The sequence below is a fragment of the Chlorocebus sabaeus genome, chromosome 8, assembly GCF_047675955.1.
Source record: "Chlorocebus sabaeus isolate Y175 chromosome 8, mChlSab1.0.hap1, whole genome shotgun sequence".
NCBI lineage: Eukaryota > Metazoa > Chordata > Mammalia > Primates > Cercopithecidae > Chlorocebus > Chlorocebus sabaeus.
Window position 1 is genome coordinate 89,916,688 of NC_132911.1, and position 72,089 is coordinate 89,988,776.

Sequence of the window (72,089 nt, forward strand, 5' to 3'; positions counted from 1 at the left end):
ACTGTGTGGCAGAATTAGGTTCTCATGACTCTTCAAACTGCCTAGCCACATTTGATTTACTTATATAATAATAATAATGATAATAATAATTATCATTATTATTATTTTGAGACAGACTCTCACTCTATCCCCCAGGCTAGAGAGGAGTGGCATGATCTCAGCTCACTGCAACCTCCGCCTCCCAGGTTCAATCAATTCTCATGCCTCAGCCTCCCAAGTAGCTGGAATTACAGGCATGCACCACAAAGCCTGGCTAATTTTTGTATTTTTGGTAGAGACGGGGTTTCACCATGCTGGCCGAGCTGGTCTCCACCTCAGGTGATCTGCCCCCTTAAGCCTCCCAAAGTGCTGAGATTACAGGTGAGCCACCATGCCGGTCTAAATTAAATTATTTTTATTAAAAGACCCTCTCAGGCCGGGCGCGGTGACTCAAGCCTGTAATCCCAGCACTTTGGGAGGCCGAGACGGGCGGATCACGAGGTCAGGAGATTGAGACCATCCTGGCTAAGACGGTGAAACTCCGTCTCTACTAAAAAATACAAAAAAACTAGCCGGGCGAGGTGGCGGGCGCCTGTAGTCCCAGCTACTCGGGAGGCTGAGGCAGGAGAATGGCATAAACCTGGGAGGCGGAGCTTGCAGTGAGCTGAGATCTGGCCACTGCACTCCAGCCTGGGCGACAGCGCGAGACTCCGTCTCAAAAAAAAAAAAAAAAAAAAAAAAAAAAAAAAAAAAAAAAAGACCCTCTCTTTGTTCATGTTGATGTTCATGTTGATAGTCCTCAAAGAATTCTGGGTTAGTGTAAATTACAGATGAAAGCTCAGCTGGTGGTAGGAATGTTTACAAAACATTCAGGTGTTTGAAGCCTCCCAATAGCAAAGCTGGGAAGGGTCCCATCTGTGGGAGAGTAAGAATTGAGCCTGGATCCTCCCCTGACTCTCATATCTTTTTTTCCCAATGGTGGTTTGTTGCCTGGGTTTACTTGGGTCATCTGGCTGATTCATTGTTGCTGTAAAAACAGGGCTGAGTGTACTTTGTTGAAAGCCACTGAAACCAGAGGAAACTAGTCACACAAACCCTGACTACCACCTGACAGATTGCTTGTGCTGCCTGATAATTACTCGCACTTTTCCCAGGCTAGTGCATGTCTTCAGGGGCCGTCCAGGACTACAGAGCCGTTTCACCCTACCTTGGCTTCGATCTCTTCCCCCATGCTCGAAGGTGCAGAGCTGTATTTCAACGTGGACCATGGCTACCTGGAGGGCCTGGTTCGAGGATGCAAGGCCAGTCTCCTGACCCAGCAAGACTATATCAACCTGGTCCAGTGTGAGACCCTAGAAGGTAAGTGTAACTCTTCTCACCCTTTAAAAAGAAAAAAAAAAAAAAAAAATTGAAATGATGTTGCTCTCCAGAAGCATGGAGAAAAAAACCCCCATAATCCTATGGTTTGAGAGTTCTGAGCAGATCCTTATTCCTGCAGTCCAGATTTCTGGGGTCCATAAACTTGAATGAGGAAAAAAAATGCATCTCTATTTTTAATCTCTAAGTGAAATATAACATCTTTGATTACGAATGTAGGCAACAAATCACAGTGGTTAAGATAAGTAGTATCTGTGACACTGTCACCAACAAAAATTCAATGTTTTCATATCCCTTTAAAGTTCTTGCCGATACCTTGAAATGTCATGTATGTTTTCTCTATTTTGAAGTTAGATATTACACGCATCCTTTATTATTTATTTATTTATTGAGACAGAGTTTCACTCTTGTTGCATAGGCTGAAGTATAGTGGCGTGGTCTTGGCTCACTGCAACTTCTGCCTCCTGGGTTCAAGTGATTCTCCTGCCTCAGTCTCCCAAGTAACTGGGATTACAGGTGCCCAACACCTGGCCCGACTAATTTTTGTACTTTTTGGAGAGATGGGGTTTACCATGTTGGCCAGGCTGGGCTCGAACTCCTGACGTCAGGTGATCTGCTGCCTTGGCCTCCCAAAGTGCTGGAATTACAGGCGTGAGCCACCATGCCTGGCCAGATTCTTATACATTTTAAAGACATTTTGATAACTATGTTTAAAAATATTTGGTTTCCTCTGTAATCCTGTGTATTTTCATTCTACATATTTATAAACATTATTTGGAGAAGGACTTCTCCAAACTGCCAAGGGATCTATGGCAAAGAAAAAATATATATATTTAAAACCTTGTTCTATAGAATTTTATTCTATCACATTTCTCAGTATTTATTAATTTGAGAGTTTGAAGTTTACCTTTAACTGAAGTTAAAAAAAAAATCAAGAGACGTTACTGGTGGGGCCAGCCCTGGATTCAATAGTCCTGGATTTGACTTCTGTCATGCCTGGGTAGGTGACCTGTGGCTCCAAGCCTCTGAGCCACAGTGTTCTCAGTTATAATAAATAAGTACTCAACAAGTGGAAACTGTCTCTAAACCACAATTTTTTTCCAAAACGTTACCAAATATTCCACATCTGTAAAAGTATTTTTATTATTAAAAACAGCTACACTCACTCATTTTGAAACATACTTATAAAACCCATATAGGTCAATAATAAGGTGGTTTAGCGCTTCCAGGTTATTCTAGAAAAGGCAAGAAAGCGCTAAGAATAAAGCCTCCTAGGAAGGATATTAAAAGGCAAAAACGAACCAATGAATCTTCTAAAGGTGACTTTGCAGCCTCCTCAAGTAGGGCTGAAGGGTCCTGAGGCCACTTGTTTATCGTTCTGACCAGTTAAAGCCAGAGTTCAGACAGAACCACCCAAGTTAGGACAAACCCTGCTCTCCCATTAGCATTGGAAACAGCAAGAACCTTTCAGATAACTAACTCTGTTGGCTACAAATAATTACAGTAAAACCCCAAATCTTAAGTCACTTCAGCGTATGAAAATAGGAGTTTGGTGACTGGAGAATGTTAATCATGTATAGAAAATCTGCATAAAAGAAAGAACACAGGGCTGACTGTTTCTGAGTGAAGCCATTTTAATGAATTATATTTAGTTTTCAGCCAAGTTCTTAAATGAGCTAAGGAATGCAAATTTAAATGCAAGGAATACATAAAATATCTTTGTGATACAAAAAGAAAGAGAAAGAAAGAAAGAAAGAAAGAAAGAAAGAAAGAAAGAAAGAAAGAAAGAAAGAAAGAAAGAAAAAGAAAGAAAGAAAGAGAAAGAAAGAAAATTCAGAGATAAATCAAGGGAAGCCGTATCTAAAGCCATATAAAGAATTCTAGGCCTGGAGAGGTGGCTCACACCTGTAAAACCCCATGTCTACTAGAAATAGAAAAAATTAGTCGGGTGTGGTGGCAGATACCTGTAATCCCAGCTACTCGGGAGACTGAGGCAGGATAATTTCTTGAACCTGAGAGGCAGAGGTTGCAGTGAGTTGAGATAACGCCACTGCACTCCAGCCTGGGCGACAGAGTGAAACTCTGTCTCAAAAAAAAAAAAAAAAAAAAAAAAAAAAAAAGAATTCTAGAAAGTAAAAAGATAAAAATCAGGAATTTTAAAACTGCTCCCTATATTTTCTGCCAAAGTCCATTTTAATCAAAAGACTTGTTGAGGCAAGGGGATAGATAGAAGGAGGAAGAAATGAGATTAACAGACCTATCCTCTACATAGACAGTAAGCTGAATCTGGTATCTTCATTTTCAGTTTGGGAGAGAAGAAAAGGTTTCAAACTCTCTCAAAGATCTCAAAAATAAAGCTTGTGTTTAGAAAAACACACATAATCAGGCATATGTAGAATTTTCCATACAACGTCAGGGGATGGGAAACCACCTGAAGCCACCCCACCTATGCTCTATTGCTTTGTTGTCATTGTGTCTCATGATTTCTACCTCTCTCTCCTCCCAATTCTCAACTACATTTGAATCTGTATGCCAGTCTACTGTTCAGAGATTCCCAGAAATATCAAGTGTGAATCATCAAACCATGTTTAGGTTATCATGACTGACTGCTGAGAAAACAAATCTAAACAAGAATTTCATGTCCTCTGTTAGTTGAGGACACTAGGACTTAGAATGGCTGTGACCACCTAACAGGCTGTCAGTGATGGAGGATAGATAGAGCTATCTGTGTCTCCTTTTCCACAAAAATATGCCATTGCCTCCTGAGTATAAATTGAAGATATATGAATAGGTCTGTGTTGAGTTGATGTCCACTCCATTTTGAAATAGAAAATAATGAGTGTTCTACCTGATTATTTTATAGGATGTTGAGAAATAAAGAGTGTGTGAACAGCAATGCAACAGTTGCATCTGTGAATGTACTTACGGAGACTCAGTCCACCCGGAGCTAGATTCAGAGTTGAGAAGAATCAAAGGCACTTGTTGGAATAGAATTCTCAGAGCTTAAGGATTTTAGTTTACTTTTGCGCAAAATATACACCATACAAACTATGGATAAAGAACATGTTACACTGTGCCATTCCAATACCATATGTTGAAGCAGGCACTTTCTGTAAAAGAAAAACTAACTTGGCCAAGATTAAATTTGCTTTTAGTCTTTTTAAGTCATCTGGTCTTTAAAAGGAAAGTGTTCTGATAGCAACAAATTGTTTTAGAACAACTTGCAAGGAACATATAAGGTTTTGGGTAAATTTAGAAGAGAGAAAATAAAGATCATCTAGCAAAGCTTTGAAAAGTGTTAGTATTCATAATTGTGCTTAATTGTGTGCATAATTGGGTTGAGTGCAGTAAGAAATACTCATGTATTCCGAGGCCTGCCCCTGACTAATTGTGACTTGATTCAGATCTCTGGATCCACTGTGACTCAGCCTTTCCTAGGTACAGAAGAAGGAAATTAGTTCCCATTGCCTTTGTCACTGGTATTGCTTTAAAGTTGTATCTATAAAGAAACTTTAGGGTCTTTAAAAGCGACTTTGAACCAAAACAGTAACTTTAAAAGAGCATAGGATATTCTTTTAAAAAATAACACTACTGTTATTTTGAAAGGACTCCCAATAGCAAAGGACTCCCAAAGCCTCCCAATGGCAAAGCTGGGAGGGGTCCCATCTGTGGGAGAGTAAGAATTGAGCCTGGATCCTCCCCTGACTCTCATATCTTTTTTTCCCAATGGTGGTTTGTCGCCTGGGTTTACTTGGGTCATCTGGCTGATTCATTGTTGCTGTAAAAACAGGGCTGAGTGTACTTTGTTGAAAGCCACTGAAACCAGAGGAAACTAGTCACACAAACCCTGACTACCACCTGACAGATTGCTTGTGCTGCCTGATAATTACTCGCACTTTTCCCAGGCTAGTGCATGTCTTCAGGGGCCATCCAGAACTACAAAGCTGTCCAGAACTACAACAGCATCAGAATTTTTTAAAATTACAAATAAGACTTTTGGAAATATTCTTCCCTTCTCAAAAAAGACAAAATAGTAAATTAATACTTGAAGTTTAGTAGTAAATAGTCTTTTCTAAAACATATGATAACAGTGTCCACTGGCTCTCAAGATGTGGGAGGTCATTCTGTATTAAGCCTTTTTTTTTTTCTTTTTTTTTTTTTTTGAGACGCAGTTTAGCTCCTGTCACCCAGGCTAGTGTCGAATAGCATGATCTTGACTCACTGCAACCTCTGCCTCCCAGGTTCAAGCGATTCTTCTGCCTCAGCCTCCCAAGTAGCTAGAATTACGGGCATGCACCACCATGCCTGGCTAATTTTTTTTTTCTAGTAGAGATGGGATTTCACCATGTTGGCCAGGCTGGTCTCAAACTCCTGACCTCAGGTGATCTGCCCGCCTTGGCCTCCTAAAGCGCTGGGATTACAGACGTGAGCTGCCGGCCTGGATTAAGTCTTTACTTTGTCCCTGCCACAATTTGTTTAGAAGGGAATTAGGAAAGCTGATTATATCTCACCAACAATGGTGCCCCTGTCAAGGGGCTTGAGCTTCAGAGCTTCTCCAACTGTGTCTTCAGGTAGGAATTAATTCAACACCATCTAGTAAGTACTTTCTAGCTAGGGCCAAGAGAGTAAAGATGAATAAGATAGAGTCCCTGCCCTAAAAAGCATCCCATCTGGAGAATAAAAATATTAGAAAAATGAGAACCCCTTAAGGATGGCAATTGGGTAGTACCTACCGAAATTCCAAATGCTTATACACTTTGTCCAGGAATTCCAAGCCTCATAGACAAACTTACAGACATGTGAGATGACAGTTGTACAAGACTCTTTATGTGGCATAGTTTGTTGTTGTTGTTGTTGAGATGGAGTCTTGCTATGTCACCCTGGCTGGAGTGTAATGGCGCAATCTCGGCTCACTGCAACCTTTGCCTCCTGGGTTCAAGTGATTCTTGTGCCTCTGCCTTCTGAGTAGCTGGGACTACAGGCGTGCACCACCATGCCTGGCTAATTTTTTGTATTTTTAGTAGAGATGAGGTCTCATTATGTTGGCCATGGCAGGTCTCAAACTCCTAACCTCAAGTGATCCACCCACCTCAGCCTCCCAAAGTGCTGGGATTACAGGCATGACCCGCCGCGGCTGACCTTTTATGTGGCATAGTTTGGAATAGCAAACCATGGTAACAAATCAAGTGTCCCTCTGCAGGAAATAAGTTTTCATTTTTTTCAATTTATTTTTTAGTAGAGACAGGGTCTTATGTTGCCCAGGCTACTCTCGAACTCCTGGGCTCAAGCAATCCTCCCACCTTGGCCTTCCAACATGCTGGGATTATAGGCCTGAGCCACCACAACCAGCCAGGAATAAGTTAAGTAAGTTATGGAACATTCACATAATGGAATATTCTGCATATAAAAGGAAAAACACATGAGGAAGCAGTCTAAAATGAGACATATGGAAAGATTACCAAGATACATTAAGTCAGAAAAGCAAGGGGAAGAACCAGGTGTGGCATGGCACTCTTTAGTAAAAAGGGGGATAAATTTTAAAAATATACTTCCTATATGATTGCCTAGATACAAAGAAACTGTGAAAGGATTAAAAAGAAACTAAAAATAGAGGTTACGTGAAGCTAGGAATGAGTGGCAGGGGGTGGTGGGTAGGTGAGTTACAAGCATAGGGACCTGTCTCTGTTTACCCGTATATACACCTATTACTTATTTTTAATTTCAAAATAACATATAGGAGGATGACTGATTTCAGAGAGTTTTGTCTTTGCTTCCTTAGACATTATTTGTACCTCTAATTATAGTGTTTTTTCTGCCTTATATTAAAGAGACATATCCAATTCTCTTTCCTATTTAAAATACACACACACACACACACACACACTCATCAATACCTTCCATCAGGCAAGATAAATGACACTGTGGTTAAAAAGCTGATCTACCTTGTAAGCCCTTCCCCAGAATGCTTTGCCTTTTCTAAAGCTGCTCCTTCAATCACAAATTCCATCCCTTATCCCATGTCCCTGGAAAGCGACCATCTCCCTTTAAAGTCTCCATTTAAGCCACTTCCTCTGTAAGCCCCCTTCTACAGTATCTATGATGGGATGGAATTGACAAGCTTCAACTTTATGCTCCACGGTACCTTGTAATGAACCTATCCTGTATAACATCTGTGACATTTGCATAGATGTGTCATCCTGAGGCAGAACATTTGCCTCATTTGTCTGTCTAGCTCTAGAGGCTGCTGCAGTTACAGGCTTAACCGATAAAAAAATGCATAGCTCTATCTGCTTTATTGCAAGCTTTTTTATTCTTTTTTAAGACAGGGTCTGGCTCTGACACCCAGGCTGGAGTGTAGTGGCACGATCTCAGTTACTGCAACCTCTACCTCTCCTGGACTTCAGTGACCCTCCCACCTCAGCCTCCTGAGTAGCTGGGACTACAGGCACGGACCACTGTTCCTGGCTAATTTTTGTAGAGACAGAGTTTTGTCATGTTGCCCAGGCTGGTCTTGAACTCCTGAGCTCAAGTGATCTGCCCACCTAAGCCTCCCAAAGTACTGAGGTTACAGGCATAAGCCACCAAGTGCCCAGCCTGTAAACTTCTTTTTCTTTCTTTCTTTTTTTTTTTCTTTTCTTTTTTTTTTTTTTTTTTTTTTTGAGATAGAGTCTCTGTCGCCCAGGCTGGAGTGCAGTGGAGCTATCTTGGCTCACTGCAAGTTCCGCCTCCCGGGTTCATGCCATTCTCCTGCCTCAGTCTCCTGAGTAGCTGGGACTACAGGCACCCACCACCACGCCCTGCTATTTTTTTGTATTTTTAGTAGAGACGGGGTTTCACCGCGTTAGCTAGGATAGTCTCGATCTCCTGATTTCGTGATCCGCTCACCTCGGCTTTCCAAAGTCCTGAGATTACAGACGTGAACCACTGTGCCCGGTTGCCTGTAAACCTCTTAAGGGCAGAAAGCACACCTTAAACTTTTCTCTCTTCTACCTCCCTAAGTCTGAAAGTGTATTTTGCATGTAGTAAGAATCTGAAAATACACACTGGGAATATCTGCGTGTTGGGTTCAAGTCCTGGATCTTCTACTTTATGGTTCTGGGATTCTAAGCAAGCTGCTTAACCTTTAACATGGTGCTTTTTTAGTTTTTTTTTTCTTTAATTTGTTTTGAGACAGGGTCTCATTCTGTTGCCCAAGCCAGGGCATGCAGTAGCTTGTAGCGTGATCATGGCTCAATGCAGCTTCAACCTCCTAAGCTCAAGTGATCCTCCCACCTTAGCCTTTCAAGTATCTGGGACCACAGGTGTGGACCACAGGTGTGTGCCACCAAGCCTGGCTAATTTTTTTGTCATTTGCAAAGACAAGGTCTCTCTTTGTTGCCCAGGGTGATCTCAAACTCCTGGCCTCAAACAATCCTCCTGCTTCAGCCTCCCAAAATGCTGGGATTACAAGCGTGAGCACTGATAAGTGCTTTCGTATCTCATCTTTAGATGGTATCTCCCTGGCCTAACTCCCAGTTCACTGGGAGGATCGAAAATATCTGAAGATGTTTTGTAAATTGTAAATCTTAAAAATACACCCCTGCACTGTAGTTTATATACAACAAGAATTTGTTTTCCCTCTTCTGCTAGACTTTGGAATTCCTGAAATAGTTCTTTCCATTTTATGGTTTTGGATAACGGCATTTGGATATGACTCCTTTTAGTTTATTCTGTTCTCCTTCAGAAAGCACCAGTTTTGAAAATATTTATTTTGGTAAATAAAAATTAAAATGAAGATTTTCAACATCAGTAAGATTTACTGGACTGCATAATGAAGTTCTCTGGGGTCACTGCTATAAGATCTTCAGTTTTAATCACAAATTAAATCTAATATTTGAGGCTCATTTATGTGGCAAAAAAAAAAAAGCTTTTGGAGCTGTGGAGAGTACAAAAAAGAACAGGCTGGATGCAGTGGCTCATGTTTGTAATCCCAGCACTTTGGGAGGCCGAGGCAAGAGGATTGCTAGAGGCCAGGAGTTCAAAGTTGCAGTGAGCTATGATCATGCCAGTGTACTTTAGCCTGGGTGACAGAGCAAGAATCTGTCTAAAAAAAAAAAAGACACCATTTACTACCTAGACAACTGTATAGTTGATAGGACATCACAAATAAGTAAAGTGAGATAAAAATTCAAAATCCAAAAATGGTTCAAACCTATTGATAGCAGATATACTTGAAGGTGAACCAAGTCTTGAATAATAGGTTGATAAAAGGCCAATGAAATGGGTATTCAGGAGGAGAAGAACTGAGATGTCAAGACATTCTAGCAGGCAGAGAAAACAAATGAATTAAAAAAGGGAAAAAATAAAAGCCTGTGGATGAGGAATAAACCAGTTAGGCTGCAATACTAGAATACTTGGAGATAAGGCTGGAATTCAGGTTGGGAAAACTCTGAAAAACTTTGAAGGTTTGATGTGAAGTTTCAAGAGCCTGAAGCTAACACTGAATGAGGGCAAGAGTCAGGTATGACCTCAGTCAACTACTCGCCAGCGTGGAAAACAGGAAGAAGTTACTTCTCTGAGCCTCAGTTTCTTCATCTATGAAACAGGATTATTGCTAAAGTTAAGAGATTATGTATACTGAAACCATTCTGGCAATGGTAAAACGCTCTACAAATTTTATAAAAGTTGTTTTTAATCTGCCTAAAGCTTTTCAGTGGCTCCGAGCTATTTTTAGGATCATTACAGGACCAAAACAATTCTTAGGAAAGATTAAACTTGAAGCGGGGAGCACATGAGGAGAAATGAGCCTGGGAAAATCACTTCAAAGATTGCTGCAGTAATCGAAGTGCCAGATGTCATTCAAAACGGCAGTAAGGAGCAGAAATCAGGGAAGAAATGCAGGGCATTTTGGAGTAAAAAAGCACCAAAGAGGACTTTGAAGTTTCAACACCCTGAGAATAGCAGTACATTAGCAAAAATGGAGAAAGAAGTGTCTGGTTGTGGCCGGGCGCGGTGGCTCACGCCTATAATCCCAGCACTTTGGGAGGCCGAGGCGGGTGGATCACCTGAGGTCGGGAGTTCAAGACCTGCCTGACCAACATGGAGAAACCCCATCTCTACTAAAAATACAAAATTAGCCAGGCATGGTGGCTCATGCCTGTAATCCCAGCTACTCGGGAGGCTGAGGCAGGAGAATCGCTTGAACCCAGGAGGCAGAGGTTGCGGTGAGCCAAGATCGTGCCATTGCACTCCAGCCTGGGCAAAAAAAGCAAAACTCTGTCTCAAAAAAAAAAAAAAAAAAAAAAAAAAGAAGAAGTGTCCGGTTGTACATCTTCTGGTGTATTTATTAAAAGTCTGAGTAATTATCAGATTTGATGGTTGATTCCAATAGGTTGGTTGGAAAAATTCTGGTTTAGAGAATAAAAGCTGAATTCCCTAGCAATTTATTTTGGAGATAGGTGAGTACAATTGAAAAAATAATATTTTGTGGTGGATTTTCTATGCTGGCTCTTTACCTACCTGCATCATCTTTTTTGTTTATTTTCTTTTTTGAGACAGGGTCTCACTCTATTGCCTGAACCAGAGTGCAGTAGCTTGAACACGGCTCACTCCACCTCCCAGGCTCAAGCAATTCTCCCACCTCAGCTTCCTGAGTAGGAGGACCACAGGCATGTGCCACCACGCCCAGCTAATTTTTTTTTCTCTTGTAGAAATGGGGTTTTGCTATGTTGCCCAGTCTAGTCTGAAACTCCTGGCCTCAAGCAGTCCTCCCACCTCGGCCTGCCAAAGTCCTGGGATTACAGGCATGAGCCACTGTACCAGACAATCTTGTTTAATCCCCGAAACAGCCTGAAAGCATAGACTATATCCATTTTGTAGATGAGGAAACTGAGCTCAGAAAAGTCAGATAATTTCCCTAAGTTCAGCAGCAGCAGAGTGTGGGGAAAGGCAGGAGGCTGCTTGGATAGAATAGTAGACAATCACTCATCTTTATTTTTGGTAGAGACAGGGTCTCCCTATGTTATCCAGACGGGTCTCAAACTCCTGGGCTCAGCAAACCTCCCACCTCAGCCTCCAGAGTAGTTGGGGTTACAAGCATCAGCCACCATGCCCAGCAAAAAGGAATGTTCTAAAAATAGTCTGCCAACAAATTAGTAGACAATAATCATGAAGTCTAACTTCCCTATCCTGACTCATTCGCTAGCCAAGTGATCTCAGATAATTCCCTTCACACAGTGACTGCAACCCACACAAAACGCATGTGTATATTATGACTGAGTGCATACATGCAGGCACACATTGACACTATGTATAGACTCTATTTGTTAAAATGGTATAATCTATTTTTTTTAATTCTATTGCTATGTGACACCTATTAAATTGATTTAGTTGGTGGTGATCCTACAGTTTGGAATACATTCTTTTTTCCTTATTTTAATAAAAAGGAAAGAACACCATTTGCCATGCTACCTTTCTAGATAAAAAGTAGTGTAATTTTCCCAAGTGTGCTCTGTGGGCAGCCCATTGTTTTTTAGTGGCTTGGGAGGTTCTGTCCCATACTCTTTTCGAAGAAATCACTTTCATGTAGTAAAGGCTTTCAACTCCTACAGTAAAGAAGCTCGTGCCTTCCAAATTTATTTTACCACAAAGTCTTATTACTCACATACCTGTTTAGATAAGCATTTAGGGAAATGCAGGAACAAAAATTAAGTGAACTCATTTTGAAAACTATAAAACTGTGAGTATTGTTGTTATTATTGACAGTCTATCATCATCCCAGAGTGCATTTCAGACCCTAAGATTCTGTTAGAATCTGAAAGCAAGCATCCCTTGGATCATTTTCGTGCTGGGAAAGAGAGGTTCCTTCTATTCCATTTGCCTTTTCACTGATTACAGTATTGTAAGATTCCTACAGGGGCTGAAACACTGAGACATTTAATTTCAGGATGTCCCTGGCAGCTGAAAGGTTTGAAAGTTATTCAGCTTGAAAGAAACATGTCACATGAGCAAAATATCATGGTTTTGAAAGAAATACCATTTGTGTCACTTCTGTTGGCAAATATTCCTTGGTGCTGAGGATTCAAACTGTCAAATTGCATAAAAATCTGAAATGCCAAAATGAAAGCCAAATAAGGCATGGCAACAAAGTAGAATTGTTTTAAGTTAATTAAATAGGTAATTGAGCAAATAAATTCTGCCATCAGATAAACAGCATTTCCGACACAAAATCTACTCCAGACACTGAGGAAGGCTGCAAGAACCACATTGTCCCTGCTTGCAGATCCACCCTCCCCCAGCTACCAGAGCAGTCAATTCATAGCCCACAGTAGAGGCTTCCTGTTATCTCCGGATAAACATGGCATACCAAACCCTCCTTAGGACAGTCCTGCTTATTTCTTTGGCTTCAATTCTTACCTGCCCTTCTCTACCGCTCCTTTGAAATGGACACACAAAAATTGCATATATCAATCATATGCAACATGATGTTTTATTTTATTTTATATTTTTCGAGACAGTCTCTCATTCCTTTGCCCAGACTGGAGTGCAGTGGCGCAATCTCAGCCCACTGCAACTTCTGCCTCCCGGCTTCAAGCAATTCTCATGCCTCAGCCTCCTGAGTAGCTGGGATTACAGGCGCACACCACCACACCCAACTAATTTTTGTATTTTTAGTAGAGATGGGGTTTCACCATGTTGGCCAGGCTGATCTGGATGGAATTCCTGATCTCAAGTGATACACCCGCCTCAGCCTCCCAAAGTGCTGAGATTACAGGTGTGAGCCACACACCCAGCCTACGTTGTTTTAATATATGTATTAATTGTTGTATCAACCGAAATTAAGTCTGTTAAGGCAGAAATAGTTCAACAAAGGTTTATTGGAAGCCAAGTGTGAGGACCGATCAAGGAAGACACAGCAACAAAGCTGGGTGTGTCCCAGAGTCTGCTGTGAGTTGGAAGACTTTTAAGGGAAAGTTTAGAAGAACAGAGGAGGACTCTTCATACTACAGTTGTTCTTTTCATTGGAGGTCACAATATAGAGGTTACAATCACTGGCTACAGATGATATGCAGGCTACAATGTCTACATGCAAGACAATCAGTAAACTTCATGATGCAGAAACTAATCACCAAAATCTGATGATTCAGAAACAAATCAATGTCCTTTTCAGTGCCAGTAGGTTATGTATTAATCAGTACATCAACAATTTGAGGGACTCACGGTAAGATTCTTTACTCTGGGATAGGACAGGACAGGACAGGACAGGATAGGCATCGTAAGAACTCTGCCAGGCAGGTTAATTTGGAAGCCTGCCCAATGTGATCTATACGTTATCAATCAAGTGAATTAACATATATGTTAATTCACATACCAAATTTTGTGGGGAGAACACAAAATCTACTATTTACATGATTTTAAAAATACAATACATTGTTATTTACTATAGTCACCATTTTGTACCATAGGTCTCTTGAAGTTATTCCTCTTGTCTAACTGAATCTAACTGAATTTTGTATCCTTTGACATCGTTCCGATCCCTCACCCTCTCACCTGTCCCCCACTGTCTTTTTTTTTTTCTTTTTTTCTTTTCTTTCTTTCTTTTTTTTAATGTAGAGACGGGGTCTTGCTTTGTCACTCAGGCTAAAATACAGTGGCGTGATCATAGCTCACTGCAGCCTTGAGTCCCTGGGCTCAAGGGATCTTCCCACCTCTGCCTCCCAAAGTGCTGGGATTACAGGCATAAGCCACCACTCCTGGCCCACTCCTTGCTCTTTGATGACCACTACTTTACTCTACTTCTCAGTTGTCACAAATGACAGGATTTCTTTCTTTCTGAAGGTTGAGCAGTATCCTGTGGTATATTCATACCACCTTTCCTTTGTCCATTCATCCGTTGATGGGCACTTAGCTTGATTCTATGTCTTAGCTATCGTGAGCAATGTTGTAATGAATGTAGGAGTACAGATATCTCTTCAACATGCTGGTTTCGTTTCCTTTGGATATATACCCGGTAGTATATATCCAAATAGCCAGATCATATGGGAGTTCTATTTTCAATTTATTTCTCTCCCACTTAATGCTTCAGCAACACTGAACTGCTTTGAGCTCCTTGCACACACCACACCTGTACTAAGTCATCGAATGCCTGCCCCTATTCTTATTCTTTCTCCCCTCTTCCTCCACTCTTAACATAGTATTCTAAGGCTCATCTCCTTCAAGACACTTTCCTAGGCTTCTTGCTCCTGTCACTATGGATCTGGGTCTCATTTTCTATGTTTCCATAAATCAAGGACCTTATTTTTATCACTGAATTAACACATTGTTTGAATCATCTGTGGCTGCCTCCTCCTTTACCAAACAGTGAGTTTCCTTAGGAATGAGGAATATGTCTGGTTTATCTTTGGGTCTCCTGTAGTTGGCAGCATGTAATAGATGCTTAATAAATGTTTGAATGAAGATCCAATAAGCTCCATATGTGTGCTGGATGTTGCCAAGGACATTTTAGACACTCAGATATGCAATAACACTTACATGTTGGGTTCTGCACAAGCAGTCACAGATAAAAGATATAACTAAGATAGTGTAACTGCCTTCTGGGTTAACATGCTTAAGACTATACAATATCCTATAATAGATGTTATGCTAGAGGTTTTATCAAACTACTTTCAAATTCAGATGAGTGAGAGTGAATAATTCTGCCTGAGATAAATAAATCTTTACAGTGCAAGTGATAATCTAATTGAATTGGTTGGCAATAAAATAAAGTTTTAAGTGACTTTGAAGTCAGGTATACCTGGTTTTGAATCACAGTTTATCTACATGAGATTTTTAAATTTTTTAATCTATGTGATCTTGAACAAGTTACTAACCTCTCTGAGCTTCAGTGTTCTTATCTGCACAAAGGCATAGAAATCATTTTTACCTCATAAAATTGCCTTGAGTATTAAATGAGATAATACAAGTTCAGTGCAGTACCTAGTACCTAATAAGCACTCAATCACTGGCAACTATTATTTTAATGTTATAACCAGACCTTGAAGGGTAGATTATAATAAGCCAATCTGAAAAGGGGTGCGGGAAAAAATTATAGAGTGGGGTTGGGTCAGCATTGACTGAAGTATGGATGCTAGAAAACACAAGGTTTGTTCAGGAGGAAGTGACAATCAATGAAGCTGAAATTCAGTTCAATCCAATTACCTGGCAACCAAAATGGATGACATTTAACGGATGCATGGCATGGTCTGGTGGAAACGATGCTGGGTTATAAGAATAACGGGACTAATCTCCTACTTCAATCTCATTAGATAACTCCACCATTTAGTCCCACTGAGCTTCAATTTCTTCATCTGTAATAAAAGGATACTGAAACAGAACAGCGATGACTGCCCATGCCACCTGCCCCCACAACCATGGTAGCTACTACTAATACATTTATCTTTTCCATCAAGCTGGGATGGAGCATTAGTATCCTCAACAGTTTCCCAGGTAGCTATTTCCAAATGACTAAAACCTGTTTGCTATCTGTGGATTAGGTGTTTGTTAGGTTTTTTTTTTTTTCAGACCTTCTAAATAATACCAGACTTCTTAGGTAATTGAAATATTTTGTGAGGGCCAGGGACAGTGGTTCCTGCCTGTAATCCCAGCACTTTGGGAGGCTGAGGTGGACAGATCACTTGAGGTCAAGAGTTCGAGACCAGCCTGGCCAACATGGTGAAACCCTGTCTCTACTTTAAAAAATACAAAAATTAGCTGGGCATAGTGGCATGCGCCTGTGGTTCCAGCTACATGGGAGACTGAGGCAGGAGAATTGCATGAACCCAGGAGGCAGAGGTTGCAGTGAGCTGAGCTCGCACCACTGTACTCCTGCCTGGGCTACAGAGGGAGACTCCCTCTCAAAACAAAAGAAAAACACATTTTGTGGTGTGCTGGATTATCCATATTCACATTACATTTTCTGTTGCTTTAGAGATCAAGTTTAAATCATATTTAGACCTCATATTAAAATCTAATAAGATAATGCATATGTATGTACCATAAAATTATCATGAATTCAACTAATGTTGAAAAAGCTATTTGTGTATGCTCAAAATTTAACCTGAATTGGGTTTTATTTAATTTCAGACCTGAAAATTCATCTCCAGACTACTGACTATGGTAACTTTTTGGCTAATCAAACAAATCCTCTTACTGTTTCCAAAATTGACACCGAGATGAGGAAAAGACTATGTGGAGAATTTGAGTATTTCCGGAATCATTCCCTGGAGCCCCTTAGCACATTTCTCACCTATATGACGTAAGTGACGACAGAAAGCCCCAATAAGCCCCAATGTACTTGTGCGGATGACCCCTAAGAGTACTTGTGTGGATGACCCCTAACAGTTACGGGGTTGGGGGGTATTAAGCCAGAGTGAGACTTAAGACCTTTTCCATTGTTTGTAAGTTTAAATTCATTCAAATTTTAGCAACCGATCAGCTCACAGAGCCACATTTTTGCATTAGAAAATGGATTTCATTGATTTATAAACATGACTGCATCAGTGGTGGTAGCCTCCATCTAAAGGAATATTTTCAGTTTTCATTTAATAAAAAAAAAAAAATGTTGCCAGTGTTTAAGGTGTTAGTGCTGAAGGTAAATGTTATGTGACATTTTTAGATCACTTTTGAGGGTGGGGTTGACAATATCTCACAGTATTCATAAGGTCACATATACCATGGCTAATTCCCTTTGTAACAGTATAAGTAGCTGTTGTGAAAGTTGTATGTGTTTTATTTTTATCCATCACCCACAGTTCCAATTGTGCAACACATGAGCTCCTCATTCTAAAAAATATCTAGTGCTGGGAGCGGTGGCTCACGCCTGTAATCCCAGCATTTTGGGAGGCCGAGGTGGGTGGATCATGAGGTCAGGAGATCGAGACCAACCTGCCCAATATGGTGAAACCCCGCCTCTACTAAAAATACAAAAATTAGCCACGTGTAGTGGCGCTCCTCTGTAGTCTGAGCTACTTGGGAGGCTGAGGCAGAATCGCTTGAAGCCGGGAGGTGGAAGTTGCAGTGAACCGATATCGTGCTGCTATACTCCAGCCAGGGCGACAGAGTGAGATTCTATCTCAAAATAAATAAATAAATAAATAAATAATTGAACTCCCACATAATAGTAAACTGCACTTTTATGACACCAATTGATAAATCTTACTTAGTGCTGAAATGGACCATTTGAAACAGGTTTGTGCCTTTCCAGTTCTCCTAGCTGAAAAACAGAACAAAGACCCACAAATGGATGAGCTGTGTGTTATGTAGATAAAATTTAGATGTAAAGCACAAAGTTCTGAAGACTAGGTCCTAGCCGAGGTCTAGTGCCTGGCACTCAGGCATCAATATATTTGTGGAAAGAAAATATCAAAAAAAAAAAAATGCTGGATAATACAAGCCAAAGATTAATCAAAGGGGAACAAAAGAACAGGACTTCATGTCAAACACTGCTCAGTACTAGAAAAAGGAAATTAGAGACATGTTGTATGAATAAAGGAAACTGGGCATTGGCTGTGTGAAGGCATGGCTTTGGGAGACAACCTAAGATTCTTAGAGGCAGATTCCAAGAAAATATCACAAGAGAAAGCCTGGAAAGGTAGAAGGCAGAGACTCCTGAAAGAGCAGTTTCAGCATCTGTCTGGTTGAACGATAAAATGACAGTGTTGCCTCAAGGACCAGGGAATGAAAGAATCTGCTTATCTTACCAGGCAGATACTCCCTCTATCCTTCTATTCTTTCTTTGTCCTTCCATATCTCCATCATCCATTCTTTTTTTTTCTTTTTTTTTTTTCCTTGAGACTGAGTCTCACTCCATCGCTCAGGCTGGAGTACACTGGCGTGATCTTGACTCACTGCAACCTCTGCCTCCAGGGTGCAAGCGATTCTCCTGCCTCAACCTCAGTTTTGGCTGGAGTGGGTGTGCCAAATGGGAAGGAGGCATGCAAGCACGTGCCACCATGCCCGGCTAATTTTGTATTTTTAGTAGAGACGGGGGTTTCACCATGTTGTTTGGGCTGGTCTCGAACTTCCAACCTCAGGTGATCCACCCGCCTCGGCCTTCCAAAGTGCTGGGATTACAGGTGTGAGCCACCATGCCCAGCCTCCATCATCCATTCTTCCACTTTACAAATAACAGTATCTCTGCCCTTGAGTCCTGCAAACAAGAGATTGGAACTAAGAATATCCAAATGTACTTGCTGAGCTGAACAAAGTTAAGTGGACCTTAATTTCTACACATGCCTTTAATTTCAGGGGAAAATATCAGTCAGCAAGATTTCTCACACTGTAGCAGATATTCCTTGGCATCTAAATATGGCAACGAGAAAATATTCCATGAAAACAGAACTGCATTCCTAGGCCTTTGGCACAAAGGAAAACCGATGCAAATTTCCTATTATTGACAGCAGGCAAGAGCAGAAGTAAAGGAAATCTCTTCTGTTTGGGATTTCACATCACATCATACAATCTGAGGATCAACTTTACTTAATGAATAATATCTTTAAGAAAAAAAGAAAAGTAATTAAGGGACATGATTGCAATCTTTAAAGAGTTCAGAAAAGCATAAAATAAAAATATCACTCTGTGTCTACATATCCCCTTCTTCCCCCACTCAGTTTCTCTCCCCAAAGTAACCACTTCTCAGTTTCTTATGTGTTATTCCAGAAAAATACTTACATGTATGTGTGTCTATTGCTATACACTCTCCCACCCATACATTTCGAATTTATACAAATGGAAACATATTCCTTCTGTACTTTTTTCCCACTTAATATTTCTTAGAAATATGCTTGCGAATGTCATTCTTTTTATTTTATTATTTATTTCTGTTTTTACAGACAGAGTCTCACTATATTGCCCAGGGTGGTCTTGAACTCCTGGGCTCAAGTCATCCCCTCACCTTGGCCTCCCAAACTGCTGGGATTATAGACGTCTGCCATGATGCCTGGAAAACATCATAATTTTTAAATAACTGCATAGAATTGACTATATGTGTCATGACTCCATTTACCAATCATCTATTGACAAGTAGCTAAATTATTTTTATTTTTTCCCATTACAAAAAATTTTGCAATTAGCTTATTTCTTCTGAGATTAGATGAGATCAGGTGCGTTCAGGGTGGTATGGCCGTAGACCAATTAGCTTATTTCCATGCAGGTCTTGAACTTATTTCTAGGCTCAGTTTTTAGCAGTGGAAGTGGTGAATCAAAGGAATGTGCATTTTCATATTTTAGTAAATATTTCTAAGTACTCAACAAAAGTAGCACCAGTTTGAATCCCCTAAAACAGCCTGTGAAAAGGCCTGTGTCCTTACACCATTATTGACATTGGATATTTTCTTTTTAACTTTTGTCAGTCCAATAGGTTAAAAAAAATAGTATCTCTTTGCTTCAATTTATATTTCTTCATGAGTGAAATGGATCATTTCATATTTATTATTTATGTGGATTTGATACATGACCTAATTGCCTATTTTTATTAGAGTTTTCAGCAGTTTTTGATGATGTATAACAGCTCTTTGTAAATTAAGAAAGTTTTAGCCCTCATAATATATGTTGCAAAACTATTTTCTTGGTATGATATAATTTAATTTTTATGTTTGTGGGTTTTTTGTTTTTTTTTGTTTTTTTGCTGTGGAAACATTGAATGCTTTAAATTAGCTATACTCATTAATGTTTTTATTCATTGGCTTCTGGGTATTTTACTGTACTGTGTTTAGAAAGGCTTTCTCCACTCCAAATTCATGAATAAATTCACTTGTCTTTTCTTCTATTTATTTGTTGTTACAGATGTTGTTTCATTTTTTACATTTAAAACTTTGGTCCATCTTAGAATTTATTTTCATGTAAAGAATTAGACTACAGATCTAGCTGAAATGGTTTTTCCCAAATAGCTCTCCATGTCTATAAGTAAGTAATTAGAAGAAATAACTATAGGTCAGGTTAGGAAGGAATTGTGGATATACCTGAGACATGGCGTTAGTGCCAATGTTTCTTGTTTGCCCTTCTCAGTCCTCCTATCAGCGCTATGGGTTAGGATAATTCCTTCCATATTACTTACAGGCAAGACACAGATGCTGATGTTTTCAAAGAATTCACAAATTTCAAAGAATTCACAAAAGCTAGTCAGGGGTAGAGATTAGATATGAACTTACATAGGACTCAGTTCCGCGATTCTGGAAAGCCTTCCAGAAGGGCTGATGTTGCTGAGCCTGGAAACAGTGTAGAATTTGACAAACGGGAGAAGCCTCAGCATCCGGGGCTGAAACATGTAGATGGGAAGGTTGTTCCATGCGTGAGGAACAGTTCAGCTTTGGCTGGAGTGTGTGTGCCAAATGGGAAGGAGGAAGTGGGGAAAGGAGGCTGGAGATGCAAACTCCAGTCACGTTACAGAAAGTCTTTGATGCCAGGCTAAGGAAGTTGAGCTTTATCACATCATAGTGTTTCTTTTCTTTCTTTCTTTCTTTCTTTCTTTCTTTCTTTCTTTCTTTCTTTCTTTCTTTCTTTCTTTCTTTCTTTCTTTCTTTCTTTCTTTCTTTCTTTTCTTTCTTTCCTTTCTTTCTTTTTCTTTCTTTCTTTCTTTTTCTTTCTTTTCCTTCCTTCCTTCCTTCCTCCCTCCCTCCCTTTCTTTCTCTCTCTCTCTTTTCTTTCTTTCTTTCTTTCTTTCTTTCTTTCTTTCTTTCTTTCTTTCTTTCTTTCTTTCTTTTCTTTCTTTCCTTTCTTTCTTTTTCTTTCTTTCTTTCTTTTTCTTTCTTTTCCTTCCTTCCTTCCTTCCTCCCTCCCTCCCTTTCTTTCTCTCTCTCTCTCTTTTCTTTCTTTCTTTCTTTCTTTCTTTCTTTCTTTCTTTCTTTCTTTCTTTCTTTCTTTCTTTCTTTCTTTCTTTCTTTCTTCTCTCTCTCTCTCTCTCTCTCTCTCTCTTTTGAGACGGAGTTTCACTCTTGTTGCCCAGGCTGGAGTGCAGTGGCGTGATTTTGGCTCACTGCAACCTCCGCCTCCCGGGTTCAAGTGATTCTCGTGCCTCAGCCTCCGGAGTAGTTGGGATTACAGGGGCACACCACCACGCTCAGCTAAATTTTGTATATAGATATATATTTATTTATTTATTTTTAGTAGAGATGGGGTTTCCCCATGTTGGTCAGGCTGGTCTTCAACTCCTGACCTCAAGAGATCTACCGGCCTCAGCCTTTCAAAGTGCTGAGATTGCAGGCGTGAGCCACCGCACCCGTTCACAGAATATTTTTCAAGGTTGTGTGTGTATGTGGTGTATTTTGTTGGTATCTGCAAGGCCCTTCCTAAAAAGTAAAAACCTTAAGGAGAAACCCAAAATGTAAAAGAGATGAAAGAAGATGCCGGGATTGCTCACAGAACATTTTCCTCCTCCCAGTGATAGTTGGGAGGAAGTAGAAAGTGCTTAGGCTTTGGGCTGAGTCAGATCCAAATTCATGTCTAATATTCAATAGCTGCCGTGAGAGAGGCTCTGCAAGCAGTGGTGCCTCCTGCAAAAATGCCTGGCATGGATAATTATGGAAAACAGTAAAGATTCCTGAGCTGAGGGACAAAATGGTCCTAGTTGTGTGGAAGGAAAAATAATAATCAACATACTAGACAACATTTACAGAATATTACTATATGCCGGGGACTTTATTGGGTTGGAAAGCTAAGTGCTTTACAAACATTCTCTCATTTAACCCTCCTGACAAGTCTTACTCAATTCTTACCATCACCATTCTAAGGATGAGGAACCTAGAACTTAAGTGCAATAATTTGCCCTGATCACAGAACTAACAAGTGGTGGCGTCGTGGTTTGAAATAACTGTTAGCAGTAGGCTTCATTAAATTATTTTGCTCAGATTTTCATTGAGTTCAGAAAATCTGACCATGACAGTGACAGAGGGCAGCCCAGTTTTATATGAGTCAGAAAGCTGCCAGGGTTTCCCAACTTTGGGGTTGGGAAACAAATCTCATATCAAGGAAGTGTGCCCAGAATACACTGGGAAATGCTCTAGTTCTAAAGACAGCTGTGAGTCCTTTGATCAAAGGTTCCTCTCATTGATGATCCCACAGATTTTTTGTTTCCTAATCACAGGATCTTTTTTCTTTTCTCTTTTGAAATGGAGTCTCGCGCTGTCACCCAGGCTGGAGTGCAGTGGTGCGACCTCGGCTCACTGCAACCTCTGCCTCCCAGGTTCAAGCAATTCTCCTGCCTCAGCCTCCCAAGTAGCAGGGATTACAGGTGCACACCACCACACCTGGCTAATTTTTGTATTTTTTGCAGAGATGGGTTTTCGCCATGTTAGCCAGGCTGGTCTCGAACTCCTGATCTCAGGTGATCTATGCCCCTCGGTCTCCCAAAGTGCTGGGATTACAGGCATGAGCCACCATGCCTGGCCTTAATCATAGACTCTTAGACATGGAAGGAAACTTAGCATTCATTAATTAAGCAAGTGTCCTTATTTCACAACAAATTACTGTGTTAAAATATACTGTTTCTAAAACAAAAGTAATTACTTAAAATTTTAAATATTTCTAGTTATAAGCCGTATTTTTTTTTTAATGGTTTACAAAAACACAGATAGTCACAAAGCCTGGGGTAGAATGTTAATGCAAAATTAAAATTGGAAAGGTGGTTTTGGTAGTATTAGTATTGTTACTAAAGGATATATTTTAATGTATCTGCTCTTCCTATTGGCTATACATGCTTTGAATTAGTGCTTTTAGTATGTCTGTCTAGACTGGCTGTTACCTAATGGGCATTGAATATTTGTTGAATCAATATAGAATTCTGCATTCAGCAGTACGTTACATAGAGCTAGAAAAATATATCCAGATAACTCAGCAGTTTATATTTTATATAGCAGTTGAGAATTGGTTTTTTATTGACCATTATGTTGGGGTAAAACTGGATGTCATGCCTGCAGATATATTTTGTGAGACCAGCTCAGTGTTTTAGAAAATAACTTTTAAAAATTACCCTTTGAGCCAGGCACAGTAGCTCATGTCTGTAATCCCAGCACTTTGGGAGGCCAAGGCAGAAGGATCACTTGGGGCCAGGAGTTTCAAAAGCCTGGCAAACATAGTGAGACCCTGTCTCTACAAGACAAAAAATTAAAAATTAACCCAGTGTGGTGGTGCATACCTGTAGTCCCAGTTACTGGGGAGTCTGAGGCAGGAGGATTGCTTGAGTCTAGGAGATTGAGACTGCAGAGCCATGATCATGCCACTGTACCTCAGCTTGACAGAGTAAGACCCTGTCTCCAAACAAAACAAAACAAAAACAAAACAAAAACAAAAGCAAACATACAAAAAACACTTTGAAGTCAGGTGTGGTGGCTTGCACCTGTAATACCAGTTTCTCAGGAGGCTGAGGCAGGAGGATCACTTAAATGCAGGAGTTTGATTCACTAGCCTGGGCAACAGAGCAAGACCCTGTCTCTTTAAATAGATAAATAAATAAATAAACAAACAAACAAACAAACAAACAAACCATTTTGTCAAGGCTGCATTCTTCCATTAGCCACAGTCTCCAACACTCCTGTATTTAAGCTACTTATCAGACCCCTGAACATATTTACTCTGACCTAGATGTTTTACCTTCACCTCTACACAAGAACCCTGCAAAGCAGGTATTTATATCTCCACTTTTAAAATTATGGAAATGAAGGGTCAATGAATTAATGCATTTTTCAAAGTCACAAAGGCAAGAGACATGAAAGGATTCCATTCCAGGTCTATCAGTCTAGCAAGCTAATGATCTTGCCACTGTCCAGGTAGTTTATAATAAGGCAAGCAAATCAGAAATATCTGCGGGTCTTCAAAAACCACTTATATTCTTGACCCCTACTTCAGGAGATTCTGATCTAATTGGCTTTGGAGTGGGGCCCATCTATATTTTGGAAGGCACCCAGGTTGTACTGAGGTGCACCTCTGATTAAAAATGTTTCATCAGGGTGCCCCAGCTTGATTACTTGGAGGTGACTTTCACAAATACTTTCATGAGCTTCTCTTGACAGTTACCTATACAGATAGCATTATCTCCCTGTCGGAAACTAGATCGTACCAAAGCCTAGGTCTTCTGAATCTCCATCCATGATCTGTCCCATCATGTCATGTAATGTCTTGTGACTTGCAACCCTGGCAGCATTCAGCTGCTCTCTGTGGAGCTTAGAGATTTATTACAATAAGAAACAGTAATGGCTGGACACAGTGGCTCATGCCTGTAATCCCAGTACTTTGGGAGGCCGAGGTGGGTAGATCACTTGAGGTCAGGAGTTTGAGACCAGCCTAGCCAATATGATGAAACTGTCTCTGCTAAAAATACAAAAATTAGCCAGGTGTGGTAGTAGCACACACCTGTAGTCCTAGCTACTTAGTAGGCTGAGGCATGAGAATTGCTTGAACCTGGGAGGTGGAGGTTGCAGTGGGCTGAGATCATGCCACTGCACTCCAGCCTGGGTGACAGAGCAAGGCTCCACCATTTCAGGAAGAAGAAGAGGAAGAAGAAGAACAACAACAAGAAGGAGGAGGAGGAGGGGGGAGAAAGAAAGAAAAAGAAAGAAAGAAAGAAAGAAAGAAAGAAGAAAGAAGAAGAAAAAAGAAGAGAAAGAAAAGAAAGAAAGAGAAAGAGAAAGAAAGAAAGAAAGAAGAAAGGAAAGAAAGAAAGAAAGAAAGAAAGAAAGAAAGAAAGAAAGAAAGAAAGAAAGAAAGAAAGAAAGGAAGGAGAAGAAAGGAAGGAAGGAAGGAAGGAAGGAAGGAAGGAAGGAAGGAAGGAAGGAAGGAAGGAAGGAGAGAAAGCGTATACAAATGGTGGAAAGGTATCCCCACAGTTCTGAAAACCCTTTCTCTTATCTCTCTTCCAGTATGTCTTCCAAAGTCAAGGGTCTCTCTAGCATCCATGAAATTCCATCAAATGAATTAACTTCCTGTCCTATTAGGAAATGCCCAAGACAACATTATACAAATGATTACATCAATTTTAATAGAGACAGTCTAAATTTAAGTTGGAATAATAAATATAATCTTCAGCATTGCACATTTTATGAGATATAATTACTGTACATGTGAAACTTATTTTGAAAATCTGGAATGGATATTTTTAAATACTTAATAGCAGGAAGATCTGCTGGAGGGTTTGTATACTATAATTATACACAGTTGTGTGAAACAAAGGAATGAATCCAATAACATTTTAATGAAGAGGACCATTTAATATAGGCCTTGGTTGTTTTATTTTTCTTCCTTCTCTTATCCAACATTTTTCCATCAACTTTTCAACTTCTCATCTCTTTTAAAACTAGACATTTTTAAAAAATAGTCTCTCAAGCATTCGAAGTATCCCACCTCAGAGGCTGTAAAATTTCTGAATAGAGGATGACCAAGAAAATATAATCTTCGGTACTTAAACAGTAATGAGCAATCCTAGGTTAAAGTCCTAATTCTCAGATTACTGAGAATCTGAGGTTAAGAGGTTAAGGGACCACACACTGAAGAAATCTTTAAAGATTCATTCCCAAAGGCTAATCAAAGTTTAAAATATCCCAATGACACATAATAAACCATCTACAGCCTTTGTGGTGTGCTGTAAATTAGGGTACTGCAAACCTTAGTTTACCCAAAGTGTTTTCCAGGACTCAGAATTTGTAGTGTTGATGCCAGGAAAGTCCTTGGAAAACCAGATGAGTTGATCACTCTATCACCAGAGAGTCAAAAAACGAATAACATAACTCTAGCTCAGTAAGAGCTTACATTCTAATGCAGCAAGCAAGTCCACAAATGGTGTAAAAGTAAGACAGAATTAAGCCATAGCTGTAATAGAAGCTTGAACATTCAATGAGAAGAACCTAGAGGACTGGAACAACGAATTTTGACTTTAAACGATTTTGTAGAGAAAGTAGAATTTTGGCCATTGTTTAAAATTGGCATAGATTGAAAGAATAAGTGAGGCATGAAAGGATTTTGTGTTTGGAGATGACATGGCAACTCAGATGTTGCTGGAACCTAGACATGAGTAGGGAGAATAGATACTTGGACAAGAGAGTAAAGAGTTTGACCGGGTGAAGGGCTTTGCCGCTAAGTGTCTGAAGGCTTTCAGAAAGTGCTATCAATTACATGCTTCTTGTGTGCTGCAGACGATACCCCCTCACTTAATGGTCACCACCCTGTAAGGGGAGAAGTATTCTCCCCCTGGGTGGCCATGTGATAGAGTGGTTGAACACTTCCTCTACCTCTGGCTGTGTGGCCAAAGGCAGTTTGACATCTAAGCATTAATTTCTCATCTAGCCAATGGGAGAGTACCTGTTCTTAGGATTATTGTGCACGTAGTACTTGTTCAATAACTGGCAATTGCTATTATTATGCTGATTTCCTGGGGCATATTTAAAAATAAAGTGTCCAAGTCCTTGTAGCTGGTAAGTAAAGAGCCTAAGATGTGATATCAAGTCACTCCAAATAGCATTCCAAAAGTGATCATTTTTTTCTTTTTTGCTTATTTGCATGTTTTACTTTTTAACTCCTCCTGCTTTGCAAAGTGAGGGGGCTGATCTGATGTATATCTTAGGAAAATAATTTTGTTAGTATTATGAAAGATGCATGGAGGGGATGGAACTCAAAGCAGAGAAACAATAGAGGAAGCTATTTTAAAAGCTTAGATTGGAACTTTGAAGGGTAGAGACAGGAAGGCGGGGAATATGATTAGATTCATTTGAGAGATAGACTTAACAGGATTTAGTATCTTGATTATGAGGCATGAGGGAAAGCAGACAATAATTCCTGGGAATTCTAAGTTAAGGAAAGAAAGGGTTTGCAAGTCAGATAAGTGGATTTTATTTTTAGTTCTTACCAAAGAGACTAGGAAGACCATTGTAAATTAGAGGAAATTAGAGAAGTAAATAAATTACCCTAAATCTCACCATCAATTGACATATCCCTATACTCTTTTTCTATACATTTTTAAAGAACTAACATTATCATCACTTTAATTTTGAATCTCGGTTTTTCTCTGTATATTATCGGCATTTTCCCTACATCTTTAGATGAGTATATAGCCTTCCATCTGGTCATGAACACAGATGTGTTGAGTTTTGTGTCTTTCTTTCCCCAAATTCTGCATAGTATTTAATTTGTTGAATTCTAACTTCAACAATCAAATTTCTAATAATATGAAATTGGCTTTTTGACACCACCATGCCCTTGTGATCCTGGGTCTCTGGTTGGAAAAGTTCTTCTGTGGTCTTATAGATTGCACTGTCTTAAAGGCTTTGCACTCAGAGATTCAATGGGAATAGTGAAAGGGGAGCAAGTGCAGGGCAAACATGTCCCCTACTATAGTTGCTGATAAGACTTCAGTGTTTAAAATTCTCAAGCATTTTGTGAACTGAAAAACACTGGCGCTATTCTTCCAAAGCTATACTTGGTCTCTCTGAAACTGAATGATATTCATTTAATCAGCATAACAGTAAGTGGCTATGAGTAAAGGCTTATGCGAGATTTTCTAAGATTAGAAATGAATTGAATATAAACTTTGTTCATTAACCAATGGACGAGTTACTTAAGGTGCAGTTTTCTAAGACCATGCTTTTAAAAATTATGATTTACTAGGTTCTGGAATGCAGTCAATAAATTTGCTCTTCTAAAAGCTCTCCAGGTGACCCTGATACAGGTGGGAAATTCTTATAACCAGTAGGTAGACTCTAAACTGGGTCTACAATATACCAACTGTAGGATCTCAAAAAAAGTCCCTTAGTCACTCCAAGCCTTGGTTTCCTCATCTGTAGTACAGGGATCATAATTATATACAATATAGAGTTATGAGTTTAATTTAAAAACAGAACCAGCTACATATTTTGTGAGGCCCGGTGCAAAATATAGAGCTCCTTGTTTAAAATATGTTCAATGATTTCAAGAGAACAGCAGCAGAGAATTAAACCAAGCATGGAGTTCTGTGTGACTACACAGATCACAATCACCTGAAACCGACTGATTGAAAAAATGTATACTTACACAGTACATAAATATACCCATACATCCATACACATGCTCAACAAATGTAGCTAATTTTATTTGTGATCTGAGTATAATGTTCACCTGTGTGAGTGAGAAAAGGTGGCATGAGGGAGGTGATGCCCAAGCTCAGGCTTGAAAGGCTAAGCGTTTGTAGGTGTGGACATGGCTGGAGAGAGGCAAACAGCAGAGAGAACAGAAAACACAGGCCCCACCACTACTGTTGTTGGGTTGCTGATGCCACATGTCAGCAAAATTAGTGTCTGAGGTTGAGGATGTTAAGGTAATGGATGTGAAAGAGCTTAGGATGCCATCGCTACAACGGTTCTGAGTGGGATACAAATCAGGACCAAGGTGGGCATAGTCTTTGTCTTGTGCTTGGGCAACTGTCTGGCAAGGCATCAATCAACCACCAGGGGGCGATACTGATCCCAGTAACCTGTTTTCCAAAATACTACTCCTTTTAGTTTAAGAGATTTGAAACTGTCCCATAACCTTCATTTTCAGGATGGAGACTGAAATCTACACTTATCTATTGTCCTAGTTTTATTTTATCTTGTTTATTTTTTAACTGAAAATAATCACGTGTGTTTAAAAAAACGAGAGATTTTTTTTTTTACTAAATTGTATTTTGTGCTCACTACACAAGTTAGTACCTTTATAATCACTTTCCTGTATTAAATTTAATCAATTTTCACAGCAACCCTATGGAGTGGTACTAATATTGTTGGCTTTTTAGAAATAAGGAAACGGATTGAGTAAAGACTATACTTCAGAATTCATGTCACAGAGTCCAGAGGTAACCACTCAAAACTTTCATGCATATCTTTCTAAACTTTTTCTTTGTGAAAAATGTTTTTTTATATATGTATGTGATTATATGTAAACACAAATATAAATATACACAGTTGGGCTTATTGTTTGTTTTAGAACAGTGAGATCATATATGTATTGTCTACAATTTGTCCTTTTAAAATGTAATCTATTATAATTTTTTTGCATAAATATATACAGATATATTTTATTTAAAACATTTTTAATTTATGTATTATTTACTTAATTAACTTAATTTATTTATTTGTTTTTCTGAGACAGAGTCTCACTCTGTCACCCAGGCTAGAGTGCAGGTGTGCGATCTTGGTTCACTTCAACCTCCACCTCCTGAGTTTTAGTGATTCTCCTGCCTCAGCCTCCTGAGTAGCTGGGATTACAGGCACACACCACCATGCCCAGCTAATTTTTGTATTTTTAGTAGAGACTGGGTTTTGCCATGTTGGCAAGACTGGTCTCGAACTCCTGACCTCAAGTGATCTGCCTGCCTCAGCCTCCCAAAGAGCTGGGATTATAGGCATGAGCCACCATGCTCAATCTATATATATGTATATGTATATAGTATAAAGTTCAGGTGTACATGTGCAGGATGTGCAGGTTTGTTACTTAAGTAAATGTGTGCCTTGGTGGTTTGCTGCACAGATCATCCTATCACGTAGGTATTAAGCCCAGCATCCATTAGCTATTCTTCCTGATGCTCTCCCTCTCCCACTCCCCCACAGTTATTTATTCTCTGTAAATAACTGTGTTTGAAATGAACGTGTAAAATGACTTACTCAAGAATACACAGCTCTACAGTGGCAGAATTAGTACTGGAATCCAAGCCTTATGTCACACTAAATACGTAATAAATATTTGTGAATGAATGAGTTAACTATTCCTTATGTTCATCACTGCTACTACCAATGTATATAGAAAATTAATTTCACCCCAGGATAAATATAAATACAGAAATCTAGAAAGAAAAAAGGTATCACCTCTAGCTGGAGACATTTTAAAAGCTTCAGGAAGAATATGATACTTGAATATGGCCTTAAAGGATGGGGAGGATTTTAACTTTTAACAATTGGTAAGGAAGGGAAATTATATATCTAGATAAGAGTAGGAACCAAGACATTAATCTAGAAAAGGACAAGTTAAGTTTGAGGAATTTTTAATCTAAACAGTTGGGTTATACCAAGATTGTAGAGAATCTTAAATACTGAAGAGGTTTCTTAAAATTCCAGAGCCACCAAGGGCTTGGGAAATGCAAAGTGATCAGCATTCTTGTTCTAAAATATGCTATTATGGCAATGCTGACGTCTAAGTAATTTTTCAGTTTTTTTTTTTTTTTTTTTTTTGCTATAAAGAAAAACAAGTGTGACAGCAAAATTGTTTGCTTTTTCAAATTATTTTAATTTTCACTTCCTCTATTTAAAATAGGGAAGCTTCAGAGAAGGAAGAAATGTTACCAAAAATGTCAAATTTTAAGAGACAGAAGAATGTTTATGGGGATATTCTAAATTCAGCTGACTAGCAAATCATGCAATATGACAGGGTTGCCCCATGTAAGCATATGTGGTTAGTGCTGGATTGAACAAATCCACGGTGTAACAAAAAATGTTTACCAGTGTAATCAAGGAAAACTTTCATTTGAAAATTCACATATTGAAAAATTGTGAAACATATTTGGTGTACTTTTATAAATTATTTAATTCCTCAATGAAACTCCTAAATGAAAGATGCCTTTCACACACACACCCCGGTCCTTTCCATGAACAATGACCCCTGAAATGCTTTTTTTTCTTTTTTTTAATTGAGACAGGGTCTCATTCTGTTGCCCAGGCTACAGCGCAGTGGCGTGATCATGGCTCACTACAACCTCAGCCTCCTGAGTAGCTGAAACTACAGGCGCGCGGCAGCACGCCCAGCTAATTTCTGTATTTTTCGTACAGAGGGGGTTTTGCCATGTTGGCCAGGCTGGTCTCAAACTCCTGAGCTCAAGCGATCCTCCTGCCTCGGCTTTCCAAAGAGATAAAAATACACGAATGAGCCACAGTTCCCAGCCTGAACATGCATTTTATGTCCCTATCCCCGTACATTCTCTGTGTATAATTGTTACCTAGCCAACATCTCACATAGTTCTGGTCACCTCAAACAAAATGGTTGTCATTAAGAATTTGATTACGTGTTGCAGATGAAGGATGTGGATGCGGCCTTCTAGGTAGAAAGGAAACCTGTAGCAATCAAGGCCTGATACAAGGATGCGGCTTTCCGGGCCAGGCACGGTGGCTCACGCCTATAATCTCAGTACTTTGGAAGGCCATGGTGGAAGGATCACTTGAGCCTAGCAATTAGAGGTTGTGGTGAGCTATGATTGTGCCACTTGGGTTTGGATGACAGAGAAAGACCTTGCCTCTAAAAAAATAAAATAAGACCAGGCAGTGGCTCACGCCTGTAATCCCAGCACTTTGGGAGGCTGAGGTGGGTGGAGACCAGTCTGGCCAAGGTGAAACCCTCATTTCTATGAATAAAACAAAAAATTAGCTGGGTATGGTGGTGGGTGCCTGTAATCCCAGCTACTCAGGAGGCTGAGGCAGGAGAATCACTTGAACCCATGAGGTGGAGGTTGCAGTGAGCCAAGATCATGCCATTGCACTCCGGCCTGGGCAACAAGAGTGAAACTCCAACTCAAAACAAACAAACAAACAAACAAACAAACAATAAAAGGGATGTGGTTCCTGTGATCAAGTCAAATATTAGCCACAATGTGTGTAGACAGTAAAGCTGTTGTCATCACCAAGTTAAATGTTCCCTCAGGTCCAAAGGACGAAGTTCAGACTGAGTCTTGAGATGCCTCCAACCAGCAAAGGGGGTCAGGTCTCTTTATATGAACGCTGTTACCAGTTTTGACAAACAGCTGGCAAGGTTTGTTTTGAGATTAGTGATTACATTTCCAAAGAGGTAACATTGAACTTTTTGAAGTTCAGATAACTTAAAGGAAACATCATATAAAATAATGACCACACAAAGATGGCTCTGGGGTTACAAGACACAAAACAAGATGGTAACAGGTTTTTTGTTTTTTTGTTTTTTGTTTTTGTTTTTGTTTGAGACAGAGCCTATATCTGTCGCCCACACTGGAGGGCAGTGGTGCGATCTCAACTCACTGCAACCTCCGCCTCCCGGGTTCACTCCATTCTCTTGCCAAGTAGCTGGGACTAGAGGCGCCTGCCACAACGCCCGGCTAATTTTTTGTGGTTTTGGTAGAGACAGGGTTTCATCGTGTTAGCCAGGATGGTCTCGATCTCCTGATCTTGTGATCCGCCCGCCTCGGCCTCCCAAAGTGCTGGGAATACAGGCGTGAGCCACCACGCCCGGCCGGTAACAGGTTTTATGAAATACATATAAATCAGACTTGAGGGCTAGTATCTCAACACTATTGAGTAATACAATTTATGATCTTTTTTGGTGTCCCAGCCTTCCAAATGACTGTACCACTCAGCTTCTTGTCTTCACACCACAGCTGACATGATAATCTCTTATTATCTAAGAGCAATAGGTAAATTTAGAAAGAACTCTCTTAGCTAAAACTAAATCCAAAACTACGGAGATGAAGAAAGCACAGGCTTACCGCAACTAAACTTTTCTCAGATGTTTTACATTCAAGATGATGTGGTTTATAATTTCCTGCAAAGTCCACTTTACAGGAAAATGTCTTCTTCTAACAGTGTATGTCCTCCTTTATCCAAGGCACTCTACAAGTGCTTTCATATGTAAGCCTGATACCAACCATTCAATGTTGAATAAATATTTTAATTTCAAAACTGAAGAAATGGAACTTTTAGGGTTTTTAAGTTGCACAGCTGGGCTTAAATCAGGTTTAGCTGTTTCAAAGCCTGCGCTCCTTCTATTGTGACAATTTATTTATGATTTACAAACTGCTTTCCTATATGTAATTTGATTTAGTTTGCAGTGACCCTATGAAGACAGTAGTTGTGTACCTCTTCTCACCCTGTGATGCCAAGTTTGTTGAAAAGAATAATCTGGTCAGGCATGGTGGCTCATGCCTGTAATCCCAGTACTTTGGTAGGCTGAGGTGGGGGGATTGCCTGAGCCCAGGAGTTTGAGACCAGCCTAGGCAACACAGGGAGACCCTGTCTCTATAAAAAAGGAAAAAAAAAAAAAAAAAAAATGGCCAGGTGCGTGTCTCACGCCTGTAATCCCTGCACTTTCGGCGGCCAAGACCTGCGGATCACCTGAGCTCAGGAATTCGAGGCCAGCCTGGCCAACATGGTGAAACCCCGTCTCTACTAAAAATACAAAAATTAGCTGGGCGTGGTCGTGCATGCCTGTAATCCCAGCTACTTAGGAGGCTGAGGCAGGAGAACTGCTTGAACCTGGGAGGTGGAGATTGCAGTAAGCCGAGATGGCACCACTGCACTCCAGCCTGGGCAACAGAGTGAGACTCTGCCTCAGAAAAAAAAAAAAAAAAAAAAAAAAGGAAAAAATTGACCAGGCGTGATGGTGCATGCCTGTAGCTGCAGTTACTCTGGAGACTGAGGTGGGAGGATTGCTTGAGCCCAGGAGGTCGAGGTTGCAGTGATCTATGATTGTACCTCAGCACTCCAGCCTGGGTCACAAAGAGAGACCCTGTTTCAAAAAAAAAAAAAAAAGAAAAGAAAAGAAAATAATAATCTATACTTCCCTATTTTCTCACTTATTTCCTCTTTCTACTTCAGTCTTATTTCCTTCCCCATCAAGTCACCAAAAGCCATTCTAACAGCTAAGTCCAATGGATATTTTTTCAGCTCTTTCCTAATTCACCATGTCATTTACCATTGTTGATGTCCTTGTCTCATTCTGTGACAACTCTTTGTGCTCCTTTTTTTTTTTTTTTTTTTACCATTTTCACTCTTTCTCCTTCTTCCTCACAAAAATCTCCTTCCTATCCCTTAAAAACCAAGGAAATAATACAATATGGACTTTAATTAATAACAATATGTTAATATTGATTCATTAATTATAACTAATGTGCCAAACTATTTTAAGACGTTAATAAGAAGAAGGGTATGGGGTATATGGAAACTCTCTGTACCATAATCCCAATTTTTTCTGTGAATCTAAACTTATTCTAAAAATTAAGTTATGTTAAAAATAATTTTACAAAACAGAGTTTTTCTAGGCTCAGGGTGTGCAATGCTTAAGAGACAGACAGGAAAAACAAAACAACAAATGAGCTAAAAAGAAAAAGAAAATGACAGGCCTGGGAGATAGGGCAATCATAAGACAAGTGATCACAGAATTCAAGTTCCAGGAATGAGAAGGAAAGTGTCCTGGAGGGGTGTTTACACTCATCAAATACCATTGCAAATCCTGGCAGACGCAGCCTGAAAAGCACTCTCTCCCCAGAGTGAAGCCCACCTTCTTGCTGGCACTTGAGAGGAAGAATAATATGCCCCGCTGCCTGCCTCTGTCCTCCTCCCCATGTGCCCTATGGGGAAGCCTCGGAGCATTTCTGCTGGCATAATGACCCCTCACCCCAGTTTTTCCCCTTTCGATTCTGTTCTCAAGGTCTGGGTTTATCGCCATCTCTGCTCACTCTGACTCAGTACTCGTAAGTACATCAGAAATCTTAACTCTCCCCTTCTCTACCTCAGAGACCCTGTTGGATTTTATCTTAGAGACAAATAACAGTGTGGCTAGCAGTTCTTTGTTATATAATGTCCAACGTCCCTTCTGTCCCCTTAGATCAGTGATCAACATCCTTTAATCATATACCTCAATCATTAAAACACAAGACCAACATAATATGCTAACATACTTAATTATATATTATATGCATTTTTCTGATATATCCATTTTATATTTATTTATTTATTTATTTTGTGTGGCAGGGGGACGAAGTCTCACTCTGTCACCAGGCTGGAGGGCAGTGGCGCAATCTCAGCTCACTGCAACCTCTGCCTCCTGGGTTCAAGCGATTCTCCTGCTTCAGCCTCCCAAGTAGCTGGAACTACAGGTGCACACTAACACACCCAGCTAATTTTTGTATTTTTTAGTAGAGACAGAGTTTTACCATGTTGGCCAGGATGGTCTTGATCTCTTGACCTCATGATCTGCCCGCCTCAGCCTCCCAAAATGCTGGGATTACAGGTGTGAGCTACCGCACCCAGTCATTTTTATTTATTTTATTTTTCGAGACGGAGTTTTGTTTTGTCACCCAGGCTGGAGTGCAGTGGTGCGATCTCAGCTCACTACAACCCCTGCCTCCCGGGTTCAAGCGATTCTCCTGCCTCAGCCTCCTAAGTAGCTGGGATTACTGGCATCTGTCACCATGCCTGGCTAATTTTTGTATTTTAAGTGGAGATGGGGTTTTACCATGTTGGCCAGGCTAGTCTCGAACTCCTGACCTCAGGTGATTTGCCTGCCTCGGCCTCCCAAAGTGCTGAGATTACAGGTGTGAGCCACTGCACCCAGTCTTATGTCCATTTAAAAACATATGCAAAAATTGAAATTTAAAAAAGAAAGAAATTAAAACCTATCTTAGTGAATAATTTTGAACATTCTATAGGACAGCAATCTTTCCTCTGTTGTACGTGTCCCCCTAGGTCTACAGGATGCTTTCCAAGGGTTATGGAGACAGGAGTGATTACAAGATGACCAGTTTCCAGATCCTGAGTGCCTATATGTATATGTACTAAAACTACCTAAGAGTACTTGAAGCCAGAACACTGTGCTGGGTTCCCATTATCACCTCCTTATCACAACTGTTCTTTTTCCACCATCGTTTTACACCATACTGTGATGTATAGCCCTGAGGTATAAAAAACTTTAGGGCACTAAACAAACCACAGGACTATTTGAAGTATTAGAGTGTTGTTTTTTTAATTGATACATAATCTTTTCTATATTTATGTGGTCCATGCGATGTTTTTGTACAGTTATAGAATGTGTAATGATCAGGTTGGGGTATTTGAAGAGTCTATTATTACTTTGAGTATTTGTCATTTCTGTGTTGGGAACCATCAGTCTATTTTGAAATATATCATACATTGTTAACTATAGTCACTCTGCTCTACTGTCTATAGACTTATACCTTTTATCTAACTGTATATTTGTACCTCTTAATGTGCTTCTCCTCATCTCCCCCTCCCCACCACCCACCCTTTCTAGCCTCTATTATCGGTCATTCTATTGATTACCTTTATGAGATCAACTTTCTTTAGTTCCCACACATGAGTGAGTGCATATGATATTTGGCTTTCTGTGCCTGGTTTATTTTACTTAACATAATGACCTCCAGTTCCATCCATGTGGCTGCAAATGACATATTATTCTTCTTATGGCAGAATAGTATTCTATTGTGTATCTATACCATACTTTCTTTACCCATTCATCTGTTGATGGATGCTTAGGTAATTCCATATCTTTGTTATCGTGAATAGTGCTGCAATAAACATGTGCATGCAGGTATCCCTTTGATATACTGATTTATTTTCCTTAGTATAGATACCCAGTAGTGGGATTGCTGCATTGTATGGTGTTTCTGTTTTTAGTTTTTTGAGATATCTTCATACTGTTTTCCACAGTAGCTGTGCTAACTGAAATTTCTACCAATGGTGTATAAGAATCTCCTTTTCTCCACATCCTCTCTCCAGTATATTTTATTGTTTGTCTTTTTAATACTATCCATTCTAAATGGGGTAAGATGCTATCTTACTGCCGTTGAAGTATTGGCATCTTGGAGGACACTAATGACTAAAAGGTAGGGAGAAGACTGATTGGCTAAGAAACTTGAGACCCAGGAAATGGCTTGGTTTTGAGTTTCTTGGGTTTTCCTTTTGTCTCATACACTCCCAGCTGGATGCTAGAGAATCTTACAGCCCAGAAAGCCAACGGGCACATACAAAAAAGCCCCAAGAAAAGCCTGTTCTCTCTAGCCAAACGACTAGGAAAGGGGCAACCTCACAAGTAGAAAGTCTTTTTTTTTTTTTTTGAGATGGAGTCTCACTCCGTCACCCACGCTAGAGTGCAGTGGTGCAGTCTCGGCTCACTGCAACCTCCGCCTCCCAGGTTCAAGCGATTCTCCTGCCTCGGCCTCCTGAGTAGCTAGGACTACAGGTGCCCGCCACCATGCCCAGCTAATTTTTGTATTTTTAGTAGAGACGGGGTTTTACCATATTGGCCAGGCTGGTCTCGAACTCCTGACCTTGTGATCTACCTGTCTTGGCCTACCAAAGTGCTGGGATTATAGGCGTGAGCCACCACACCTGGCCAAAACAAGAATATCTTTAGATAATAATGACTCTAACCAAGTGCCATGGGAAAAACTGCAACTCCACCCCTTTAAGCAAAGGCTTAGTGGGGGCCCAGATGTCTACCCTCACCTGGCTGTAAATGGGGTCAGAGAGGGCCAAGTGGGAAGCTGGGCCTTTGACCACCTCCCAGCAGTAATAAGCCCTCTTTTAGCCTTGGTGTCAATAGAGGCCACGTGCAGAGTAGTAATAAATCCCAGAATGAGAGGAGAAAAAAAGAAAGGTTGAAAAAGTATTCAAAGAAATAATGGCTGAAAATTCCCCCCATTTGGCAAAAGACACACACCCACTGATTCAAGAAGCTAAGTGAAAGTCCAAACAGGAAAAATCCAGTGAAATCCAGGCCAAGACATGTCATAATCAAGCTTTTGAAAGAAAAAAAGATAAAACAAATCTTGAAAGCTATGGGAAATTACTCCTTACCAATAAGAGAGAAGCAATTTGAACCATAGATTTCTCCTTAGGCACCACGGAGCCAGAAGCAAGCAGTGTAGTATTTTTCAAGCACTAAAGACAAGAAAAAAATTAGCATTTTGTATTCAGTGAAAATATTCTTCAGGAATGAAGGGAAAATCAAGACATTCTAAGATGAAGGAAAACTAAGAGATTTTGTCACCAGCAGACCTACACTAAAAGAATGGCTAAACAAAGCATTTGAAACACAAAGGGAATGATAAAAAGAGTAATTTTGAAACAACAGGAAAAAAGAAAGAACAACAGAAAGGAGAAAAATATGGGTAAATACAATACACTCTTTCTCCTCCTGAGTTTTCTAAATTGTATTTGACAGTTGAAGCAAAATCATTACACTGTCTGATGTGGTTCTCGATGTATATAGAGGAAATATTTATAACAGTTATAAACAGGGAAAGAAAAGACACTTAAAAAGAAGTAAAGTTTTTAATACTGCGCTAAAATTGGGACAGCTACTCTAAAAAATAGTCTTGCAGTTTCTTAAAAAACTAAACATACTCTTACTATGCCATTTAGCAACTGCACTTCAGGGCATTTATCCAAGAATAATAAAAACGTATTTTAATATAAAAATCAGCACAGAGATGTTCTTAACAGTTTTTATTTGTAATAGCCAAAAACTAGAAAAAAACACAAATGTCCATCGATAGGTGAATGGTTAAATACACTGTGGTATATCAATACCATGGAATACTACTCACCAATAAAAAGGAACAAACTGTTTACATGCAACAGCTTGAATGTATTATATGTATCTCAAGAACACCGAGCAGGGCTAAAATAGCCAGTCTCAAAATGTCATTTATTATCTGCTGCCAGTTATATATTATTCAGAAAATGGCAAAATTATAGAGTGGGAGAACTGATTCGCATTTTCTAGGCATTGGGGGTGGTGGGTGGGAAAGGGTGGGTGTGACAATGAAGAGGTGATACCCTGGAGAGCTTCTTCACTGAACTGTGTTTTTCTTAGAAGGCGTTTCTCTTTTTCTATCTCATGCCAGAGTGCTTTGTGAATGACAGTCATTTCTCAGCTATTGCTAATGACACTGAAGTACTAAAATTTTTATTCAGAGAAGAGCAATTCCTCTAACTTACCAAATTATGGTTCTATATTATTTGACCTCTTAGCAACTGTTATAGCACCAGAATGTGGTAGTTATCATACAGAAAATATATTATAGTTATCTTTGAGATCCTTAAATAAGCTAGGGAGCAGGAGGAGAAAGAATAGCTCTAAGATCAAATGGAAATGTTAAAATATCATCTGGCTTGAGCTCTTTTATCTGAACCTTCTAGGGAGAGCCAGCACTTTGATTTTAGGGACCCAACTCTGCTGCTTGCCAGCACTGTGATCTTGGGCAAGGTATTTAGTACTGCTAAGACTCGATTTTCCTTAATAATGGTTCTTACAGCATTGAGTTGTTGTGAAGCTTGAGTGAGAGTGTGCACATAATTACTGCCACATAGTAAAAACCTCAAAAAGAATCAGCATTTAAAAAATGTTTAATATCCTACAATTTTTGAAATTGAGTAATTTGCTCATCACAGTTTTAGGTGACTATGATTTTTACAGGTGTCAAAGGACATTTATCTAGACCATGAGTAGGAGAAAAATTAACCTAACTGAATGGGTGGCTCTGTCACTACTTATGAGGATAACTATCTAAAACAGGGTTTGAATTAGGTAAACACCCTGGTGTCTTTTTGTTCAAAAACTACTCAGGTAATGTCAGCAATTATTTGCTTCGCAACCATTGCCTGCATGACTCCCTGGAGATCTACAAAGATTATAGTCTGGAGAAAGTAAACTGTCTTCTGGTTACACTATGTCCCTGTCACCCCAACAGCCAATGATAATTATATACCTGGTACCTATGTGTGATGGAGATGAGAAAGGGGACAGGAAAGAGACACCCCTGCCCCTCATCGTAGGCCAAGCCCTGGGTTCTCAGTGTTTCTGAGCAACACTGCAAGAACTGGTGTTATTGTTCCATTTTAGAAACAAGGCCACTCAGCAAGAGTTGAAATAAAATTGAACTCAATCTATAAAGCTCTTGCTCATTGCCATATAGGGCTTAGCCTGTCTATTAGTAAAAAAAGTAAAAATAAAAATACTTAATACACACGCATGCACACATTGTAGAGGCACGTCTGGGTGTTATACGCAGGCTGCATCCTACTCACACCATTGACGTTGGTCGCCCGTCAACGTTGCTCTAATAGTCCTCTGCTAATTGGGAATGTTCACAGCTCAGATGCTTTTACATTGCAGGGGGGTTGTGGGGAACAATTAAATGTCTAGAGTCTGCTAAGGGTTATTAAGTGCTAGCAATTGCCCTCTCAGGTAATTGCTTTTGAGCCATAAAGGGACAGTTAAATAAGCACTTCCATTTTAATATCATTTTGAAGAGATAAAAAGGATTCTAAAATTCCATAGTGTCTAAATTTGGTACTGCTGTTCAGGAGGTGAAGAAACTTTATAGTCATGTGCTTTTTATAAAGGGATAATTGCCTGCTTCAAAAACTTCTTTAGTTAGAATTTTTGGGGGTAAGCTGTAGAAGCTCCACAATGAAGGAGACCCCCTTTTCCAGCCAGAAATGAATTCCCTGCCCAGGAAGTCTGTCCCCCATGCAGCCGGACTCTGGAAAGGGGCTGGGAACTGGGGAAAAGCACGTTTCAAGGCAGAAGGAAGGACGTTTGCAAAGCCCCAGAGATGAGAACGCAAGGACACTTGGAGTTTCCTTTGCCTGGGCCGAGCACTGGAGCTGGGGCTGGGGCTGAGCATGTGGGTACTGAAAGACAAGATGAGGAACTTGGATGTTAAGGGCAACGGAGGATACTGACTGCCCTTACTGTATAGATGTTTGTTTACCTCTTCTCCTGTTTTAATATTTACATAAGTCATAATGTTCCCTTCAGTGTAAGGGCAGTCAGTAACCTCCGTTGCTCGGCCCAGGCAAAGGAAACTCCCTGAGTGTCCTTGTGTTCTCATCTCTGGGGCTTTTCAAACGTTCTTCCTTCTGCCTTGAAACGTGCTTTCCCCCAGTTCCCAGCCCCTTTCGGCTGGCCGGCTCATACTAATTCTTCAAGTTTCTACTTGACTGTCATTTCTCTAGCAAGTCTAATTCCAGGACTGGTTTAGTGTCCAGCTATGATTCTCCACACCACCCTATAATTTATTTTGCATAGCATGTATGCCCTATTGTGATTTATTGTAAATGATTCTGTGTCCAGTTCCTCACTTAAGCTGTATTCTCTGTAAAGGAATGCCCCAGGTCTCATTTACTTCTCAACCTCATTGCTTGGAATATCCTAGGTGCCGAGTACATGAGTGAACCAGGACATGCACCCAGGATATCCTGAGCAGAGCTTATATCAAATAAAGAAATCACATTAAAAGGATTAAAATATGAATTAATATGAATTAATAAACTCTTGGGTATGTGGGGAAGGTGGCCTAGAAAATTCACAATGTGATCTCATATGAGGACAGAATTACACAGTATTTTTTAGCATTAAATTTTGAATCCTCAGTGATAGGCTTCATTACAGATTCAAATATAGTAGTCACTTTTTAAAGTAGAGTAAGATGCTTCAGGTCTGTGTTTTTCAACTTTTCAAGCCCTTTGTCCATTCTGATAAACCAAACAAGTTCACATCCTTACCCCTGCCCCATCGCATTTGACAGTGACTATGGAGGGGCTTCTGCCGCATATTCCCACCAGCCAAGGTTTTATTTAGTTAGTTGTTAGAATATTGAATATGCTTTTTCATGGCCAGGTGCAGGCACAGTGACTCACGCCTATAATTCCAGAATTTTGGGAGGCCAAGGTGGGCAGATCACCTGATGTCAGGAGTTTGAGACCAGCTTGGCCAACATGCTGAAACCCTGTACCTACTAAAAATACAAAAATTAGCTGGGCATGGTGGTGAGAGCTTGTAATCCCAGCTACTTGGGAAGTTGAGGCAGGAGAATCACTCGAACCCGGGAGGCGGAGGTTGCAGTAAGCCAAGATTGGGCCACTGCATTCCAGTCAGGGTGACAGAGAGAGACTCTGTCTCAAAAAAAAAAAAAAAAAAAAAAAAGAGTATTGAATATGCCTTTTCAATTTATGACAGTCTCAGAGGTCATATATTTTTCTCCACGTCTCGTAAACTCCAGTGTTTAAAATAAAAAGAGACTCATGTAGTTTCTGAATGAAACAGTGTGTACCTCAAAGGTGTGTATTTTTTACTTGTAGGATTCTTCTTATCCTTTTGCAGTTGTCCTCTAATGATTGAGTTGTCTTCTAAACCAGGTGCAGTTACATGATAGACAATGTGATTCTGCTGATGAATGGTGCATTGCAGAAAAAATCTGTGAAAGAAATTCTGGGGAAGTGCCACCCCTTGGGCCGTTTCACAGAAATGGAAGCTGTCAACATTGCAGAGACACCTTCAGATCTCTTTAATGCCATTCTGATCGAAACACCATTAGGTAGGAACACTTAGATAATTTGGTAGCTGCTTGTGTATGTTATCACAGTCATTAGAAAATGTACTATTTTTTCTTCCCTGTGGTCCAAAAGAAAATGTACTTTGATTTCACAATTTTTTTTCCACGTATACAGTAGCATACTATGCAGATTCCCAGAAGTGGCAGAGACATTAAGGAATCATCTAGTTCAGCTCCCTCATTTTTCAGATGAGGACAAATGAAGCAACCTGCTCAGACCACATATGAACCATTTGTAGTAGAGAAGGAATTGGGGCTCATCTCTCAACCTTCAAACCCTTCACTTTATACCAGGTCATAGCAAATAAATAATAGAACTTGTCATTCTTCCAAAAAAGGTAATTTTCTAGCTTGGTTTTATAGGATTAGTTTCTTGTCCTTCCATTTAAACTTCTGTCTAGATACGGTTGCATATAGGAAGCATTTTGTTTCGGGAAGTTTAAAAATGTCATTTTTCTGAGATGCTCAAGAGCATGACTGAGATGTCAAGTCATCAGAAGCAATGATGAAATGATTGTTAATTTCATTATAATTTGGCACTAACAAGAGTTGTAGTATTCAAAATGCTAAAGAGATAATTGTATAAGCATCATTATCTAATATTGTCAGGAAATCTGGATAGTAGTAATTCACTATTGATCATTTGTCAAAATAGTTGCTGTTTAAAATAGGTATTTTAAAAAGGAAAAAAAAAATATTTGTGTCATCATTAAGCACCTGATGCTGAGATACCATAGGCTAGTCGAGAGAGGTTGAGACCGCAATCAGACAGCCATGAGCATGAAGCCAGGCTCTGCCCGGTCCCAACAAGGTGACTAGGAGCAATTCAATTCATCCCAGTTTCCTCATTTTGGAAATAATCATGTCTTTTTATAACAGAGTTTTAAAAATAAAACACAATTTAAGTACAACTCCATGCTTGGCACATACTAAAGTTGCAAATAATAAATATTATCATTAGATAGTAGAGGAGGGGGGACTTCCAAAAAAGCCTTAAGTGAATAGCTCCAAGGTGTTGTGAAGATTAAGTGAAAGTATATTCAGTGTGTAGTGTAGTGAGTGAGGTTTAGTAGTCCTCAAGCTTTTGGGCACCAGGGTCTGGTTTCGTGGAAGACAACTTTTCCAACATGGGAGAGAGGGGATGGTTTCAGGATGATTCAAACACATTACATTTATTGTGCACATTATTTGTATAATTACTACATTGTAATATCTAAGGAAATAATGATACAACTCACCATAATGTAAAACCAGTGGGAGCCCTGAGCTTATTTTCCTGCAATTAGACAGTCCCATCTGTGGGTGATGGGAGACAGTGACAGATCATCAGGCATTAGACTCTTGTAAGTAGCGTGCAACCTAGATCTCTCACATGCACAGTTCACAATAGGGTTTGCTATCCTATAAGAATCTAATGCTGCCACTGATCCAACAGGAGGCGGAGCTCAGGTGGTAATGCAAGCAATGGGGAATGGTTATATAATTATAATTACAGTTGAAGCCATTCTCTGGCCCACTATTCACCTCAGCTGTGTGGCTCAATTCCTAACAGGCCACGGACCGGTGTTGGTTTGTGGCCTGCGGGTTGGGGCCCCCTGGTTTAGGGCTTACACATGATAAATGCTTAAAAAGTAATAACTGCTTTCATCCTCATTACTATTAGCCTTATTTAGTTGAGTGTATGGATTGCAACTCTGCAGTGTTCTTGTCAGGAGTGAGCAGAGAGTGGTGTGTTCAGGATACATTTTCTACAGTTTATAATCTTGCTTAAGATTCATTTTTTGGTATGGCAATTTCTGCTTTCAGCTCCGTTCTTCCAAGACTGCATGTCTGAAAATGCTCTAGATGAACTGAATATTGAATTGCTGCGCAATAAACTATACAAGGTAATGGTTTTCCCAAATATTGCGTTTTTCTTGATTACACAATATATTGTGACTAGTGTTCTCTAATAAAAGTTACGTTGCTCATTAACCAACTTCTGCAGTTATGAAACTGTGCATATTTGGAATATAACTTTTATAGTTCTGGCCTATTCTCTAGTTAAATGCACGCATGTCAGCTTCCCCTAGCCAGCAAGATATTTGAGAGGAAATAACATGCCCTATTCTTCCATATTCCCAGCTCCTTGCATGGTATCTGGAACATAAAAGGTGTTTGGATGGTGGTAGGTGAATAAGTGGGATGAACAATATCAATCCATTTAAAGCAACCAGCACACATAGTAAACCTGTTATGCAGTGTTCATCTCTGACCTCAATCTTGTTAGTATCCCTGAATCTCACAGCTAATCTGCCCACACAATTTTAATCTATAGTGTGCAGCATACCAGAATGAACAATTTGTGTACACTGCATCATAGGTACCACTTTGCATAATCTGATTGTCTGTCTGGACTGTGCTGCCACCATTTGAGTAGCTGTATATACTATAGACTGAGCAAAATCTGTCCATTTTTACTCAAATAACCATAGCCTCTTTGGACACTCACACAGAGTAACTGAATATATACTGCCATGCCATATATACGGCATGCTGTGTTCAAACATGTGGTCCTTTCAAAAGCGTATTGCAGGCAGTGTTCCTTTTGGTAAAGTGACTTATGGGCCTAGAGGAGGCATCTTTGAGATATAACTAGCAGAAGGCACTGTTCTAAGTAATTTATAGGCCTTAACTCACTTAATCCACCTGGCAAAAATATGATGTTTATGCTATCTCCATTCCTCAGAGGAGAAAACTGAGGCTTGGAGAGCCAAGGTTTCTTTGGAAGAAGTCAGTTAGCTAAAACGTATTAAAGTTGGGATCCAAACTCCAGCAGTCTGACCCTACAACCTTTCCCATATAGCTCCAAGCTCAAAGCTGTCCCAAATGTGCCTCTATAAGAGATTAAATGTCAGCATAGGGCTGAATCTAAAATTATTCACTGATCTCAGAAAAGAACTTGGCACTCTTGTTAAAATAGCAAGAATTAACCATATGAAATAATCCAAAACCATGCAAAAAAAGTGCTTGTTAAGTAATTATAAGTTATGATAAATGCAGTTTTGTCCTTTTCTGGATTTCCTTTTTAGTCTGTGCAACATGCTGCAATATGAAAGCTTCTACCAAGTTTATTATAAAATATCTCCCTATGGGAGATGTAATTCAATTTCCATTAAAGCATTTAATAAACCATGAAAAGCTGATCTAGAAATTTTCAAAAGGAATATATATTCATTATATCACTTTATGATCTTTTTTCTTTTTAAGTCTTACCTTGAGGCATTCTATAAATTCTGTAAGAATCATGGTGATGTCACAGCAGACGTTATGTGTCCCATTCTCGAGGTAAGAAAGAGTCCTTGAATTTTGTTATGCTACATAAGGTGCTTCCATATTTTTTATTGTTTTAACCTTACTTAGATTTCCTTATCTTTGAAGTTTTTTTTTTTATCTAGAAATAAGACAAGCAGGACATTTTACTATGTATATTATTTGATGTATTTTGTTAAGAGTTGTATTTTCCAACTCTTAAGTTGGAGCCTGGAAGTTTTCTACATGGAAAAGTTATCTTGGAATTAGAAAATAATAATGCTTACACAGATTTGGCTATGATTCATTTTGATGTAGCATGTAAAAAATAGATTATAAACAATAAAAATTTAGTATACTGCTGTTACTGGAAAAGAGTCCCACTCCAGACCCCAACAGAGGGTTCTTGAATCTCAGCAAGAAAGAATTTGGGTCCATAAAGTGAAAGTAAGTTTATTAAGAAAGTAAAGGAGTAAAAGCATGGCTACTTCGTAGGCAGAGCAGCCCTGAGGGCTGCTGGTTACTCATGTTTATGGTTATTTCTTGTTTATATGTTGAACAAGGGGTGGATTACTCATGTCTACCCTTTTTAGCCCATATAGGGTAACTTCCTGACATTGTCATGGCATTTGTAAACTGTCATGGTGCTGGTGGGAGTGTAGCAGTGAGGAGGACCATGGTCACTCTTGGTTTTGTAGGTTTTAGCAGGCTTCTTTACTGCAACCTGTTTTATCGGCAAAGTGCTTATGACCTATATCTTTTGCCGACCTGCTATCCCGTCGTGTGACTTAGAACGCATAACCATCTAGGAATGCAGCCCAGTAGGTCTCAGCCTTATTCTACCCAGCTCCTATTCAAGATGGAGTTGCTCTGGTTCAAATGCCTGACACTATGAGTCATGAATGGACTGTAGACACTCAATCATGACCCAGATCCCCTCTGGTGAGGGAACATTGGACAGCTGGGAACCCCCACAGCTTGGCACCAAAAGTCCACTATAACTTCATCCACAGGGACATTGTACCTCATAAATCCTAAAATAAAGGCTGCCCCAAGCATCCCATGAGCGTTCCAGCTTTTGGCAGGAAGACCCCTTGGCTATGTGATTCACAGTGGGTAAGCTCATTTCATTACGTGTCAAACGCCACCATTGGTATCTACCTCTCTGGGTGACGTGATACTCTTGTCAATTCCTCTGAAGGGCTACAGATTTCATCTATGCTGAGGAGTCCTCTTGCGTAAGAATATTGGCCCGCAAATGCATGGGAGAGTCAGGCCAGAGATCAGAAGGAATTGTGGGGCATCCTGCACATACTTTGCACTGAGTATTTTACATCTATTCCTCTTGCTTGTAAATAATTTCCTAATTCACTTAAAAAGAAAACAAAAATCACTTTGGGCTTTTATAAGCCCTTACTTTGCCCTGTGAAACTACATTTTATCTAAAGAATATTTTTCATCATTACATTATCTGGTACAGTGACTTCCCTGGTGGGTGGAATTCTGATTTCAAGAAAAGCCTAATAAGCATTACCCTCTAGGTAAAAAGAAAAAAATTAACTTCATTTGCAAATATTTCAACCTAATGCTCTGAAACCACATATGATAAAATTAGCTCCCCTCAAAACATCTAATCATTAAAATTTTACTTGCTTAATGACTGGTGATATAGAAAAAAGAAACAAAAAGTTTTATAGTTGAAATATTTTGCTATTCGTTATTGAGATTTTGTGTGTTGTTTTTGAGATGTGGCCTCACTCTGTTGCCCAGACTGGAGGAGTGCAGTGGCATGATCATGCCTCACTGCAGCCTCGACCTCTTGGGCTCAAATGATCCTCCCACCTCAGCCTCCTGAGTAACTGGGACCACATGCCCATGCCACCATGCCCAGCTAAGTTTTTTATTTTTTTGAAAAGACCAGGTCTTGGCTGGGCATGGTGTCTCATACCTATAATCCCAGCACTCTGGGTGGCCAAGATGGTGTAGCACCTGAGGTTGGGAGTTTGAGACCAGCCTGACCAACATGGTGAAACCCTGTCTCTAATAACAAAACAAAAAAAAATTAGCCGGATGTGGTGGTGCACGTATGTAATCCCAGATTCTTGGGAGACTGAGGCACAGGAGGCATGAAGGTTGAACCTGGGAGGTGGAGGTTGCAGTGAGCCGAGATTACGCCACTGCACTCCAGCCTGGGCGATGGAGTGAGACTCCATCAGAAGAAAAAAAAAAAAAAAGAAAAGAAAGAAAGAAGGAAAGAAAGAAAGAAAGGAAAGAAAGAAAGAAAGAAAGAAGGGAAAGAAAGAAAGGAAGAAAGGAAAGAAAGAAAGGAAGAAAGGAAGAAAAGAAAGAAAGAAAAGAGAGAGAGAAAGAAAGAAAGAAAGAAAGAAAGAAAGAAAGAAAGAAAGAAAGAAAGAAAGAAAGAAAGAAAGAAAGAAAGGAAGGAAGGAAGGAAGGAAGGAAGGAAGGAAGGAAGGAAGGAAGGAAGGAAGGAAGGAAGGAAGGAAGAAAGAAAGAAGGAAAGAAAGAAAGAAAGAAAGAAAGAAAGAAAGAAAGAAAGAAAGAAAGAAAGAAAGAAAGAAAGAAAGAAAGATGAGGTCTATTTATGTATTTATGTTGTCCCAACCTGAAATTCTTAAAATAAAGCCTAAATAGTTATGAAGTGAAAATCTTATCATTAAAGATCTCCAAAAAATATTTTTGTCCTTATCTATATTGTACAGAAAGTAGATATCGAATAAATAAATAACATTTTTAAGGCATAGTAAATGACAGAATGAAAAATAGTCTCTCTCAGTCATGCTAATCATGCAACGTGAGTAACTAGTGACCCTATGAAGCCTTGCCCTTTCTTTTCATAAATTCAGCTACTAGCCACACTATAAGAATCCGTATTATCTATGGCTCAAAAGTAGAATTTCTACTCAGCATAATTCTTGTGGTTTAAAAATGGTTTGTGTACTTTCTACCTGTGAAATATGTGAAACAAAAGTTATATGAAGACTCATAACCTTATCAAAGGTATACAATAGCACTATTGCTGAGTGCTTTATATACATGAATTCACTTAGACTTCAAAACCACACAGAATAGGTAGTCTAGTGTCTGTTTTTCAGAAGGAGCAACTGAGGCACAGAAAAGGCTAGTAACTTACCTTATGTCTCACAGCTAGTAAGTCAGGATTGGAATGCAGGCAGTTGGCTCCGGTACTTATGTGCTTATCCACTGTGCCATAGTGCCTCTGCATTAAATTCACCATTCACAATTCTTTTATATAAACATAAATGCTAATTCATAAGCAAGCTCATACTGTGTACTATAAAAATCGGTAAATAGGTAAGGTAAGAATTATGTCTTTGAATAGGTAAGAAATAGGTAAGAATTATGTCTTTGTAATCCTCGGTAATGTAAAAAAAAATAGTATCAGAAAAATGCTTATCACTGGGATGATATGATCAAATTATGATATGCCCAGTGTTCTCATTGTACTTTTCCAATCTTCCTGGTATCAGATTAGATTCGTTGTTTGTTTGTTTCAAACAGCGTTAAAAAAGAATGCAGCTAGGCATGGTAGTTTATGCCTGCAATCCCAGCACCTTGGGGGACCTATGCAGAAGAATTGCTTGAAGCCAGGAGTTTGAGACCAGCCTGGACAACATAGCAAAACCCCACCTCTACAAAAATACAGAAATTAACCAGGCCTGGTGGAACATACCTATAGTCCTGGCTACTCAGGAGGCTGAGGTGGGAAGATCACCTCAGCCCAGAAGTTCCAGGTTACAGTGAGCCATAAACCACCTCACTCCAGGCTGGGCGACAGAGTGAGATCCTGTCTCTAAAAAATAAAAATAAAAATCCGTTGAACCATTTTTATTTATATAGAAATATCAGCTACATAGGGCATGGAGTTAAAACATTTATAATTATATGATCAAAGGGTGTTTGTCAGTTTACATAAATACTTTCGATCGTGTAATTACCTCCCTTTTATTTTTGTAACTATAGAGCACTTACTATTTATAAATTCCATGTGTATTCTCATTTAGTCTCATTTGGCCGGAGACTTAATATGGTAGAAGAGACCATTAACCTCAGCTTACATGTGAAAATCTGACCTAATTACAAGATTATAACTTCATATGAAAAAAAAAGAAATTGACTTATGTTCAAGGCAAATGCACTGTAGTATAATATTTGCCTTTTACTCCTACTCTTCAATCTTATGGTTAATAGGGAAGTGAAAAACAAGCATAAAATATGTTTGTTTGATCTCTACTGGTCAGTGTATGCGCTGATAAGGCTGGGCTCCATTCCAGTTCACTTTACTCTTTTCCATTGCCACTGACACCTCTGCCTACTGCCTCCTGCCAGGTGTGCCCTTCTTCCCAACAGTATATTGCTATCTCTTGCAATAACAACAAAAAATAAGGTCTAGTTTTAACATGAGTATGTTTTTATAGGGAAGAGTAAAAGGAAAGGTACAGGACTGCCAACATACACCATACCACACAGCATGCCAACTCTCTGCAAGAAACAGGAGCTAAGTCACACTAACACCAGACCATTCGGTCTCCTCTAATCAAATGCGTGTCAAACTCTGCTTGGGGATGGTCAAAGAACAGTCCTTTTCCAATTCTAAAATGAGGGGTTTTTTCCCTAAGAGGATAATACACACACGTACCCAAAAGAGCCTCTAGACTAGAAAAGTAAGGTAGATATATAGTCAGTTATGATAAAAGGAAAATGGAATGTAATCAGGGTTCAAAGGGAATCATATCCAATTAGAGAAGAAATGGAAGGACTTCTTATGAAAAAGATGACAATTGATGGGACGCGAATGCAGGGAGGATTTCGGCATGCAGAGTTATGGAAGAGAGCACATGTGTGGTAGGCTAAGGAAAGAAGTGGTAACAAGGACAAGAAGGTAGTGAGAAGATGGAGGGCTCTGATAACCTGTATCAGCCAAAGCCCTTTCTTCTTGTATTCATATTCTCTCCCCAGCTATCTGTCCTTCCCACTTCTCCAATTGCTTTTCCAATGACTGAGCGATGACAATTCCTCCAAAACATCCTGTTTTACTTCCTGCAGCTCCCTCCTCCAACCTGGCCTCTGCTGTTTGCATGTCTGCAATGCTGCCTACCTTGCCCTAATTCTCTTATAAGATCGTAACATTTTAGAATCAGAGAGCACATTAAAGAACATCTGGGACAATTACCTCCATTGTTGCTCTTGCTGCCCTAATTTTTGTCTGAAGTTTTCTTATTGCCATGAAATCTTCCTCTTGCATTTCTTCTCTTATCCCTAGAAGGTCTAAAATTACTGACAGGACTGGTTATATTCAGTAGCCAGAGACAGCTGCCTTTGCTTCCAAATAAAGCCACTCCCTACTTTTCAGCTCACCCATAATCTCCATGAGAGCAATCAAAAGGATCAGATGGAACTAACTCTCACTCTCCTGATAGAAAACACCTGTTCTTACATAACAGTTCCGGTGAAATCTGTTGCAAGTTGGGTTTTGTTATCGGTTAACCAGTCAAAAGCTGATTAGAGGATAGCACAGCAATTCTTTTCAGCTTTCATGTGCATACAGATAGCCTGGGAATCCTATGAAAATGCAGATTCTGGTTGAGTAGGGCTGGACTGTGGCCTGAGACTCTGCACTTCTAACAAGCTTCCAGGTGACGTCAAAGCTACTGAGCCACAAAATATTGCTTTGAATAGCAACATTATGGAGAATGTTGGAGAATTTTCAAAGTATTAGGGGATCACACATCACTCTGTTGGATTCAGTAAGTACTTAAGACTTTCTTATGTGTCAGGCACTGGCTATTAAAAATGGAACAAAAGGCTGGGCATGGTGGCTCATGCCTGTAATCCTAACACTTAGAAGGCCCAGGAGGGAGGATTTCTTGAGCCTAGGAGTTCATGACCAGCCTGGGCATTATGGCAAAATCCCATCTCTACAAGAAAAATTAGCCAGGCATGGTGTCACGTGCCTGTAGTCCCTGCCACTTGGGAGGCTGAAGTGGGAGGATCACCTGAGCCCTGGGAGGTTGAGGTTGCAGTGACTCCTGACCTACCACTGCACTCCAGCCTGGATGAGAGAGTGAGACCCAATCTCAAAAGAAAAAAAAAAAGAACAATGAAGTGGGGAGAAACACAGGCACAGATTTCAAAATGAAGTGGTAAGTAATGGACATTTGGAGTACCTAGAGAATTGCTGCTTAGCCCAAGGAAACCATGGCAAGCCCCCACAGTAGGTAGAGGAGGAGTCCCTGAAGAAGAGACTGAGATGGAATGGCCAGAGTCGATAGGAGGAGAACCAAGAGACAGTAGAAACATGGAGTTCAAAGGAATATAAATGAAATTTCAAGAAAGACTTGAGGGGTCAGATGAAATAGTAATGATGGAGGGATGGGAGCCCAGGTGCCTAGTGGTGTTCAGCACAGAGAAGACAGGCTGTGAGTATGTGTTGACCTATCTTGAAGATCGTTAGCCACACTCCAGCATCTTACAAAGAAGAAAACTTCTTGAGAGAAACATGACTTGTCCCACCCCACATAGTTCTTAGCTAGTCTTAGATTTATTGATACCTCACCTAGGACACTAACAAAGAAAACCAAAGGCATGAAAGTATAAACAAATGGTAGGTAGCACAAAATTTCATTATGTAAAAAGTTATGCTGACATTGACAACTAGGAAGGGATATTAACATGTATGGCATGCACTTTTTGTTCCAAATATCATTCTAAGCACTTCCACTTATATTACCTGGTTCTGTCCCTGAATGAACCCTAAGAAATAGGTATTATTCTCCTTTTTATAGAAGAGACACTTGCGACGCTGGTGGCCTAATGTGACAGAGACACGTGAGGAATTCATTGCAGGGTGCCCGGGAAATAAAGCTTACTGGGGTTTCAGGAGTCATAGGTCATCATTGCTGCTGTGTGATCCTTCTCTGGCAAGCAGAGTTACTCCATTACAAGAAAAGACTAGGGGAACACTAATAACACATGTCTGGAGTATAATTAGACATAGATCCAGAAAGGAAAGCAAATCATTTCAGAAATGAATTTGTGTAGTTAAGAGTCTGTTTATAGCATTTAGCAGTTTATTAGATTTTACTGGTTTTTGTCTTGCACATTCAGTTTGAGGCCGACAGACGTGCTTTCATCATCACTTTTAACTCCTTTGGTACTGAATTGAGCAAAGAAGACCGGGAGACCCTCTATCCAACCTTCGGCAAGCTCTATCCTGAGGGGTTGCGGCTGTTGGCTCAAGCAGAAGACTTTGACCAGATGAAGAACGTAGCAGATCATTACGGAGTATGTGATGACACTGGCTTCCCTAAGTCCCTTGTGTTAATTCATTTCCATGTGCTTTAGAAGCTCACACATCAAATGTCCACTTACACTCGAAAGAAGTAATAACATTTGTAAGGTAGCAAGCAGTGCTGAAGCAAGCTTCAGCAAGGGACAAGTTAAGTTTCCAGCCCAAGCTGCTAATTTTTAAGGTTCCTGCCAAGCAAGTACTTGTTTAAATCTCCAGGGAATGGTCATCTGAGCACTCCTTTTGAAGTGTTTGATAAAGCAAGTTCCCTCAGGAGGCTGGTGGAGTGTTCTGGAAATGTGAGCTCATATCAACGTTATGTAAAATAGTCTGATCCAGCAGCCTTTTCAGGTACCCACTAAGGAAACAAGGTTAGGCACAGAACGTCTAGGTGGACTGCAAGGAAGGCTATGGATGTATTAGTTTTTCCACTCACCTTGCTGAGTGGCCAGAAATCAGGAGAGGAAAGACAGCTGCTTGTGTCGTTCCCCCACTCCAGCATCCAGTTGCTCTTGGAGCACCTAAAACTCCTCAGCTTAAGGTTGTACGCGTCGGCTCAGCTTCCATTCCCTCTGACTTGCACAGAGTTACATAACCTCCAGGTAACTTTTCCAGGGCTAGAATGACACTCATCTTTTCCTGTGGGGTTCTGAAGCACTCCAGGAAAGATGAAAGTCAGCAAATGCATAAACTTTGTGACATCTCATAAGTAATTGCGTGAGACTCTTTAGCACAATATGAAAATTTGAATTTCTCCCACATTCCACCCCTTCCACACTGGAAATCGCATGTGAATTTTATCAATTTTCATCTCAAAGAACCTATGAGCCCATACCGATCAAATCATGAGCATTCACTGAGCTTCTATAATGTACCTAGCTAGCCCCAAGACCCTGAGTGAGAAAATGAGTTCAAACACTGTATACTGAGAGTTGAATTGCCTTGTAGCCCTAAACAAGCCAGTAGGCTAGAATTTCATCCTCACTCTTGTTATTTGGATTTTTGGTTGTTTCTTTGGGAGACCAAAATCCTATAAAAAAAAACCTTCAGTCCTCCTGGTATAGTTTTTTTTTCTTAAATATGTGCACAATTTCTATAATGCTAGGAAAAATATACTTACATACATTTATAAGAAATGAAAATGTATTTAAAATTAACGTTTTTGTTTTTAAGGTATACAAACCTTTATTTGAAGCTGTAGGTGGCAGTGGGGGAAAGACATTGGAGGACGTGTTTTACGAGCATGAGGTATGACAAGTGAAAAATGCTATTAGCTTATTTTTCTTTTACTGCGGATTTTATATATTTTCTTACTTTGGATTTTCTTTTTACAACTGATCATGTCAATTGATTAGGCACATTCATAGCCTGATAGGCAGTATTACTGTATCATTACTACAAAGTTACACACACACCTAGGAATCTTCATGCTAGCAGTGCTGCTAAAGTTTGGAGCTTTTCTTTTTTCTTTTTTTTCCCCTTCTAAAAGAGTTTACTTAAAAACTGCAGGAATTAATGGAAGTACATTCCATTCCTCATGGAATTTGCTGAAGAACATTATTACAAATGCTACAAATCTTAGTGTAAAATTTTGGTTAATCATACTAGATAATGTTTCTTTTTTTAAAAAAAAAATTATTATACTTTAAGTTCTGGGATACATGTGCACAACGTGCAGGTTTGTTACATAGGTATACATGTGCTATGGTGGTTTGCTGCACCCCTCGACCCATCATCTACATTAGGTATTTCTCCTAATGCTATCCCTCCCCTATGCTCCCCCCTGCCCCTGCCACCAACAGGCCCCAGTGTGTGATGTTCCCCTCCCTGTGCTCATATGTTCTCATTGTTCAACTCCCACTTATGAGTGAGAAGGTGTGGTGTTTGGTTTTCTGTTCCTGTGTTAGTGTGCTGAGAATGATGGTTTCCAGCTTCATTCATGTCCCTGCAAAAGACATGAACTCATCATTTTTTATGGCTGCATAGTATTCCACTGTGTATATGTGCCACATTTTCTTTATCCTGTCTATCATTGATAGGCATTTGGGTTGGTTCCAAGTCTTTGCTATTAGGAACAGTACCGTAATAAACATGTGCACATGTATCTTTATAATAGAATGATTTATAATCCTTTGGGTATATACCCAGTAACGGGATTGCTGGGCCAAATGGTGGTGTTGGTTCTAGATCCTTGAAGAATTGCCACACTATGTTCCACAATGGTTAAACTAATTTACACTCCCACTAACAGTGTAAAAGTTATCCTATTTCAATTTGGAGCTTTTCTTGTAATTCTACTTTAATAACTTCCATTGTCTACATTTATCTGCAGAGTGACACTCTCCATTTAGAACTTTCTGAGTTGTCACCATACTCCTCTATTAGGCCCAATTTAGAGATTGCTTATTTAAACACAAATAAGCACTGCACATGTACAAGCCAGTCGGCAGCTTAATATTATTTCATAATGTTCCAAATAAGTTGATGATCTGTGTTACTTTTTTTCTTTCCTCAGGTACAAATGAATGTGCTGGCATTCAACAGACAGTTCCACTACGGTGTGTTTTATGCATATGTAAAGCTGAAGGAACAGGAAATGAGAAATATTGTGTGGATAGCAGAATGTATTTCACAGAGGCATCGAACTAAAATCAACAGTTACATTCCAATTTTATAACCCAAGTGAAGTTCTCAAATGCAGAAAATTATAAATGTTGAAAGGAAGTTATTGAAGAAAATAAAAGAAATTATGTTATATTATCTAGACTACACAAAAGTAAGCCACACTATATCTTCTTGAGCTGCAAATCCATGGAAACACAGTAAGCCAGCCCTGAAACAAAGCATTTCCTTATTCTCAGTGGCATTAGGTCTTGTTTCCACATGTCTGTCTCATTCTTCACTGGGTCTTACAGGTTAATTTTAATTAACCCTATGGTATTTTTCTTATTCTTGTTTGATCATGTTAAAAATTGGACCTAATAAAAGTATTTTATTCATGCTTTTCCATGCTTCGCTACAGGTCCAAATACTGAATGTCTCCTTTGCTTTTTCTCTTTTAAATTTTTTTCTAGACAAGGTCTCAGTCTGTCACCTAGGCTACAGTGCAGTGGTGTGATCACAGCTCACTGCAGCCTCCACTTCCCAGGCTCAAGTGAGCCTCCCACTTCTCAGCCTCCCAAGTAGCTGGGACTACAAGTGCACACCACCACACAAGGCTAATTTTTGTATTTTTTGTAGAGACAGGGTTTCTACATATTACCCAGGCTAGTGTCGAATTCCTGGGCTCAAGGGATCCACGATCCCCCTTGGCCTCCCAAAGTGTTGGGATTACATGCGTGAGCCACTGTGCTGGGCTTCATTGACATTTTAACTGTCTGTTCCTCGCCTAGATTCACAGAAATCCAAAGCTGTATGTAGCCAACATGGTTCACATTTGTTGGAGAATGTGTTTTTTATTTGTTTTGCTTTTTTTTTTTTTTTTTTTTTTTGAGACAGAGTTTCACTCTGTCGCCCAGGTTGGAGTGCAGTGGCATGATCTCGGCTCACTGCAACCTCTGCCTCCTGGATTCAAGCAACTCTCTGCCTAAGCCTCCCAACTAGCTGGGATTACAGGCACCCACCACCACACCCGGCTAATTTTTTGTATTTTTAGTAGAGCCGGGGTTTCACCATCTTGGCCAGGCTGATCTTGAACTCCTGATGTCATGATCCACCCTCCTTGGCCTCCCAAAGTGCTGGGATTACAGGCCCCTTGTTCAGCCACCACACCTGGCCCCTTATTTTGTTTTTCTAATATACTTTGATCCAATCAGCTTGAGAAAGCAACACAACTCCAAATCCTATCTTCTAGATGTAAGCAGTGTTCAATTTGTTAATAAATTTGCTTTTCACACCTTTCTCTAAATAAAAGGTATATCTCTCTTTCTTGTGGTTTCTTCCTTCTTTACATGAGAAGAAAATGACCTCCTTAATTGCAGTTTACTCATTCAAAAATCGCTAGTTCAGTTTGCAGGGTATGGATTCTCTATTAAAATCTCAGTAGCAATGGTGCATAGAGCTACCAGGAAAACAAAGGCAACACAGCACTGCTCAAGTCCTTCCTTTAAATATAAAAGATATTCCTAAATGTAAAATCTACATTTGCTATGTTTTAAAAAATAAACCCGTATATATTTGAAAATTCTTCAAATCGGAATATTTACAGAGAGTATACAAATATTGATACCTAGAATTAGATGCATAGAACAAAGAGTAAATCGAATTTTCTGCAAAAATCCAGCTTTTTTAGTCAAATATTTTAGTAATTTTAGTGATAGGAACTTTTTGTTGTTGTTGAAACAGGGTCTTGCTCCATCACCCAGGCTGGAATGCAGGGGTGGGATCACAGCTCACTGGAGCCTCAACCTCGCAGGTTCAAGTGATCCTCCTACCTCTCAGCCTCCCAAGTAGCTGGAACTAGAGGTGTGTGCCACCACAACTGGCTAATTCTTTTTCTTTTTTAAGGTAGAGATAGTGTCTCTACATGTTGCCCAGGCTGATCTCAAACTCCTGGGCTCAGGCATTCCTCCCACCTCAACTTCCCAAAGTGCTAGGAATACAGCCACCACACCCAGCCAATGGAACTTTTAAGCATACAGTAAAGTAGTGGCTCATAGAACCAGGAAGAAAGCCAAGCACCCTGCCTCACATCTATGCAGGAGGCCCAACCCACACTGGGGTCCTGATGGTATCTGAGGTGCCCCCTGGAGGACTCTAGTGCAGACCCATCAGCTGGAACCAAAGCAGCCACTGACCAAGTAAGGCCCCTGGTCTGGAAAGCATCTTTCCTGCCTTGCTCAGGATGCTGTCCTTCACGGTGGGGGACCTGGACCCAGAGACACCTCTGTTGTTCATTTTAACTTGTGGTTTTCGATGATGGATTTAAGGCTTAGGGCTCCCTTAAAGGTTGGGAGAAAAGACACTAATGGGAAAGGGGTAGCTTGAAGAAAAACTCCAAGGTGATTCTCAGACTATCCCCTTCCCACCCCACCTCTCTGTGGTATGGGTAGGGCCCTTAATGTGCCACAAGGCTGTAGGCCGAAGTTAAATTCTGTTTTCCGGGATATAAACAGAAGATTCCAATCCTTCTAACCCCTTCCTCAGCCACCCAAGAGTCCAACCGTTATGTGAATATAGAAGAAAGGAACTTCCCTAATCCCTTGGGGCAAGTAGAAAGTGTGCCCCTGGCACGGATAAGGATATATACGTTGCGATTTGAAGAATTTACCTTGAAGTTTCATAGCTTTTCAGTGGCTGAGCAGGGATCTGACTGCTTCATCATGCCTCAGGGAACTGGGCTGCAATGGAAAACATGAACCTTTGAAAAACATCTTACAAAATGAGGCCCAAAAGTTCAGGTACTGTATATGGAACACGGAAAACAGTGAAGCAAAAACTAATTTCTTGGGCAGGGTGCAGTGGCTCACACCTGTAATCCCAGCATTTCGGGAGGCCAAGGCAAGTGAATCACTTGAGGTCAGGCATTTGAGACCAGCCTGGCCAACATGGTAAAACCCCGTCTCTGCTAAAAACACAAAAATTAGCCAGATGTGGTGACACATGCCTGTAGTCCCAGCTACTCGGGAGGCTGAGGTGGGAGGATTGCTTGAGCCTGAGAGGCAGAGGTTGCAGTAAGTCAAGATTGAACCACTACATTCCAGCCCGGGCCACACAGCAAGACTCCGTCTCAAAAAAAAAAAAAAAAAAAAAAATCTTGTTCTAAGTGACTGAAGCTGAGGCACCTCACCATCCCTTCTCTACTCTCCTCCTGAACATTTCATCAGTCCCTCAAATTCCTCCTCTATCTGCTGCAGTTAGTGTCAGAACATTATATTCCAATTAAACTCCAGGCAGAATTCTTGGTGGTCTGCAGCCAGTCCTGTCTGTATTCTGAGGGTCTCCAGCCTTCTGCTCCCATCCATTGCTCTCAGAGGTTCACAGGTCCTCTATCAGCCTATCTGAGGGCAGAATTTGCTAGTCCTCTAATGAGATTTTGCAGTTGCAGAATTGTGTTGCTCTATGGGATACAAATGTAGCAGCTGCAATTCTCAGGACATTTGGAGAACATTTCAGAAGAAATGCAGTCATTTTGGTTGTTCGGATGCTTTAGGAAAAAGGAACACTGACTGAGGGCTGGTGGGGATAGTGAATTTGAGTTTGGCCCAGAAGCTAAGTATTACTGAACAATGACAGAATTCCATTAAGCACCCTGGAGGGCCCCCCATCCCCTCCACAGCATGGCAACAGTGTAACAGGGCATTGGGAGGCTAAAAGAAATATTTATAGGCCTGGCTCACTCGTGTACTCCCAGAACTTTGGGAGGCTGAGGTGGGCAGATCACTTGAGGTCAGGAATTTGAGATCAGCCTGGCCAACATGGCGAAATCCCATTTCTACTAAAAATACAAAAATTAGCCAGGCGTGGTGGCACACGCCTGTAATCCCAGCTGCTCGGGCGTTGAGGCAGGAGAACCCCTTGAACCCAGGAGGCGGAGGTTGCAGTGAGCCGAGATCGCACCACTGCCCTCCAGCCTGGCGACAGAGCAAGACTCCAACTCAAATAACAAAACAAATTGTAGAGTGAAGAAAGTCTTGGTGATAATCAGATCTGAGGCGCTTCATTAATAGTAATTTTTAAGTCTACCACTTAGATCTCTTAGATCTCACAGACAAGACACAGTAAAGATGCAATTACAGTTTCATTCTGTTTTGTCTTAGTTACTCTTAGAAGCAGACAAAATTCTCCCTGTTGTATGATTCATTTTATTCACTTTGAGTCATTTTCTCTTCACTTCAGCAAATGGAATCACTAGTACTTATATACACTATATATACTGAATAAGAATTGCTGAGGAATATATGTGGCATTATCAGAGGGCATTATTCTCAGTGATTTCATCCCTTATGTCTCACAATAGCTGAGCCCAAGAGTTTTGATGTCATCTTGGATGACTGCATAGTCATAAGATGTATAAGTTTTATACATGCACAAACATAGGACGTGGAAACTCGAATAATGCCCAAACTACTTTACCTAAGTAATCCCTCTCCAGCATCTTCATTATTCCATCTGGCTTTTCCACTGACTCCCCCTTTCTCCTCAGTCAGCTGTGCTGCAGTTTTCAACTTCCACCACTTACTGAACATTTGGTCAGTAATTGAAATCCAACTCATCACAGCCCTACTCAACATGGATGACATCTGGCTTCTTATGTAAGCAAGGCCAGGTTAGAGTTATATTTGGAATGAAAGCAGAATAAGTAAAGAAGATGCACATAAAGACCATTGCGAGTATCAATATATTAGAAAGGAATTGTCCCCTGAGAATTACCATTCTAACTAGATCCACAAACGCCATTCAAAAGCTAGGCTTACTGACAAAATATAAACCTACATCAGTAGCTCTACGGCAATAGCAGACTCCTGGTATCCCTGAGACTGGTGGTACTTGCTAGTGGGACGGATCTCTTATCGATGGTCAGATGGCAGCACCAGATTCGCTGACACTGAGTCAAGCTCTTCAGTGGTGAATGTCATTATTACCTTTATCTTTTAAGCAAATAGCAATTCTAGATTTTAAATAATTTATACATTTTCTGATCCTACTTTTGTAGGTTTTAAAAAATTAAAGCATCTATTTAGCTACTTAGTTGTTAATGCTGAGATGTACATTTCATTGTGTAAGATGCTCACTGTTTCACATTTTGGGTTTATTTCAACTTGAGTTTTAAATTTTGTTTTTCATATAAATGTAAGAGTGGATACCAATGTATTTCCGGTTATTTCTACAACATTAGGAATTTTTAAAAATTAAAAGATTATTTTGAAAATAAAAAACAAACTTAGAATTCAGATTTAATATCTTCATTATTTGATTTTTAAAAATTCAGTAATATATTTATTAAGATCAGCTTGGATGGGTGGGTGACCAAAATCCCAGATCCCAGTGTCTAGAACATGTATTTGTACACAAGGATTCACCATGGTTGTATAATGACAGTTGCATATGCTGAATAAATCCTTCAGAGCCCCAATGCTTTTCAGTAGGTGGATCATAAGGAAGTTCTGTAGGATCCAGATATGCAAATAAATAAACAAACATAAATTATGTCATAGGGAATTAACACTTCATAGTTTAACTGTGTCTTATACTGGATATAACTCCATGAAACATCAAGATTATTTTATTTATAGAATTTAATAAGTCCTTAACAATGACTTTAATCCATGGATATGTTTCTTCAGAATAATAGACATTTGCACATCCTCCCAAAATTTTTGCATAATGCATGAAAGGGCTATGGATGCTGTAAAATCCATTCATGAGCAAACTATATATAGACCTCTATAGAGGTCTATAGAGTCCAGGATAGACACCTCCATTGCATAAGTTGGGGAATGGAAGAAATGACAGGTTAGAAAGCAATAAATAGAAAATAATTTTAATTTGAAAAATAAAGTATACGTACACACATACTTTTCCCATCTCTTAGAAGGACATCCTGTTGTGCTGAGCAAGTAGCTTCAGGATGGAGGCAACCTCTTAGGTGGAGAAGGGCTCCCTACCTGCCTAACCAAGTCAATCATGTCAATCACGGAGAAGGTGAAGAGACCAAGGTCATAAGTAGTTTGCTTACATAACTAATCGAAATTATACTCCAAAGCATCCATATTCTACTTCTTAAAACTATTAATGTTCTTATCCATTAAATGCATTACCCAATGCTACTGGTTTTTGCAAGAACAGTAGGTGAAAATTTGTGAGTTTCTTTTTTTAAAAAATTGTGCAGAGATCATGTTGTAGGAAAATAAAAACTAAAGTAAAATAAAAGTAAATGCTGACCAGCTGATGTTTCTTGAAGCACACTCCAGGACTGAATGATCAAATGGGGAAAAAAAAAAAAAAAAAAAAAACCCAACTACTTTTAAGCCTTTACTTGTGGTGAAATGGAAGGAAATTGTACTCTCACATTTCTTCGTGTCACCTAGAAATGAATTATTTCTATCTTTTTAGTCAACTTTTATTGCTTAAGTCAAATAAAAGTAAGCCAAATGGAAGAGTAAATAGTGAGCAGGACAGACGCATAACCTCCTCAGTAATACTATAAATCCCGGAAGAGCAGGTGGAAATTTAAATCAGTATATTTCCCAGGGGGAAGCATGTATCTTTATGTTCAGGAAGTAGCCTCTGCTCTCCTGCATTGATGAGGCCATTTTCAGGCAAGACTGTGGAGAGAATGAGTGTGTATAAATCAAAAACAGCTGGGCACACTGCTCACCCCTCCAAAGCCACATGGAAAACATAAATTGACTCAAGACAGGAGTAATTTTAAAATATGGGAAGGCAGCAGCAAGGAGAAATGGAACGCCTCTGTAAAAAAAAAATAAATAAAATAAATAAAGCCAAAATCAACAGTCAATGCAGAAGAAACCTCAACAGGGAGTAGGATTTTTTTTTAAACTCACTCTGGGTTGGAGCCATGAGAGTAGCCTGCTTTGAGAGATAACTTACCTGAGGAAAACGAAGTAAAAGCATATGAATGAGAAGTACATTCTTTTTAGATCAAGCTAATGCTTTAGCATTTTTCCACCTAAGTTATTTAGGTTTTCCCTACGTATTTTACCAATTTTAACTATTGTAAACACTAAATTTATAAAGAATAGACTCAGAATAAGAAAACAAATGCTAGCTTTAAACTCATAGACACTGTGGAAGCAAAGCATTTAACCTCTCACAGACCAAGAGAAGGCAGTATGGCAGCTTTTGCTGGACAGCCAAAGGACCCACCTGCACAGCTACCAAAGTGCTCTATGTATATTTTTAAGAAGGCTCATCTCAAATTCAACAAATACTTAATAATGATCCCTCATCTCAGGCATTCTGTTAATGTGGTTGTTGCAGACACAAAGGAAGAGCTCCCTTTTTATTAAATAGGAATTATGAAGTAGTCTGCTTATTGTATAAAGTTTATGTAGATCAAGAGTATTTCTTTACAGGCTTATATAAAGTTTTAGGGACTAAATGACACTGCCAACTGACGCAAATCCAAGGCCAGAATTTAAGGAAGGAAGGTTTTGTTTGTTTGTTTGTTTGTTTGTTTTTTGAAATGGAGTCTCACTCTGTTGCCTAGGCTGGAGTGTAGTGACACAGTCTCAGCTCGCTGCAACCTCTACCTCCTGGGTTCAAGCGATTCTCCTGCCTCAGCCTCCCGAGTAGCCGCGATTACAGACGTCCACCAGCTAATTTTTGTATTTTTGTATTTTTAGTAGAGACGGGGTTTCACTACATTGGCCAGGTTGGTCTCAAACTCCTGACCTCATGATCCGCCCACCTCGACCTCCCAAAGTGTTGGGATTACAAACGTGAGCCACCGCGACTGGCCAGGAAGGGAGTTTTTGAGCATTCATTTGGGGAAAAAATAAATAAATAAATAATGGGAACATCTATGTCACCTTTACGTTTTTAAGCCAGAGTTTCTCAGCCAGTATGTCAAAGCACACATGCACCTTGTGTGGATTTCAGGGCTGTACAAACGTTCATTTTCGCAGCCTCAGGATGTCTGTGGCTTCCAGTATTCTTGGCCCAACATCAGTCTTCTCTTCCAAAGGGAAGCATACATCTATTATCATTTTATTTTTTAAATTTTTATTTAACATTGATTGATTGATTGGTTGGTTGGTTGATTTTAGAGACAGAGTTTCACTTTGTCCCCCAGGCTGGAGTGTAGTGGTGTGATCATAGCTCACTGCAGCCTTGAACTCCTGGGCTCAATTAATCCTCCTACCTCAGCCTCCTCAGTAGCTAGGACTACAGGTGCACCATGCTTGGCTAATTTATATATATATAATTTCTGGTAGAGAGAGGGTCTTGCTTTGTTTGTCTTGAGATCCTGGCCTCAAACAATCCTCCTGCCTTGGCCTCCCAAAGTGCTGGGATTACAGGTGTGGGCCACTGAACCCAGCCTCTGTTATCATTTTGTATGCACTCAGTGATGTGGAAAATAAAGGAAACAGTTTTAATCAAGCCAGAGAACAGATGTATAACCCATGGTTTCTTCAAAGAGATACAAGCCAATACTAGGAGAGCCCATTTTTATATTTTTATGATACCTTTTATGGACCTCAAACCACCTGGTCAGCACAATTCGTTTTGTGTGTTGCTAAGAGATTAGCATTCTCTACGTTATCTATAGCTAGGTCTTTATCTTACAAAAAAAATCCAAGCTAAATGTCAACATAATATCTCCATAAATAAATTTACATACATGTATGACCCATTAATTTTTCTACAGTAAATCAATCTACTTTTATGGTCATATCTTGATCTGACAACTTTAGTACATTAAGCTGAATACTCCTTGGTTTTCTTATTCAATTTAGCCTTCTAAGAAACACATCTTTATTTCCTTACAGCTCTATCTTTCCTAAAGAGACCAAAAAAAAAAAAAAAAAAAAAAAGATGTATGATTTAAGTAACATTCTAAAATACAGACATAAAATAGATCCTTAGAAATATAGAATTTCAGGGCTAGAATGGATACTAGTTTTCCAAATAAGAAAACTAAAGTCAGAAAACCTAAGAGTAGAAGAGTCAAAACTAGATGTCAAGTGTCCTGATTCTTAATGTTGGCTTCATTTTTTCCCTTCTCCTTAAGTTATAGCCTCTAGTTGAGACTAAGATCCTTGCTTGCTCAGAATACATTCTGTCAAAAAATGACAGAAATCCTATCACACTAGTTTAAAATACAAAAGGTAAATTTATCACATCGCATCATTGGAAAGTTGAAGAGCTCATGGAACTGTACCCAGGGCTTCAAAAATGTCATGAAGAACTGTCTGTCTGTCTTTCCCCAGGTAGTGACAAAGGGAGCAGCAGCAGCTCAGGCTCCCATCTCACCAACTACCCAGCCCAGCAGAAAGAGTCCCTCCTGTACAACAGCAACAAAAATGTTCTGGGTTTGCCAGTGACTATCTGCCAAGGCACTTCAGGTAAACCTTTTCAGTCCTAATATTTATTATTTCACTAATGTTTGAGAAATCAGTAAAAATGATAAAAATAATGTAGTGTTAATTTACTTTCATAAGTTGTTAGAATAGGCAAAATTCTACTTACTTTACCAAGTTATTTGTTAAATATGTATTTGCTTATTTACTGAGCACCAGATTATGTCATGCTCAGTGTAATTTGAGACTTCTATTTGGAAATAATTTTGTCATTGTTCAACCTTAAAATTATTTAAAATGCTACTTATTAAAGCTTTGGTTTATTAAGATTTTAAATTTAAAATGTAAATAATGAAGTTATATTATGAGATCTTAATCTTTCTCACCTATCATCTGCAACCCATCAATAAATTCTCCCAATTATATTCCTTTAACCCATCTCCTAAATCCAATCCTTATCATCTTTTGTTGAGATTAGGGCTATAAACCTCTAACTTGTCTCTATTCTGTCTCTTTCAACCTATTACTCCTTCTACAACTGAGAGAGCTTTAAAAACCTAAGACCATGTCACCCTCTTATTAAGACTCTCCATTGTATCTCATTAGATTTGAAGCAAACTCAAAAACTTTACCGTGACTTACAAGGCCCATAATGGTCAAGTCTTTGCCTACCTTTCCATTCTCTTCTCCTATTGGCTTCTTGCTGTCTGCTAACCTATTCTCACTGGCCTTTTTTGAAGTTGCCAGTACACCTAGTTTTGATACTCATTTTGGGGCCATCATACATGTTCTCTCTACATAGAGACTTTTCCCAGTGGATTGTCACATGACTGGCTCTTTCTTCCCTTCAGGTTTCAATGTCACCACATTGCCAGGTTGCCCAACTCCAGTGACCACCTCCCATAACTTTGGAATTGTGCGAACCACCAGTACATGACAATATCTCATATCACCTCCTAAAAGAGATCTTCCAATCATAAGGAGGTTCCTTATATTATTCTCTCTCAAAGCTCCCTGTTTGATTGCTTGGTTTTAGAGGCAGAGTCTCACTCTGTCTCCCAGGTTGGAGTCCAGGGGCATGATCTTAGCTCACTGCAGCCCTAAACTCCTACGCTCAAGTGACTCTCCTGCCTCAGTCTCCCCATCAGGTATGTACCTGTAGTGAGACTACAGGTGCATACCACCACACTTAGCTATTCTTTTTTTCTTTTTGGAGATGGGATCTCACTATGTTGCCTGGGGTGTCTAAAACTCTTGTCCTCAAGCAATCCTCCTGCCTCAGCCTCTTAAAATGTTGGGATTGCAAGCATGAGCTACCACTCCCAGCGAAGCACCCTGTTTTTTAAGCTCATAATTCTTATCATAATTTGTAATCATAAATGTATCTGTTTCTTTGTTTTGCAGTGTTGGTCTTCCCATCCAAATACACACTGTGAAAGTAAGGAACTTATCTTTTTGATCACTGCTGTTTACTCAATGCTCGGCATAGGGTCTGGCATATATGGCAGTACTAAATATATAATTGTTTAGTGAGTAAATGAACAAATTCTTCTACCTGTAAATTCTGATTCAAATTACAGAAAGAAATGTCAAAACATAATTAAGCCAATGGATTCATAGATTTTCACTGAAGGCAGACATTTTAGTGCCCAGAAATGGAAACGGCGAAGACACTTAATTTGAAAAGATGTCACTGCCTCACTCAGAAAACACAGAGCAACACTTTAGAAAGGACCCCTGCTGTCCCTTCACTGATGAATCGCTGGAGTATACTGCAATATTCAGCACATAGTAGGCATCCAACATATTTTTTGGATGAATAAATGTATAGCTGGGGCAAGTACTGCATCAGCACCCACACCTGATCCTTGCAACAAACAAGGATCTGCACCAAGCGCAGCATCCACTGAGAGTGAGAGCAGCCAGAGCACCATTCTTTGCCTGCAGTAACATTGGGCACAGCATCATCAGACAGTAGGCAAGCCAGTTCACAGAAATATACCCCTTAACTAAATAGAGCCTACTTCTCATAGTCTACAAATACAGGGGTCTATGAGGGACAAACCCTAGGGACAGGTAAATTCACAGATTGTTCCATGGTGTCCCCTAATTGCTAAAACAAATCTGCGCAATGATTCTCAATCCAATTTGCCTTTCTGTTCAAATACTTAATATCTATCTTGAAATTCACAGAAACCTAGAATACCTAAAGGACTGGTTAATTTCCTCTAGTATGGGGTGCATTAAAGGAGGAAAAATTAGACTGAATTATCAAGGGAGATTTACTCTGCCATGTACTGTTTGTTTATTCAACTAATTATCTTATTTCTCCTTCAAAGTGTTGAAGGCAAGAAAAAAGCAGAAGCATACAATATTCCATCTCAGTGATAAAAATTAATGGACGTATTAAGGAAAAAAAGACAAATAAAATAAGAAAAAGGAGAAGAATAAAAATGATTTCAAACAACTGCAAATGGCATTTAAGGTAATTCCAAAGTCCCCGACATTTTACTGAACCTAGTGCCTGTATACCAGGCACCATGCCACAAATCATTCATCCTATTTAGAACGGAAAGGTTCTCAGATGGGATACTATTCAGCTAGAACAATAAGATCGTCTGAAAAAAATTGTTTTAGGAATTTCATATTTATAACATAAGCATAATATGCTCTTCTGATTATTAGGTAGCATTTAGGCATCTGTTCAAACAATTTCCAACGTCTGTTCAAACAATGATTTTTACTTAAATGTGGAAACCTTGGGGATGTGGGGACGGACATTTCACAATGGACTTCTTCAGGAATAGGTTAAGATTAAGAAACAAACCATGTCTAAACACAGACCAAAAGCCACGTGAATGCACAGAGTTTTATGAAACCTCTGTAGTTGTGCAATTTTCTTTTGAGGTGAAGAATGGTGAAAATGCATTCACTGTGGACTGGCATTTTTTCCTCAGTAACACTTGCTCCTCCTAGACATGTAAACAATAAATCTAATCTTGTCAAAAGTTTCTTAAACGCATCATTCCAAAATAGAAGTGCTTCAAGGAGACACCTCCTGGTTAAACCAGTTCAATAGTCCTAATACTGTAATATGTATACAGTTAGGAAGATCTATGAAATACTGGCCTAGGTTAAGGAAAGTCCGAAAAGATAAAGTTATTTTACACATACTGGTGATTATTTGTAGCTCTTTTGATCTGTGCTTAAGTCCTTTGACTAGAACCAACTTCATAGTCATGGAGAAATATTTTAAAACAGGGCTACCTCAAAGACTATTAGTTGCTTTGGTAATACATGGGCATGAGAGTTTAAAAGGTCAAAATGCCAAATTCAGAGGCAAACTCCATTCTCCATATTCTTTCTTTGGGATAATGAAAAGGTTTCCAACCTCCAAGTAGATCTTCCCCTCTTAATCTATTCTTGTTCCACCCTTCAAAACGGATCGCCTTTACTCTGCTAGGCAGTGCCCGGCTGATGAGGGTCTTAGAAATAAATGCTTTGACTCTTTTTGAGGATGAAACAAATAAAATCGACTTTCAGAAATCAACTGGGGCCCCGGCGCGGTGGCTAACACCTGTAATCCCAGCACTTTGGGAGACCCAGGTGGGCAGATCACTTGGGGTCAGGAGTTCGAGACAAGCCTGGCCAACATAGTGAAATCCCATCTCTACTAAAAATATGTGGTGACTCGTGCCTGTAATCCCAGCTACCCGGGAGGCTGAGGCAGGAGAATCACTTGAACCCAGGAGACGGAGTTTGCAGTGAGTTGAAATCACGCCACTGCAGTCCAACCTGGGTGGCAGAGTGAGGCTTTGTCTAAAAGTGACAATAATAATAATTAGCCAGGCATAATGGAGCGTACCTGTAATCCCAGTTAGTCGGGAGGCTGAGTCATGAGAATCTCTTGAACCCCAGAGTCAAAGGTTGCAGTGAGCCGAGATCACAGCCTGGGCAACAGAGGGAGACTATGAAAAAAAGAAAAGAAAGAGAGAAAGAAAGAGGAAGGAAGGAAGGAAGGAAGGAAGGAAGGAAGGAAGGAAGGAAGGAAGGAAGGAAGGAAGGAAGGAAGGAAGGAAGGAAAGAAGGGAGGGAGGGAGGGGGGGGAGGGAGGGAGGGAGGGAAGGAACTGGCTACACCACAAAAGAAAACAAGTCTAAGAGAAGAGTTAGAGGAATTTGAATCCATTTTCTTTAATTTCCAGAACTTTGTGGCTTGAGGCACGTTACTGAACTTTTAAGATTCAGTTTCCACATCTATGGAAGTGGGATAATTGCATCTATTCCTTGAAATTTCTATAGGATTGAAATTATATAGTATGTTTAATATGTTAAATATAATTACTATGTTTAATATATTAATATGTTTAAATGCACAGGCAGTACACAGCTTAGCACAAAGTGCTCAATAAATGTTCTGTTCATACCCCCTTCAGACAGACTGGCATTAGAATGACTTGCATGTGTGACTATCCCAGTCACTGGATTGAATGCATCTGGAAATTGAATACCATGTCTTCATTATCTTTTTTTTAAAAAAAAACAAACTTTCATTGATTTTTCTTTTCTTTTTTTAATAGTACTTTAAGTTTTAGGGTACATGTACACAATGTGCAGGTTTGTTAGATAGGTATACATGTGCCATGTTGGTTTGCTGCACCCATTAACTCCTCATTTACATTAGATATTTCTCCTAATGCTATCCCTCCCCATTTCCCCCACCCCACAACAGGTCCCAGAGTGTGATGTTCCCCACCCTGTGTCCAAGTGTTCTCATTGTTCAATTCCCACCTAGGAGTGAAGACATGCAGTGTTTGGTATTCTGTCCCTGTGAGAGTTTGCTCGGAATGACGGTTTCCAGCTGCATCCATGTCCCTGCAAAGGACATGAATTCAGCCTTTTTTATGGCTGCATAGTATTCCATGGTGTATATGTGCTACATTTTCTTAATCCAGTCTATCACTGATGGACATTTGGATTGGTTCCAAGTTTTTGCTATTGTGAATAGTGCCTCAATAAACATATATGTGCATGTGTCCATATGGTAGCATGATTTATAATTCCTTGGGTATATACCCAGTAATGGGATCGCTGGGTCAAATGGTATTTCTGGTTCTAGATCCTTGAGGAATAGCCACACTATCTTCCACAATGGTTGAACTACTTTAAACTCCCACCAACAGTGTAAAAGTGTTCCTATTTCTCCACATCCTTTCCAGCATCTGTTGTTTCCTGACTTTTTAATGATCGCCATTCTAACTGGTGTGAGATGGTATCTCATTGTCGTTTTGATTTGCATTTCTCTGATGACCAGTGATGATGAGCATTTTTTCATGTGTTTGTTGGCTGCATAAATGTCTTCTTTTGAGAAGTGTCTCTTCATATCCTTTGCCCACTTTTTGATTGGGGTTTTTTTCTTATAAATTTGTTTAAGTTCTTTGTGGATTCTGGATATTAGCCCTTTGTAAGATGGATATTTGTGAAAATTTTCTCCCATTCTGTAGGTTGCCTGTTCACTCTGATGGTAGTTTCTTTTGCTGTGCAGAAGCTCGTTAGTTTAATTAGATTCCATTTGTCTATTTTGGCTTTGTCATCATTGGTTATGGTGTTTTAGTCATGAAGTCCTTGCCCATGCTTATGTCCTGAATAGTATTGCCTAGGTTTTCTTCTAGGGTTTCTGTGGTTTCACGTCTAACATTTAAGCCTTTAATCCATCTTGAATTAATTTTTGTATAAGATGTAAGGAAGGGATCCAGTTTCAGCTGTCTACATGTGGCTAGCCAGTTTTCCACACCATTTATTAAATAGGGAATCCTTTCCCCATTTCTTGCTTTTGTCAGGTTTGTCAAAGATCAGATGGTTGTAGATGTGTATGTGTAAAGACCATCAATGCTATGAAGAAACTGCATCAACTAATAGGCAAAATGACCAGCTAACATCATAATGACAGGATCAAATTCACACATAACAATATTAACCTTAAATGTAAATGGGCTAAAAGCCCCAATTAAAAGACACAGACTGACAAATTGGATAAAGAGTCAAGACCCATCAGTGTGCTGTATTCGGGAAACCCATCTCATGTGCAGAGACACACATAAGCTCAAAATAAAGGGATGGAGATATACAGGGCACATGTATACCTACGTAACTTTTTTTTTACTTTCCATTTGCTTGGTAGATCTTCTTCCACAGGTGGGTGTATGTGTCCAGGAATTTTTCCATTTCTTTTAGATTTTCTAGACGTTGTTATTTCTGAGGCCTCTGTTCTGTTCCATTGGTCTGTCTCTCTGTTTTGGTACCAGTACTATGCTGTTTGAATTACTGTAGCCTTGTAGTATAGTTTGAAGTCAGGTAGTGTGATGTCTCCAGCTTTGTTCTTTTTGCTTAGGATTGTCTTGGCAATGCAGGCTCTTTTTTGGTTCCATATGAACTTTAAAGTAGTTTTTTCCAATTCTGTGAAGAAAGTCATTGGTAGCTTGATGGGGATGGCATTGAATCTGTAAATTACCTTGGGCAGAATGGCCATTTTCACAATATTGATTTTTCCTAACCATGAGCATGGAATGCTCTTCCATCTTTTTGTGTCCTCTTTTATTTCATTGAGCAGTGGTTTCTAGTTCTCCTTGAAGAGGTCCTTCACATCCTTTTAAGCTGGATTCCTAGGTTTGTTATTCTCTCTGTAGCAATTGTGAATGGAAGTTCACTCATGATTTGGCTCTCTGTCTGTTATTGGTGTATAGGAATGCTTGTGATTTTTGCACATTGATTTTGTATCCTGAGACTTTGCTGAAGTTGCTTATTAGCTTAAGGATATTTTGGACTGAGATGATGGGGTTTTCTAAATATACAATCATGTCATCTGCAAACAGGGACAATTTGATTTCCTCTTTTCCTAATTGAATACCCTTTATTTCTTTCTCTTGCCTGATTGCCCTAGCCAGAACTTCCAACACTATGTTGAATAGGAGTGGTAAGAGAGGGCATCCCTGTCTTGTGCCAGTTTTCAAAGGGAATGCTCCCAGTTTTTG

General features: G+C 39.7%; 1 protein-coding gene across 1 annotated transcript; it reads left to right on the forward strand.

Moving 5' to 3' along the window:
- Positions 1-747: 747 nt before the first annotated feature.
- On the forward strand, positions 748-56,999 carry ATP6V0D2 (ATPase H+ transporting V0 subunit d2). Its single transcript, XM_008001010.3, has 8 exons — positions 748-1,338; positions 16,456-16,627; positions 42,261-42,439; positions 44,264-44,343; positions 45,707-45,784; positions 52,895-53,071; positions 54,249-54,323; positions 55,591-56,999. Exons 1-8 carry the CDS (start codon positions 1,209-1,211, stop codon positions 55,750-55,752), a joined length of 1,053 nt encoding a protein of 350 aa, XP_007999201.1. The 5' UTR covers positions 748-1,208; the 3' UTR covers positions 55,753-56,999.
- The last annotated feature ends 15,090 nt before the right edge of the window (positions 57,000-72,089 follow it).

What these genes read in the sequence shown, in the direction of transcription:
- ATP6V0D2 (XM_008001010.3), top strand. Translation starts at nt 1,209, where the DNA reads ATGCTCGAAGGTGCAGAGCTGTATTTCAACGTGGACCATGGCTACCTG. An exon ending in CCAGTGTGAGACCCTAGAAG is followed by an intron (nt 1,339 to 16,455) that starts GTAAGTGTAACT and finishes ATTTAATTTCAG; the next exon opens with ACCTGAAAATTCATCTCCAG. An exon ending in ACATTTCTCACCTATATGAC is followed by an intron (nt 16,628 to 42,260) that starts GTAAGTGACGAC and finishes CTTCTAAACCAG; the next exon opens with GTGCAGTTACATGATAGACA.